Genomic DNA, 72,089 nt, shown 5'->3' with positions numbered 1-72,089 from the left:
TGATGTCAGGACACCCATCCGGACCATCATTTGTGGATGAGGTTAATAACGTGCAATGGCAGGAAGTATGTAGTGAGGATGATCCTGAAATTGCACTGTATTTGTGAAAGTAGTTTTGATAAGCATGCCCCACTAAGAAAATATACTGTGTGGTCATGTGTTCCCCATGGATCGATGATGAGCTAAAGAAATCTAGTGACCAAGATAAAGAAAGGATATTATCGTAACTTTTTTATTTTTTATTTTTTTAATTTGACCTTTAGTTAACCAGGCAAGTCAGTTAAGAACAAATTCTTATTTTCAATGACGGCCTAGGAACAGTGGGTTAACTGCCTGTTCAGGGGCAGAACGACAGATTTGTACCTTGTCATACTCGATGAAGTCAAGAGTGATGGGGGAAAAAACGATGAAGAACTTTGAATGTTATGTGTAGGATTTCAAACCTGTCTGCATCTTGTTTAATCAGAGGGTATATTCATTAATATACGGTGCCAGTCAAGAATTTGACACACCTACACCTACAAAAAAGTGCTAAACAAATCAAAATATGTTTTAGATTTTAGATTCTTCAAAGTAACCACCAATATTTTGCATAGCGGACTTGATAATATGTAAAAACATGACGTCAAAACAGATTAAAATGGTTCCACACAAAGAAATAGCATGAGCATGTCGAAAGTCCTTGTAGTGAGCTGTAGCCTGTGTGAAGCCCATGTCAACCAAATGAGTTGTCATGACCTCTCAGTCTGGACCTTGATGACAGCTTTGCACACTCTTGGCATTCTCTCAACCAGCTTCACCTGGAATGCTTTTCTAACTGTTTTGAAGGAGTTCCCACATATGCTGGGCATTTGTTGGCTGCTTTTCCTTCACTCTGCGGTCCAACTCATCCCAAACCATCTCAATTGAGTTGAGGTCGGGTGATTGTGGAGACCGGGTCATCTGATGCAGTACTCCATCACTCTCCTTCTCAGTCAAATACCCTTACACAGCCTGAAGGTGTGTTGGTCATTGTTCTGGTTAAAAAAAAACAGATTGAAAAAATGCTACTGTGTCTTTCTGATGATAAGTCACCAGGTACAGATAATCTTCACGGAAAATTGCTTAGAGTTAGAGACAAGCACATATATTAATAGGTGCTTGATGTGTGGGGTGTGCCCAGAAGGAAAGAGTCAAAGGTCATTCCACTAAGGAAAATAAATCTGCCTTCACTGGTCCTAATAGTCGTCCTATAAGCTTGCTGCCTATATTAAAGTGCAATTCTGCCACTTTTCAACCTCATATTAACAATGTCCAGAACCAAACCAGTGTTTACATGTGTGACAACAGCGCATTTCTATTATCTGTGGTTTAATAAGATAAGAAGGTCCTAAACGCTTCTCTGTGACATCACAGGGTAGGATTTAATAGTAAAAAACTCTTTTCTAGCCCAAGTGAGGGTTTTTTGCTCTCCACATCACCGCGAATCCCATAGTTGTCATGCAGGTGAAAGAGGACCCAAAAGCGACTTAACAGAAACAGAGTTTATTTAAGTCCAAACAGGGAATAACAAAAATCCTCTAGTCTGTAGAGGGGAATAACTGGAGAAGCGGCCACAGACTGCAGGTCGCTTCGGGTAGGCGCAGGCCGTAGTTGACAGAGACACCTGCTCACACGCAGCATCTGATGAAGGCAAAAAACACGACAGGACAGGGCGATACACAATCACAGCAAAAACACGACAGGACAGGGCGAAACGCAATCACAGCATGGTGAATACTAAACAAGGAACCGACGGGACAGGAACGGAACACAAAGGAATAAATAGGGACTCTAATCAGGGGAAAGGATCGGGAACAGGTGTGGGAAGACTAAATGATGATTAGGGGAATAGGAACAGCTGGGAGCAGGAACGGAACGACAGAGAGAAGAGAGAGCGAGAGAGTGAGAGGGGAGGGGGAGAGAGAGGGATAGAAAGGGGGAAAGAACCCAATAAGACCAGCAGAGGGAAACGAACAGAATGGGGAGCACAGGGACAAGACATGATAATAAATGACAAACATGACAGTACCCCCCACTCACCGAGCGCCTCCTGGCGCACTCGAGGAGGAATCCTGGCGGCAACGGAGGAAATCATCGATGAGTGAACGGTCCAGCACGTCTCGAGACGGAACCCAACTCCTCTCCTCAGGACCGTAACCCTCCCAATCCACTAAGTATTGGTGACCCCGTCCCGAGAACGCATGTCCATGATCTTATGTACCTTGTAAATAGGTGCGCTCTCGACAAGGACGGGAGGGGGAGGGAAGACGAACGGGGTGCGAAGAAAGGGCTTAACACAGGAGACATGGAAGACAGGATGGACGCGACGAAGATGTCGCGGAAGAAGCAGTCGCACAGCGACAGGATTGACGACCTGGGAGACACGGAACGGACCAATGAACCGCGGAGTCAACTTACGAGAAGCTGTCGTAAGAGGAAGGTTGCGAGTGGAAAGCCACACTCTCTGGCCGCAACAATACCTTGGACTCTTAATCCTGCGTTTATTGGCGGCTCTCACAGTCTTCCCCGCAGACAAAGGCAGACCGGTAATGAAGCCTAAGGCGATGTGAGACCATGGTCGAGAAGGAATGGGGAGCGGTCTGAGACGACCGGCAGGAGGAGAGTTACCCGACTTAGTCTGCGCGCAGTCCGAACAAGCAGCCACGAAACGGCGCGTGTCACGCTCCTGAGTCGGCCACCAAAAGCGCTGGCGAATAGACGCAAGAGTGCCTCGAACACCGGGATGACCAGCTAACTTGGCAGAGTGAGCCCACTGAAGAACAGCCAGACGAGTGGAAACAGGAACGAAAAGGAGGTTACTAGGACAAGCGCGCGGCGACGCAGTGTGCGTGAGTGCTTGCTTAACCTGTCTTTCAATTCCCCAGACTGTTAACCCGACAACACGCCCATAAGGAAGAATCCCCTCGGGATCAGTAGAAGCCACAGAAGAACTAAACAGACGGGATAAGGCATCAGGCTTGGTGTTCTTGCTACCCGGACGGTAAGAAATCACAAACTCGAAACGAGCGAAAAACAACGCCCAACGAGCTTGACGGGCATTAAGTCGTTTGGCAGAACGGATGTACTCAAGGTTCTTATGGTCTGTCCAAACGACAAAAGGAACGGTCGCCCCCTCCAACCACTGTCGCCATTCGCCTAGGGCTAAGCGGATGGCGAGCAGTTCACGGTTACCCACATCATAGTTGCGCTCAGATGGCGACAGGCGATGAGAAAAATAAGCGCAAGGATGAACCTTATCGTCAGACTGGAAGCGCTGGGATAGAATGGCTCCCACGCCTACCTCTGAAGCGTCAACCTCGACAATGAATTGTCTAGTGACGTCAGGAGTAACGAGGATAGGAGCGGACGTAAAACGTTCTTTTAGAAGATCAAAAGCTCCCTGGGCGGAACCGACCACTTAAAACACGTCTTGACAGAAGTAAGAGCTGTGAGAGGGGCAGCAACTTGACCGAAATTACGAATGAAACGCCGATAGAAATTAGCGAAACCTAAAAAGCGCTGCAACTCGACACGTGACCTTGGAACGGGCCAATCACTGACAGCTTGGACCTTAGCGGAATCCATCTGAATGCCTTCAGCGGAAATAACGGAACCGAGAAAAGTGACGGAGGAGACATGAAAAGAGCACTTCTCAGCCTTTACGTAGAGACAATTCTCTAAAAGGCGCTGTAGAACACGTCGAACGTGCTGAACATGAATCTCGAGTGACGGAGAAAAAATCAGGATATCGTCAAGATAGACAAAAACAAAAATGTTCAGCATGTCTCTCAGAACATCATTAACTAATGCCTGAAAAACAGCTGGCGCATTGGCGAGACCGAACGGCAGAACCCGGTACTCAAAATGCCCTAACGGAGTGTTAAACGCCGTTTTCCACTCGTCCCCCTCTCTGATGCGCACGAGATGGTAAGCGTTACGAAGGTCCAACTTAGTAAAGCACCTGGCTCCCTGCAGAATCTCGAAGGCTGATGACATAAGGGGAAGCGGATAACGATTCTTAACCGTTATGTCATTCAGCCCTCGATAATCCACGCAGGGGCGCAGAGTACCGTCCTTCTTCTTAACAAAAAGAACCCCGCCCGGCCGGAGAAGAAGAAGGCACTATGGTACCGGCGTCAAGAGACACAGACAAATAATCCTCGAGAGCCTTACGTTCGGGAGCCGACAGAGAGTATAGTCTACCTCGAGGAGGAGTGGTCCCCGGAAGGAGATCAATACTACAATCATACGACCGGTGAGGAGGAAGGGAGTTGGCTCGGGACCGACTGAAGACCGTGCGCAGATCATGATATTCCTCCGGCACTCCTGTCAAATCGCCAGGTTCCTCCTGAGAAGTAGGGACAGAAGAAACGGGAGGGATGGCAGACATTAAACACTTCACATGACAAGAAACGTTCCAGGATAGGATAGAATTACTAGACCAATTAATAGAAGGATTATGACATACTAGCCAGGGATGACCCAAAACAACAGGTGTAAACGGTGAACGGAAAATCAAAAAAGAAATAGTCTCACTGTGGTTACCAGATACTGTGAGAGTTAAAGGTAGTGTCTCAAATTTGATACTGGGAAGATGACTACCATCTAAGGCAAACATGGGCGTAGGCTTGTCTAACGGTCTGAAAGGAATGTTATGTTTCCGAACCCATGCTTCGTCCATGAAACAACCCTCAGCCCCAGAGTCAATCAAGGCACTGCATGTAGCACCCGAACCGGTCCAGCGTAGATGGACCGACATAGTAGTACAAGATCTAGATGAAGAGACCTGAGTAGTAGCGCTCACCAGTAGCCCTCCGCTTACTGATGGGCTCTGGCCTCTTACTGGACATGAATTAACAAAATGTCCAGCAACTCCGCAATAGAGGCACAGGCGGTTGGTGATCCTCCGTTCCCTCTCCTTAGTCGAGATGCGAATCCCTCCCAGCTGCATGGGCTCAGTCTCAAAGCCAGAGGAGGGAGATGGTTGCGATGCGGAGCAGGGAAACACCGTTGATGCGAGCTCTCTTCCACGAGCCCGGTGACGAAGATCTACCCGTCGTTCTATGCGGATGGCGAGAGCAATCAAAGAGTCCACATCTGAAGGAACCTCCCGGGAGAGAATCTCATCCTTAACCACTGCGTGGAGTCCCTCCAGAAAACGAGCGAGCAGCGCCGGCTCGTTCCACTCACTAGAGGCAGCAAGAGTGCGAAACTCAATAGAATAATCCGTTATGGACCGTTCACCTTGGCATAAGGAAGCCAGGGCCCTAGAAGCCTCCCTACCAAAAACTGAACGGTCAAAAACCCGAATCATCTCCTCTTTAAAGTTCTGGAACTTGTTAGAGCAATCAGCCCTTGCCTCCCAGATAGCTGTGCCCCATTCTCGAGCCCGGCCAGTAAGGAGTGAAATGACGTAAGCAACCCGAGCTCTCTCTCTAGAGTATGTGTTGGGTTGAGAGAGAACACAATCTCACACTGCGTGAGAAAGGAGCGGCACTCAGTGGGCTGCCCGGAGTAGCAAGGTGGGTTATTAACCCTAGGTTCTGGAGGCTCGGCAGGCCAGGAAGTAACAGGTGGCACGAGACGTAGACTCTGGAACTGTCCAGAGAGGTCGGAAACCTGAGCGGCCAGGTTCTCCACGGCATGGCGAGCAGCAGACAATTCCTGCTCGTGTCTGCCGAGCATGGCTCCTTGGATCTTGACGGCATTGTAACGAGCGTCTGAAGTCGCTGGGTCCATTCCTTGGTCGGTTCCTTCTGTCATGCAGGTGAAAAAGAACCCAATAAGACCAGCAGAGGGAAACGAACAGAATGGGGAGCACAGGGACAAGACATGATAATAAATGACAAACATGACAATAGTGCTTGAAAATATCTTTTTTTAAATATTTCCAATTTATATATTTTGTAGAAATGTGTCTTTTTCACATGTTGACACTGGTATTGTGCTGGAGATAATAATAAATAAGGTTGAAAAGTGTTGGAGTTACCATTTTTAGTGTTGGAGTTACCAAGTATGGCCTAAGCGCAAATGACAGACGATTGGCTAAAGAGTATGGATGACGGGAAGTTAGTGGGTGCTGTGTTTTTACACTTTAGTGCTGCTTTTAAAGTAATTGATCATGAACTGTTGTTAGCTAAACTTAAATATAATTGTTTTATGTCTGCTGCACTATCCTGGGTGGAAAGCTATTTTATAAAAGGATGCCAGGATGACTACACACACACACACACACACACACACACACACACACACACACACACACACACACACACACACACACACACACACACACACACACACACACACACACACACACACACACACACACACACACACACACACACACACACACACATTCAATCTGGTCTTCTGGTCCAGACTGAGAGGTCATGACAACTCATTTGGTTGACATGGGCTTCACACAGGCTACAGCTCACTACAAGGACTTTCAACATGCTCATGCTATTTCTTTGTGTGGAACCATTTTAATCTGGTTTGACATCATGTTTTTACATATTATCAAGTCCGCTATGCAAAATATTGGCTACTGAAAACGGCTTCACAAAGTTTGAGCTCCATGGGGGTGAATCGCCATGGAGCTCGTATGGTATCTATCTGAAACAGCGCTGTCCCGAAATTAGTCCCATAGTACACAATGTCCTTGGGAAATGGCTGCTGTGGCATGGTAGCATCGTCCACTCCTCTGTATTTACCCTGCTTGTTCAGGGGGCAACACAAAACACAAAGCGGAAGGGATGGGAGGGGGAGGAGTTGGCAAAAATACGTTGTTTCTGTGCAGTGTCCTGGGTCTTGAAATGCCAGCCTCTGTGCCCAGACCAGCATGGGAGTATGTGGACTGGAGGGAGAGGGTAGAGGAAAGAGGGGGGAAGGGAGAGAGAGGGGAGTGGAATGGGGGAGGGGGAATGCTATACTGAAGGGTCCATGGCCCATTAATCGTTTGTTTGAGTTTCCGCCCTGGTGAGCATGTCATGTCTCCATTAGAAAGGGTTTGTTTCTTCTTCCTGTCCGCCTCTTGGCAGCAGGGGGCTCTCACACATCTCACTTGGCTGTGTGCTGCTGTCTGGTGCCAGGCAGACTGTTCTCTGTGTGTGTGTGTGTGCGTGTGTGCGTGCACGGGTTTGTAGAGGAGTGGGAATAGGGCATGGATTAATTGCGTTGACTAAGGACTTGGAAGATGAGACGAGGGCTGGATAGCTGCTCGCTAATTCATTAATCCCAGGTTTTGAATTGTGCAGACATTGTGTCTCAAGTATTCATTTAACTTACTGTATATGTTGTTGATTTGAATTGTACTGTATACAGACTGAGTCAATAGGATATTAAATGATCAAACTGCTATTCCTCACATGAAGGCAAAATATCAATATGAACCAAATGGACAAGACTTCAAAATGGATAAGACTTTAACAATAGTATAATTGAAATAACTTGACTCTTCTAAAAAGTCAATTAAGGCTTGTTTTTACATTCGTCAACACAACATAGTGTAAACTAACTACCTGCTAATGCAACTACAACTATACCATAAAACTGTATCACATACCGTAATATAATATAATATAATGATGTGGTGTTATAACAGCCAGTCTGTGGGTCTAGCCAGTCACCCTGCTGGTCCGGGGAGGCTGACCTGTGCTGCCACCGCCTATCTTGATGTTAGTTTGACCTTTGACCCTGTGCTTTGCTGTAGACAGCGGCCTGTTGACCTGTTCAATGGGTTCTTTTATTCCGCTGACCTGTTGAGCCTTCCTCTTTAACGTAAAATATGGCCTCCAAGCCAGCAATAGCCAGCCAATTAGGGCCCAGACGGAGATCAGAGTGGCACAATGAGCCGAGACTAATGAAGAGTCTTTATCCGCCTGTCTGATTTAACCTAGCCTACTACTGCCACACAGCCATTCTGCAGATGGTCTGGTGGTATGCACACACACACACACACACACACACACACACACACACACACACACACACACACACACACACACACACACACACACACACACACACACACACACACACACACACACACACACACACACACACACACACACACACACACACACACACACACACTGTCAGGACTGATCATTATTAGTGGCATACTCATTTAATTTATCTGTAATCTACGAGAGGATTGTGATTACATATGGTCATTAAGCAGATGCTTTATCAGCAACTTAAAGGGATTACACAAGTTCAATGCATGGTCCAGTACTAAGGACTCATACACACTGATGTTCTCCTAACCAGCTGCTAAACTTCGTCAACCAAATCGAGATCACTTTCTTGACCTTATAGCGATATCTCAGAGTGTTTTGCATTTGAGCATGTCAACATAAAGACAGACAACGTGAGGATAACACGTCAGCCTGTGGTTCAGTTGGCGAGTGATGGGTGGAGAATCGCACCCTGCATTAAGTAAAACTGTCTGGCTATTGATTTCTGATATGTTGGTGGCTGCTGTGGTCTTACTGCTTGAGTGCCCCTTTCCCCCTCCACCTCTCATTCCATGTCGCTAACTCAGCCTGACCTAGTGTGTGTACGTGTATGAAGGACTATCTCCTTTCTCCGCTCATACTCATAATCCCTCCTTTTTCTCTTTCCCTCTCTTTTTCTTTGCACCCCTGACTGACCCTCAGTAGCGTTTGTCATCTAGGGACACGGCCACAGCCGGACTAGACGATTGTCTCAGTTTAATAACAGCGGCAGCATCTCTAGAGGTGTTCGTTGACTGGCTTGCCACACATTTGAGGTCCTTGTCAAAAGACAACAGCCTTTTCCCCTGCCTCCCGGAGGAGTCCGGAGAGTGCCACCAAGGCCGCAGAGTGTCCTGTGCCTTCCAGAAGCCGGGAACACAATCAATAGCTTACTAGAGTGGAACCATAGTGGGCTGTGAGCTTCCATTTGTCACCTTGTCACGGTGAAACCCAGCTAATGTTTCGCCATGTCTCTGCGTGCTGGATTGATATCTGTTGCGCTTCAAGGCTCGAGGCTGTTGTCACAGTTAACCTCTCAGGTTTGTCGATAGCAAGAATATACTGGCAGCCCTAGTCACCTTACAGTTTATACCTAACTATTGTGTCGATCAACTTGTAGCTATTGTTTAAAGCTTCTAGTTGCGTGAACAACAATCGTTCTAAGATGCTTGTGTACCATTTAATATCGTTTTTGATAAGCAGATCTTTGAAATAACAAAATATAAATGATATACAGTCACCTCCAAAATTATTGGCACCGTTGATAATAATGAGCAAAAAATGTATTATACAAATACCAAGCTATATTGTATGCTCAATTGTTTTGTGAAAATTTGAATATTTTGTACTAATACAATAGAAAAATAGATTGTTTATCAAGTTTTAAAAAATGAGATTATTATAAGATGTGTTAAGGTTTTCTTCCGGTGAAAGAGAGGAGGACCAAAATGCAGCGTGGTTATCTCGATACAACTTTAATAAAGGTAATAACCACCAATACAAACCACTAAACCGAACCAGCCCTATCTGGTGCAAACAAACACAGAGACAGGACCAATCACCCACGAAACACTCAAAGAATATGGCTGCCTAAATATGGTTCCCAATCAGAGACAACGATAAACACCTGCCTCTGATTGAGAACCACTCCAGGCAACCATAGACTTTCCTAGACTACTATACTATAAAACAATCCCATAACCTACAAAAACCCCAAGACAAAACACACCACATAAATAACCCATGTCACAGCCTGGCCTGACCAAAATAATAAAGTAAACACAAAATACTAAGACCAGGGCGTGACAAGATTATTATTATTATAACTAAAAACAAACAAAATAAAATCTGCATCAACATTATACTTTTTTATTAAGTTAGTCTCAGTTTAAGGAACTGTATTGTGGCCTTCCATGGCTTCCTGTCTCGCTGGGGTATAAAAATGAGGTAACACGCATGTAAAATCCCTTTGTCATCCATCACCATGGCGAAAGGCAAAGAACTCACAAATAGAATGGGTACAAAAATGGGTACAAAAACAATAGAAACATCTAATACAGTATACCACTTGCCACTATTAGGGAAACAATTAAGAAGTTTAAAACCACTGGAACAGTGGCAAACTTGCCTAGTAGAGGACTTTTGTGTATCTTGTCCCCACTCACAGTGAGGAAGATGGTTCAAGAGACAAAGAAAAGTCCAATGGTCACAGTTGGAGAATTACAGAACTTGGTCTCAAACTCCACCTTCATGCCAATAGGCTATTTGTATTGCCATTAAAAAGCCTTTATTGAGAGCAACCAACAAATGTAAAAGCCTGGAGTTTTCTAAACAGCATTGGCACTTGGATTGGAACTAGTGCTATGGTCAGATGACATGAAAATAAAGCTCTTTGGCTGCACACACAGCATTGGTGGGTTTGGCCTGGAAAGAAGCATGCATATGCAGAAAATAACCTCACAACTGCTGTAAAATATGGTGGTGGTTGATGTTATACGGTCCTGTGTGGCTCAGTAGGTAGAGCATGGTGCTTGCAATGGCAGGGTTGTGAGTTTGATTCCCACGGGGGACAAGTAAGAAAATGTAGGCACTCACCACTGTAAGTTGCTCTGGATAAGAGATCCTGGTAAAATGGGGCCACTGGTCCTGGGGCCCTTGTTAAGATCAACAGTGTCATGAACTTTACCAAGTACCAGGATATTTTTTTCCAAAAACCTTGTTGCCTCTGTCAGGAGGCTGAAACTTGGCCTCAAGTGGATCTTTCAGCAAGACAATGACCCCCGTCACACATCAAAATCTACAAAGAAATGGCTAATTGAACATTTTGCCATGGTCATCTCAGTCTCCGGACATGAACGACATTGAAACCCTGTAGTTGGAAGTGAAGAGGGCAGTTCATAAGAGCAGAGTAGACCAAATAATATCAAGGATCTGGAAAGATTCTGTGGAGGAATGGTCTAAGATCCCTCCCAATGTGTTCTCCCATTTCATAAAACATTATAGAAAAAGGTATCCTCACAAGACTATGGAGCACAACGTATTGAAAACAAGGGGGGGGCAATCATTTTGACACCTATCTTTTTTTACATTTGTTTGTATTACCTTTTTCTGTGAGCAATTGTATTAGTCTAAAAGTATTCCCCCATTTGTTGAGCCTACAATATACTGTAGCTCAATATTTTCACAATTTATTTATATATAGTCTCTTTTGCTCATCTTTATCCAGGGTGACAAGAATTTTGGAAGTGAGTTCACAATACTAACCACACTCTCAAACAGAGAGACGCTGAAACACGACGGCGACATGGGAGCCATCCATTATTGTCTCCGATGTCTCTCTCTCTCTCGAACTGATTTTCAAATGCTGAGATAAGCCCTTCACGCAGACGAGAAGCAGACCTGGGTATTTTTACCCGAGGATCCACTTCTGTCCGTGGGCTCAGATAATAAAGATGGTCCCAGAGCAAAGATTACCACCGATCCATGCCAGCCTCCCTCATTTTTCACAGCACTTTATTCGGGCAGAAGCTACTTGGTTAAGTACTTGTTAAGTGTGTTATGTACACACAAACATCGCCCTGGTGATGGTCCATTCTAAGTGTGCCTGTCATGTCTGGTGGAGGAGGAATGAAGGAGAACGTGTGGGAGGAGACCAGATCAGATCAGACAACATAATTCACCACTTGGTCACTTTGATCACCAGGGAACATTAACCTTCCCTCAAGAGGCCGTGTGTATTACAATGAGAGCCAGTGTTCTCATTATGAACATATCTCTATGATTGCTACTCATTTAACCCCTGACGTGCCAACACTTCACTTAGGACAAGTGCGAACAGCCAGAGACACTTCTCAGTGGGATGTGTCGTTAAAGATACGGTCTCGGTCATGTACTCTAGCTGGAACGGATGTGTGCATATGGATGCATGATGAATGAAACAAATTCCCCTGTCTTGGGATATGACTATAAACCCGTTTGAACATGTCTACAGCAATGTTTTCACTCAGGATTCATCTTTTGTAATATCTCCACACAACTGGATGGGAACTCTTTCGGTTCTAATAACATATTTAGCTTGTTTACTTCTTTCATTGTAAACATGTCACTGAAGTCTATCTTCAAAGGCTCCTTGAACCAGACTGATGGTGGAAGATCTTTGTACAAGCCGTGCTGAGAACCTTCTTCTGTACACAAGAATGGGGTCAGAGGGGAATGTAATCTCCTCAGATATCTACCTGTCCAGAAGACATCAAACATTTGCCACCAAAGATGATGATGTAGAGACAGTAAAGCTGCTGCTGATGATAATGGCTAAGACGAAGATCATCGCCCCCAAACTTTGATCTGATAACAAGTTCCTCAAGAAGTCCCCCACCCCCACCCCAATAACCACTCTTCCATAAACATAAAAGACAAACCATACTTTGAACATTCCACTTTTCTTTCCATGATCTCGGCACCCCTCACGTCATCACAATAACTCCCCAGCAGATGCATGCACCACGGAGAGAAGGGTTAAGAGGGAAAGGGGGCCCTGAAAGAAAGCACTGCTTAACCTTGACCCGTCTGGGGGGATGGGGGGGTTCTCCAACGTGTCTGTGTGTGACTACAGCTGCCCCCCTCACCACTTTACACAGTGTTTACATTCTGGGAGAAGTCTTTATCTCCCCTGGGCCTGGGGTCCCTCTGGGTGAGTTTACATAGCGAACACACTGCTGGCCGGGCCAGCCGCAGACGGAGCCTCCCTGGGAAAGAGAGTGGAGAGCACTGTCACACACTCATCCATCTGCATTCTGGGCCAGCAGCACCGGTCCGAGAAGAGCGGGGTGCGGACTGGCCTTCTCCAAGACTCAAACACTGCAGAAGTAAGTTACCTGGAGTCTAGGGGCTGGAAGAGCTGGAAGCTGAGCTAGAAAACCTGTATAAACTCCAGCAAGTGGATGTGTTGTCTATGTGCAAGTGGAGATGTTTGAAAAAACCCTTTTTTCTTTGTGATCATGTTGTAGCTGACATTTTGTTATATTATAACTAACAGCTGTATGTAAAATAAATAAAATGATAAGGTTTAGGAATTTACTCTGTTGACCCTTAAATGATAGTGAGATTGGAGGGAAGAAGATGAACACACAGTTTCCATTAAAAGGCCCTTTTGCCATAATGAGGAATAGGAGCTACTCTTGGTAGGATCTTGAAGACGTACACATTGAGACAACATGATTGGCATAACGGTGATGTGTGTATGGGTGGTATCCAGACTCCTGCCTATCATTGCTGATGTCTGTCTGTCTGTTTGTTTTCCTATCAATCACATTCTAGCTATCCACTATCCAGCCAAGCCTATCTAGGGCTCTCAGTTAAGATATGGGGCTGTGGGCTCTGTGGCACATTGTTACTGTCACCTGTCAAGAGTTAGTTTAATAACGCTAACTATCAGTCAATGCTGCTAACTAATAGGATTATACAAGTAGGATCAACCTAGACATACTACAGTGCAGTGAGAGAACAAGATGTGAGTTAGCTGTCACTGAGACAAATGGGGCCACTTAAACCGCTATCTTTTATAAGAAGGAAAACACAGTCAAAGTAATGCATAGGTTACAATAGCTATTGTTATGATGATGATCATTTGTTTCACACAGAACAGTCATTTATCTTGACTCAGGGCCCATTTGTTTTACACTGAACAGTCATTTATCTTGACTCAGGGCCCATTTGTTTTACACAGAACAGTCATTGATCTTGACTCAGGGCCCATTTGTTTTACACAGAACAGTCATTTATCTTGACTCAGGGCCCATTTGTTTTACACAGAACAGTCATTTATCTTGACTCAGGGTCCATTTGTTTTACACAGAACAGTCATTGATCTTGACTCAGGGCCCATTTGTTTTACACAGAACAGTCATTTATCTTGACTCAGGGCCCATTTGTTTTACACAGAACAGTCATTTATCTTGACTCAGGGCCCATTGGTTTTACACAGAACAGTAATTTATCTCGACTCAGGGCCCATTTGTTTTACACAGAACAGTCATTGATCTTGACTCAGGGCCCATTTGTTTTACACAGAACAGTCATTTATCTTGACTCAGGGCCCATTTGTTTTACACAGGACAGTCATTTATCTTGACTCAGGGCCCATTTGTTTTACACAGGACAGTCATTTATCTTGACTCAGGGCCCATTTGTTTTACACAAAACAGTCATTTATCTTGACTCAGGGCCCATTTGTTTTACACAGAACAGTCATTTATCTTGACTCAGGGCCCATTGGTTTTACACAGAACAGTAATTTATATTGAGTCAGGGCCCATTTGTTTTACACAGAACAGTCATTTATCTTGACTCAGAGGCCATTTATTTTACACAGAACAGTCATTTATCTTGACTCAGGGCCCATTTGTTTTACACAGAACAGTCATTTATCTCGACTCAGGGCCCATTTGTTTTACACAGAACAGTCATTTATCTCGACTCAGGGCCCATTTGTTTTACACAGAACAGTCATTTATCTTGACTCAGGGCCCATTTGTTTTACACAGAACAGTCATTTATCTCGACTCAGGGCCCATTTGTTTTACACAGAACAGTCATTTATCTCGACTCAGGGCCCATTTGTTTTACACAGAACAGTCATTTATCTTGACTCAGGGCCCATTTGTTTTACACAGAACAGTCATTACACAGAACAGTCATTTATCTCGACTCAGGGCCCATTTGTTTTACACAGAACAGTCATTTATCTCGACTCAGGGCCCATTTGTTTTACACAGAACAGTCATTTATCTTGACTCAGGGCCCATTTGTTTTACACAGAACAGTCATTTATCTCGACTCAGGGCCCATTTGTTTTACACAGAACAGTCATTGATCTCGACTCAGGGCCCATTTGTTTTACACAGAACAGTCATTTATCTTGACTCAGGGCCCATTTGTTTTACACAGAACAGTCATTTATCTCGACTCAGGGCCCATTTGTTTTACACAGAACAGTCATTTATCTTGACTCAGGGCCCATTTGTTTTACACAGAACAGTCATTTATCTCGACTCAGGGCCCATTTGTTTTACACAGAACAGTCATTGATCTCGACTCAGGGCCCATTTGTTTTACACAGAACAGTCATTTATCTTGACTCAGGGCCCATTTGTTTTACACAGAACAGTCATTTATCTCGACTCAGGGCCCATTTGTTTTACACAGAACAGTCATTGATCTCGACTCAGGGCCCATTTGTTTTACACAGAACAGTCATTTATCTTGACTCAGGGCCCATTTGTTTTACACAGAACAGTCATTTATCTCGACTCAGGGCCCATTTGTTTTCGAAGTGTATGGAAGAATCAGACCACTAACAAGATAAAATAGACCCTTCAACCCCCCTCTAGAGAATGTTACACACACACACACACACACACACACACACACACACACACACACACACACACACACACACACACACACACACACACACACACACACACACACACACACACACACACACACACACACACACACACACACACACACACACATGTCCAAATGCACACCTAGTCTATACACATTGAGGCTGAGAAGAAGAAAAATACTTTTCTGTTCGAGGCGATAGCGAAGCTGTTAGAAAAGTCAAACAACCTGTCACAAATGAGATAAAAGGAGCAGCTGATTCACTGCCCTGCTTTGGAGATTCCCACTAATGATCTTTGTGATACTATGAAGCACACTGTAGTAAACACCTTTATATGTGGAGTAGAGCTAATATTCTGAAATAAACACTCCCCTATGTATTTGCATTTGGCCAGTGAAACTAAAACGTTTCATTTGGATTTGAGATTGAATGTTTCACATAAGGCAACAGTACAGAATGTCACCTTTTATTTGAGGGTATTTTCATACTTCGTCCAAATAAATACATAGGGGAATGTATGTACACTGCATCCAACAAGTTTACAGAGTCTCAATACAGAATTTTGGAGTTGAGATCAAATGTTTTATGAGGGGACAGTACAGAAAGTCACTTTTTATTGGAGGATATTTTCATACTTATCTGTTTTACCGTTTAGAAATGAAAGTACTTTATGTATCTAATCCCTCCATTTGAAGGTGTCATAAGTATTTGAACAAATTCCCTTATAGTGTATTACAGTAACCAAAAGTTTAGTATTTGATCCCATATCCCTAGCAGTCAAAGATGACATCAAGCCTGTGCCCCTACAAACTTGTTGGATGCATTTGCAGTTTGTTGTGGTTGTGTTTCAGATTATTTTGTGCCCAATAGAAAGTAATGTTTAATAATGTATTGTGTCATTTTGGAGTCACTTTTATTGTAAATAATAATATAATGTTTCTGAACATTTCTACATTATTGTCGATTCTACCATGATTATGGATCCTCATGAATGAATCGTGAGTAATGATCCGTGAGGAAGTTACATATGCACAAAGATCATGCCCTCAAAAACATGCTAAACTCTCGCCATTACCAACAATAGGGGAGGTTAGCATTTTTGGGGAGGTATGATGTTGATGCCTCTGTAATTTTCTCACTCATTATTCACGATTTATTCATGACTTTCCATAATCATGGTGGCATCCACATTGATGTAGACGTGTTCAGAAACATATTATATTCTTATTTACAATAAAAGTGACTTTAAAATGACACAACACAACGTATTAATTAAAATAAATAAAAATATTTCACCTTTATTTAACCAGGTAGGCTCGTTGAGAACAAGTTCTCATTTGCAACTGCGACCTGGCCAAGATAAAGCATAAGAGTGTGAACAGACAACACAGAGTTACACATGGAGTAAACAATTAACAAGTCAATAACACAGTAGAAAAAAGGGGGAGTCTATATACAATGTGTGCAAAAGGCATGAGGAGGTAGGCGAATAATGACAATTTTGCAGATTAACACTGGAGTGATAAATGATCAGATGGTCATGTACAGGTAGAGATATTGGTGTGCAAAAGAGCAGAAAAGTAAATCAACAAAAACAGTATGGGGATGAGGTAGGTGAAAATGGGTGGGCTATTTACCAATAGACTATGTACAGCTGCAGCGATCGGTTAGCTGCTCAGATAGCTGATGTTTGAAGTTGGTGAGGGAGATAAAAGTCTCCAGCTTCAGCGATTTTTGCAGTTAGTTCCAGTCACAGGCAGCAGAGTACTGGAACGAAAGGCGGCCAAATGAGATGTTGGCTTTAGGGATGATCAGTGAGATACACCTGCTGGAGCGCGTGCTACGGATGGGTGTTGCCATCGTGACCAGTGAACTGAGATAAGGCGGAGCTTTACCTAGCATGGACTTGTAGATGACCTGGAGCCAGTGGGTCTGGAGACGAATATGTAGCGAGGGCCAGCCGACTAGAGCATACAAGTCGCAGTGGTGGGTGGTATAAGGTGCTTTAGTGACAAAACGGATGGCACTGTGATAGACTGCATCCAGTTTGCTGAGTAGATTGTTGGAAGCCATTTTGTAGATGACATCGCCGAAGTCGAGGATCGGTAGGATAGTCAGTTTTACTAGGGTAAGCTTGGCTGCGTGAGTGAAGGAGACTTTGTTGCGGAATAGAAAGCCGACTCTTGATTTGATTTTCGATTGGAGATGTTTGATATGAGTCTGGAAGGAGAGTTTGCAGTCTAGCCAGACACCTAGGTACTTATAGATGTCCACATATTCAAGGTCGGAACCATCCAGGGTGGTGATGCTAGTCGGGCATGCGGGTGCAGGCAGCGATCGGTTGAAAAGCATGCATTTGGTTTTACTAGCGAGAGCAGTTGGAGGCCATGGAAGGAGTGTTGTATGGCATTGAAGCTCGTTTGGAGGTTAGATAGCACAGTGTCCAATGACGGGCCGAAAGTATATAGAATGGTGTCGTCTGCGTAGAGGTGGATCAGGGAATCGCCCGCAGCAAGAGCAACATCATTGATATATACAGAGAAAAGAGTCGGCCCGAGAATTGAACCCTGTGGCACCCCCATAGAGACTGCCAGAGGACCGGACAGCATGCCCTCCGATTTGACACACTGAACTCTGTCTGCAAAGTAATTGGTGAACCAGGCAAGGCAGTCATCCGAAAAACCGAGTCTACTGAGTCTGCCGATAAGAATATGGTGATTGACAGAGTCGAAAGCCTTGGCAAGGTCGATGAAGACGGCTGCACAGTACTGTCTTTTATCGATGGCGGTTATGATATTGTTTAGTACCTTGAGTGTGGCTGAGGTGCACCCGTGACCGGCTCGGAAACCAGATTGCACAGCGGAGAAGGTACGGTGGGATTCGAGATGGTCAGTGACCTGTTTGTTGACTTGGCTTTCGAAGACCTTAGATAGGCAGGGCAGGATGGATATAGGTCTGTAACAGTTTGGGTCCAGGGTGTCTCCCCCTTTGAAGAGGGGGATAACTGCGGCAGCTTTCCAATCCTTGGGGATCTCAGACTATATGAAAGAGAGGTTGAATAGGCTGGTAATAGGGGTTGCGACAATGGCGGCGGATAGTTTCAGAAATAGAGGGTCCAGATTGTCAAGCCCAGCTGATTTGTACGGGTCCAGGTTTTGCAGCTCTTTCAGAACATCTCCAATCTGGAATTGGGTAAAGGAGAACCTGGAGAGGCTTGGGCGAGGAGCTGCGGGGGGGGGGTGGAGCTGTTGGCCGAGGTTGGAGTAGCCAGGCGGAAGGCATGGCCAGCCGTTGAGAAATGCTTATTGAAGTTTTCGATAATCATGGATTTATCGGTGGTGACCGTGTTACCTAGCCTCAGTGCAGTGGGCAGCTGGGAGGAGGTGTTCTTGTTCTCCATGGACTTCACAGTGTCCAAGAACTTTTTGGAGTTGGAGCTACAGGATGCAAACTTCTGCCTGAAGAAGCTGGCCTTAGCTTTCCTGACTGACTGCGTGTATTGGTTCCTGACTTCCCTGAACAGTTGCATATCACGGGGACTATTTGATGCTATTGCAGTCCGCCACAGGATGTTTTTGTGCTGGTCGAGGGCAGTCAGGTCTGGAGTGAACCAAGGGCTGTATCTGTTCTTAGTTCTGCATTTTTTGAACGGAGCATGCTTATCTAAAATGGTGAGGAAGTTACTTTTAAAGAATGACCAGTCATACTCAACTGACGGGATGAGGTCAATGTCCTTCCAGGATACCCGGGCCAGGTCGATTAGAAAGGCCTGCTCACAGATGTGTTTTATGGAGCATTTGACAGTGATGAGGGGTGGTCGTTTGACTGTGGGTCCATGGCGGATACAGGCAATGAGGCAGTGATCACTGAGATCCTGGTTGGAGACAGTGGAGGTGTATTTGGAGGGCCAGTTGGTCAGGATGACGTCTATGAGGGTGCCCTTGTTTACAGAATTAGGGTTGTACCTGGTGGGTTCCTTGATGATTTGTGTGAGATTGAGGGCATCTATCTTAGATTGTAGGACTACCGGGGTGTTAAGCATATCCCAGTTTAGGTCACCTAACAGAACAAACTCTGAAGCTAGATGGGGGGCGATCAATTCACAAATGGTGTCCAGGGCGCAGCTGGGAGCTGAGGGGGGTCGGTAGCAGGCGGCAACAGTGAGAGACTTATTTCTGGAGAGAGTAATTTTCAAAATTAGTAGTTCGAACTGTTTGGGTATGGACCTAGAAAGTATGACATTACTTTGCAGGCTATCTCTGCAGTAGACTGCAACTCCTCCTCCTTTGGCAGTTCTATCTTGACGGAAGATGTTATAGTTGGGTATGGAAATCTCTGAATTTTTGGTGGCCTTCCTGAGCCAGGATTCAGACACGGCAAGGACATCAGGGTTAGCAGAGTGTGCTAAAGCAGTGAGTAAAACAAACTTAGGGAGGAGGCTTCTGATGTTGACATGCATGAAACCAAGGCTTTTTCGATCACAGAAGTCAACAAATGAGGGTGCCTGGGGACATGCAGGGCCTGGGTTTACCTCCACATCACCCATGGAACAGAGAAGGAGCAGTATGAGGGTGCAGCTAAAGGCTATCAAAACTGGTTGCCTAGAGTATTGGGGACAGAGAATAAGAGGAGCAGGTTTCTGGGTATGGTAGAATATATTCAGGGCATAATGCGCAGACAGGGGTATGGCGGGGTGCGGGTACAGCGGAGGTAAGCCCAGGCACTGGGTGATGATGAGAGAGGTTGTATCTCTGGACATGCTGGTTGTAATGGGTGAGATCACCGCATGTGTGGGAGGTGGGACAAAGGAGGTAACAGGGGTATGAAGAGTGGAACTAGGGGCTCCATTGTGAACTAAAACAATGATAACATTGTTTACAGAGTCTCAATAATATATAATAATATGCAGCACCTTCAGAAAGTATTCATGCAGACGGAATTCAAAATGGAATAAATATTTTTTTCTCTCACCCACCTACACACCCCATAATGACAGTGACAAGATGTTTAAAAAAAGGTTTGCACATTTATTGAGAATGAAATAAAGAAATATCTCATTTACATACACTATCATTCAAAAGTTAGGGGTCACTTAGAAATGTCCTTGTTTTTAAAAGAAAATCACTTTTTTTGTCCATTAAAATAACATCAAATTGATCAGAAATACAGTGTAGACATTGTTAATGTTGTAAATGACTATTGTAGCTGGAAACAGCTGATTTTGAATGGAATATCTACATAGGCATACAGAGGCCCATTATCAGCAACCATCACTCCTGTGTTCCAATGGCACGTTGTGTTAGCTAATCCAAGTTTATCATTTTAAAAGGCTTTCCATAAAAAATCTGCCTTTTCCAGGTACAAAAATATGTGCTTTTATTTAAAAAACAAATACATTTCTAAGTGACCCCAAATTTTTGAACTCCCGTATGGACTCGGGATAGGCGAAGGTCGAGAGCCGTGTGTCCCCCTGACAAGAGTCGCTAGAGCTCGAAGGGACATGAACACCACTGCCAGCCAAACCCTCCCCTAACCCGGACAACGCAGGGCCAATTGTCCACCGCCCCATGGGTCTCGAACCAGGATCTCTAGTGGCACAGCTAGCACTGCGATGCAGTGCCTTAAAACGCAGCGCCACTTGGGAGGCCGGGCCTTGTTTTTTTTAACAATGTATTCATTTTCAGGCAAACGGGCAGCAGCTACGTTTGGCTACATACAGACCGTTAGTGGAATTCCCGCGAGAGGGTAACGGTTAATGTGATTGGATGTTAATTATTTGACTACGAGGCTACTTGTATTTTACATTGTATTGTCATTTCGCTGAACACTAGATGTTTTCATTTTATTTTTGGCAATGAAACAAGGCTACTCAGACGAGAAAACAACATCACCCAAATGTATAGCCCTTTTGGAAAATCTCAAATGTGTATCACATTTTTATTGGCGTACCCACGACGGTATTGCACACACCCCTGGGGGTCACATGATTCGTAAACAACAGTAGACTAACAGTAAAATGCTTACTTACGGGCCCTTAACAAGAGTGTAGAGAGAAAAATAGAAAAATAATAAGACAAGAAATAAATAGACAATAACTTGGTTTTATACACAGAGATATCAATACAAAGTCGATGTGCAGAGGAACAAGATACATTTTTTTAAACCTTTATTAACTAGGCAAGTCAGTTAAGAACAAATTCTTATTTTCAATGACAGCCTAGGAACAGTGGGTTAAGTGCCTTGTTCAGGGGAAGAACGACAGATTTTTACATTGTCGGTTCAGGGATTTGATCTTGCAACCTTTCAGTTGCTAGTCCAACACTTTCACCACTTGGCTACCTGCTCCCCCCACAACTGAAAAAGATACAGCTGAAGTTTGAAGTTTCATACACCTTATCAAAATACATTTAAACTCAGTTTTTCACAATTCCTGACATTTAAGCCTTGTAAAAAATCCTTGTCTTAGGTCAGTTAGGATCACCACTTTATTGTAAGAATGTGAAATGTCAGAATAATAGTAGAGAGAATTATTTATTTCAGCTTTTATTTCTTTCATCACATTCCCAGTGGGTCAGAAGTTTACATACACTCAATTAGTATTTTGTAGCATTGCCTTTAAATTGTTTACCTTGGGTCAAATGTTTCGGGTAGCCTTCCACAAGCTTCCCACAATAAATTGGGTAAATTTTGGCCCGTTCCTCCTGACAGAGCTGGTGTAACTGAGTCAGGTTTGTAGACCTCCTTGCTCGCACACGTTTTTTCAGTTCTGCCCACAGATTTTCTATAGGATTGAGGTCAGGGCTTTGTGATGGCCACTCCAATACCTTGACTTTATTGTCCTTAAGCCATTTTGCCACAACTTTGGAAGTATGATTGGGGTCATTGTCCATTTAGAAGACCCATTTGCAACCAAGCTTTAACTTCCTGACTGATGTCTTGAGATGTTGCTTCAATATATCCACATAATTGTCTGTCCTCATGAAGCCATCTATTTTGTGAAGTACATCAGTCCCTCCTGCAGCAAAGCACCCCCACAACATGATGCTGCCACCCCTGTGCTTCACGGTTGGGATGGTGTTCTTCGGCTTGCAAGGATCCCCCTTTTTCCTCCAAACATAACGATAGTCATTATGGCCAAACAGTTCTATTTTTGTTTCGTCACACCAGAGGACATTTCTCCAAAAAGTATGATCCTTGTCCCGTAGTCTGTTTTGTTTATGGTGGTTTTGGAGCAGTAGCTTCTTCCTTGCTGAGCGGCCTTTCAGGTTATGTCGATATAGGACTCGCTTTACCGTGGATATAGACACTTTTGTACCTGTTTCCTCCAGCATTTTCACAAGGTCCTTTGCTGTTGTTCTGCGATTGATTTGCACTTTCCGCACCAAAGTACGTTCATCTCTAGGAGACAGAACGCATCTCCTACCTGAAGCGGTATGATGGCTGCGTGGTCCCATGGTGTTTATACTTGCATACTATTGTTTGAACAGATGAACATGGTACCTTCAGGCATTTGGAAATTGCTCCCAAGGATGAACCAGATTTGTGGAGGTCTACAATCTTTTTTCTGAGGTCTTGGCTTATTTTTATTTATTTTCCCATGATGTCAAAGCAAAGAGGCACTGAGTTTGAAGGTAGTCTTTGAAATACATCCACAGGTAAAACTCCAATTGACTGATCATGTCAGTTAGCCTATCAGAAGCTTCTAAAGCCATGACATCATTTTCTGCAATTTTCCAAGCTGTTTAAAGGAACAGTCAACTTAGTGTATGTAAACTTCTGTACCCACTGGAATTGTGATACAGTGAATTATACGTGAAATAATCTGTCTGTAAACAATTGTTAGAAAGATTACTTGTGTCATGCACAAAGTAGATGTCCTTACTGACTTGCCAAAACTATAGTTTGTTAACAAGAAATTTGTGGAGTGGTTGAGTTTTAATGACTCCAACCTAAGTGTATGTAAACTTCTGACTTCAACTGTACAGTATGTACATATAGGTAGGGGTAAAGTGACCAGGCAATAGGATAGATAATAAGCTGCAGCAGCAGCGGTGTACGTGACGGGTCAAAATAGTTAGTACAAAAGGGGGTTAATGCAGATTGTCCGGGTAGGTATTTGGTAAACTTATGGTTTGGGGGTAGAAGCTGTTCGGGGTCCAGTTGGTTCCAGACTTGGTGCATCGGTACTGCTTGTCATGCTGCAGCAGAGGAAACAGTATGACTTGGGTGTCTTAGACAATTTTTAGGGCCTTCCTCTAACACCGTCTGGTTTAAACCTGGATGGCAGGGAGCTCGGCTCCAGTGCCGTATGCATTGCCCTTTGTAGCACCTTGCGTCAGATGTTAAGCAGTTACCGTACTAAGTGGTGATGCGGCCAGTCAAGATGCTCTCAATGCTGCAGCTGTAGAACGTTTTGAGGATCTCAGGGCCCATGCCAAATCTTTTCAGCCTCCTGAGGGGGAAAGGCCATTGTCGTGCCTTCTTCATGACATTGTTAGTGTGTGTAGACCATTTTAATTCCTTAATGATGTGGACACTGAGGAACTTGAAGCTCTCAACCAGTCGATGTGGATTGGGGTGTGCTCGGCCCTACGTGTCCTGTAGTCCACAATCCACTCCTTTGACTTGTTGACTTTGAGGGAGACGTTGTTGTCCTAGCACCACTCTGCCAGGCCTCTAACCTCCTCCCTTTAGGCTGCCTCATTGTCATCGTGGGCAGCCACGCAGTCGTGCATGAAGAAGGAATACAGGAGGGGACTAAGCAGGCACCCCTGACGGGCCCGCGTGTTGAGGGTTAGCGTGGCGGATGTGTTGTTGCCTACCGTCACCACCTGGGGTTAGCCTATCAGGAAGACCGAGTTGCATAGGAAGGTGTTCAGTCCCAGGGACCTGATCTTAGTGATGAACTTGGAGGCCACTACGGTGTTGAACGCTGAGCTGTAGTCAATTAACAGAATTCTCACATACAGTACCAGTCAAAAGTTTGGACACACCTACTAATTTCAGGGTTTTTCTTTATTACAGTGCCTTGCGAAAGTATTCGGCCCCCTTGAACTTTGCGACCTTTTGCCACATTTCAGGCTTCAAACATAAAGATATAAAACTGTATTTTTTTGTGAAGAATCAACAACAATTGGGACACAATCATGAAGTGGAACGACATTTATTGGATATTTCAAACTTTTTTAACAAATCAAAAACTGAAGAATTGGGCGTGCAAAATTATTATGAAATAACACAGATGGAATCACGTAGTAACCAAAAAGGTATTAAACAAGCAAAACAGATTGTATATTTGAGATTAGCCACCCTTTGTCTTGATGACAGCTTTGCACACTCTTGGCATTCTCTCAATCAGTTTCACGAGGTAGTCACCTGGAATGCATTTCAATTAACAGGTGTGCCTTGTTAAAAGTTAATTTGTGGAATTTCTTTCCTTCTTAATGCGTTTGAGCCAATCAGTTGTGTTGTGACAAGGTAGGCCTGGTATACAGAATATAGCCCTATTTGGTTAAAAACCAAGCCCATATTATGACAATGACAGCTCAAATTAGCTAAGAGAAAGGACAGTCCATCATTACTTTAAGACCTGAAGGTAGGTCAGGAAAGGAAGACCCGGAGTTACCTCTGCTGCTGAGGATAAGTTCATTAGAGTTACCAGCCTCAGAAATTGCAGCTCAATTAAATGCAATGCAGTAACAGGCACATCTTAACATCAATAGTTCAGAGGAAACTATGTTAATCAGGCCTTCATGGTTGAATTGCTGAAAAGAAACCACTACTTTAGGACACCAATAAAAAGAATAGACTCGTTTGGGCCTAGAAACACGAGCAATAGACATTAGTCTGATGAGTCCAAATTTTAGATTTTTGGTTCCAACTGTGTTTTTGTGAGACGCAGAGTAGGTGAATGGATGATCATGGAGGAGGTGGAGGAGGTTTGAGGAGGAGGAGGTGTGGGGGTGCTTTGAGGAGGAGGTGTGGGGGTGCTTTGCTGATGACACTGTCAGTGATTTATTTACAATTCATGGCACACTTAACTAGCATGGCTACCACAGCATTCTGCAGCAATACGTCATCTCATCTGGTTTGTGCTTAGTCCCACGATCATTTGTTTTTCAACTGGACAATGACCAAAAACACCTCCAGGCTGTTTAAGGGCTATTTGACCAAGAAGGAGAGTGATGGAGTGCTGCATCAGATGACCTGGCCTCCACAATCACCCGACCTCAACTCAATTGAGATGGTTTGGGATGAGTTGGATCGCAGAGTGAAGGAAAAGCAGCCAACAAGTGCTCAGCATATGTGGGAACTCCTTCAAGACTGTTGGAAAAGCATTCCAAGTGAAGCTGGTTGAGAGAATACCAAGAGTGTGCAAAGCTCTCATAAAGGCAAAGGGTGGTTACTTTGAATAATCTAAAATATATTTTGGATTTTCTTAACACTTTTTTGGTTACTACATGATTCCATATGTGTTATTTCATAGTTTTGATGTCTTCACTATTATTCAAAAATAAAGAAAAACTGAGTAGGTATATCCAAACGTTTGACTAGTGCTGTACATGTTCCTCTTGTCCAGGTGGGAGAAGGCATTGTGGAGTCCACTAGAGATTGTGTCATCTGTGGATCTGTTGGGGTGGTATGCAAATTGGAATGGGTCCAGTGTGTCTGAGATGATGATGTTGACGTGAGCCATGACCAGCCTTCAAACTTTTTATGACTATAGATAATAATATAATAATATAATAATATAAGATAATAATTTAGATCCGTTACCTTGGTGTTCTTGGGCACAGGGACAATGGTGGTCTGCTTGAAATATGTAGGTATTACATACTGGGTCAGGGAGAGGTGGAAAATGTTTGAGTCCTGGTAATCCGTCTGGCCCAGCATCCTTATGAATGTTAATCTGTTTAAAGGTCTTACTCACATTGGCTACGAAAAGCGAGATCACACAGTCATCCGGAATAACTAATGCTCTCATGCCGGTTCAGTGTTGCTTGCCTCAAAGCGAGCATAGAAGGAATTTAACTGGTTAGGTAGGCTCGCATCACTGGACAGCTCGCAACTGGGTTTCCTTTTGTAATTCATGATAGTTTGGAAGCCCTGCCACGTCGGAGGTCATTGAGGAGGATTTCTTATTTGCGTCCAGATTAGTGTCCCGCTCCTTGAAACGGCAGCGCTAGCCTTTAGTTCAGTGCGGTTGTTGCCTGTAATCCATGGCTTCTGGTTGGGGCATGTACGGTCACTGTGGAAATGTCATCGTTGATGCTCTTATTAATGATGCCGGTGACTGATGTGGTAAACTCCTCAATGTTATCGTATGAATCCCGAAACATATTCCAGTCTGTGCTAGTCGAAACAGTCCTGCAGCTTAGCATCCGCTTCATCTGACTCTTGTTTGAGTTTTTGCTTGTATACAGGCATCAGGTGGATAGAATTATGGTCAGATTTGCCAAAGGGAGGGTGAGGGAGAGCCTTGTATGAATATCTGTGTATGGAGGAAAGGTGATCAAGAGTTTTGTTTCCTCTAGTTGCAAAGGTGACATGCTGGTAAAAATGAAGAAAAGCGGATATATGGCCCTATACAGCTTGTTGAGTGTGGCCTCAGTGCCAGCATCAGTTTGTGGTGGTAAATAGACAGCTACAATTTAAAAAAAATCAAAACTCTCTTGGTAACTAGTATGGTCTGCAGCTTATCACGAGGTATTCTAACTCAGGCAAGCAAAAACATGAGACTTCCTTTAACATTAGAGACACAACCCTCCCCCTCGCCTTACCCGAGGGTGCCGTCCGGTCTAGACAATGTATGGCAAAACCAGCAAGATATATTGTATATTATCCTTGTTCAGCCACATCTCAAAGAAACATAGAATATTACAGTTCTCGTTTGCCTCTCTTGCTCCGTTTTTTCTTTTTTCGAGTCCTGGGGATTAGGGCCTAGTCCAGAGGAAGCAGAATGCCCAGAGCAGACTCATTAAAGTAGAATTTCTCATTCAAATCGAGGTTAGTGATCGCTGTTCTGATGTCTAGAAGCTGTTTTCGGGCAAAGGAAATGATGGCGGAGACATTACATACAAAAAAAGTTTAAATCAGTATAAAAACAACACAAAATAGCAGAATTGGTCAGGGGCCCATAAAACGGCTGCTATCCACTGCAGTGCCACCCAAATAAATATGTAGGGGAGTGTATAGTGAGATATTTCTAAGTCTGTTGTCCCTCTCTTTAGACTTTTTTCTGGCTATTTCTCTCCATCCCGTACCTCTCTTGCCCTGTCTCTCCTACCTCCCATAGCTCAACTTGGACCCACATAGTTCCAGTTCCAGTGTTCATCCTATCTAAGTGCCGCCAAGCACTATCCCAAACCCTGAAGACCCAGCACACAAGGAGGGAAAAACAGAGACATGAACTTGTATGGATCTGGGAGGACAGACCTACCGGGGAGATATTGAGTGTTTGTATCCTAGAGGGCGGGCCTCCATTGAGGTGAGCCGCAACAGAGAGCCTTTCTTACTGTGCAGGGACGCGACCGAGGTCCAGCTCAGGCTGTAAGTTTTATCGATGGCATCAAGTCACACGTTGGCCTCTGTGGAGGTGGAGAGGGCTCTGGCTGGCCCTGGTTGTGTGCTGGGGCAGAGGGAAAGAGGGAGAAGGGAAAGAGAAGGAGAGAGGCAGAGGTAGCCAGAGCAAAGCGTTGTTCCCCCTCAGAGGTCTGCACGGAGGCCCCTGCCTTTACGGAGATCAATACCCCTCAACTAACAGCTCAGGGCCTCCCAGGAGACCAGCACGGATCGACTGAGCACGGGTGTTAATAGAATGAGCATGACCTGATATAGTCCACTCTGTAGGTTCTTTGCGCTAATACCTCCAACCCAATACATGTTTTAAATTCTAAATAAAACAGCAGCTAGTAAGATGGGTTAAGAGTAGAGCTTTTTGTACCGCATTTTATTCAGTGTTCAATATTAAATGTTCATCATTTTCACACTTAAACAGATTTTTTGAAAATGCTCGTCTTGAAAATAATAACTTTTATGGATCACATTTGATTCCAAAATAATCGTGGGGTCTTTTTTATGAGTCCTAAAATGTTGTGATTTTTTAAAACAAAAAGTCAAAAAAGTATTGAAAGGAAAACATTTATATTGGAAGCACAAACTTCAACATTGTAAACAAAACTTAACCAAAAGGTATTGCAAGGCCAAATTAAACTTATTTTTTGCAATTCTGAAATGTAAATGACCAAACTATAAACCTAGCTAGCCAGCTATGGGTAACTGTAGCTAGCAACTTGACAGGAGTACTAGCTAGATATGTTAGATTACAAGGTACATGAATAGCTTTAGGCTGGTTGTTTTTAAGCTCAACTTCAAGATTTCCACCAAGGACGTTGCGCCTCCGATCATCACTCTCCCTCGCTTGGGCAAGTGACATTTGGTACACTCAGTTGACTTTGAGCCAATGTTGATGTGGGGTTCAGAAGGGGGGGGGCGATATTGCTTACTATTGGTCAATACCTTTGGAGTGAGACGTCAACGACTGTGTTTAGAAATCTTTACGATTTCCGTTTTTTAGCAATGACATAATTTATTTTTGGATTGCTATACTTTGATTCGTTTTTGTTTACAGTATTTACAGTATTTGTTTCTTCTCAGTATTTTTTGGACTAGAATATATTCATTTTTTCATTTAAAAATGAAAAGTTTGACTCATGAAAAATAAAAATAAAATATTTTTTAAATCAAAAGTGATGCCCATACATTTACTAATTGAACTGGGGCATTGTCTGTGTAGGATTAGAGGGTCAGGTGAGATTGTGCCCTCCCCTGGGCAACTCCACTCTATTGATCCCTAGGCGGGGGTTATGGGGCTCCATGTAGAGCTCCCCTATCCTCAGCTGGGCTTTTCCAATAGCCTGGTGGCCCCTTTTTGACCTTTGCAAGAGGGCACCGTCTACACCTGTCACAATTGTGCCCCATCAACATACAGCTTTACGTGACCAGATTACTTCCATCCAGTGTGTCCTGCTGGCATCGGATTAGATGTGATCAGTGGCCTGATAGTTATACCTATGTACATGTGTATTGACAGCTTTTTCGATACAGGCCCCTTGAATTAATTCTGTCAATTCAAATGACATGAAATCAGTGCTCCTTAATCAAAATACAATGGAAGTTCATATGTTGTACCTTTGTCAATAGTGGTTATTGAACTGCTGTTGTCATAAATGCACACCGAATCCGCCGAGAGAAAAAAGGATTTGAATGGAAATGATAGGCATCCCTGTCAAGTGATAAGGCTGATTCCCACAGCAGACAATTATTTGACCCCAGTTGACCCCTGTTTGTTTACTTGTTCTGAGACTGAACAGTCACTTCCAGACAAAACAGACCCAGTATCAAAAGGCTTGAAGGAAATAGATGATAATGTAAAAAGTAGTGAACATAGATTTTACCTCAGTCTTTACCAGGAAAATGTAAAAACCTGGGGAAAAAGTAGGAAAAGTGACACTGACAGAAAGTAATGAGTAAGTAATTATCCAAAAAAACAAGCAGCACCCTCACAAACTCAATGAGCAGTGGAATGTGTGGTGGAGAGATATAATCTATTGTACTGTATGTGGCCCTTACCTCAGGACTTCACCTCAAATCCCATAGATTTACGAAACGTACTGTTATGTGCGCAATGTTGGCCCTTATGTAAAGACTCTTATTTGAATCTTAGCCCTTAATCCCCCCACACCCTGCCCCACAGGACGCCTCTTGCCAGGCTGTCATTGTAAATAAGAATTAGTTCTTAATTGACCTGCCTGGTAAAATAAAGGTAAAATAAAATAATCAAAAACGTCAGTACTCTAGGCCTTTTAATTTCCAACAGACTTACATGGGACTGTACTCTGCTGTGTGTTGTCCCTTACCACAGGAGTCTCTACCTTTACTTCCCAACAGACTGACAGTGGGCTGTGCTGTGCTGTGCTGTGCTGTGCTGTGCTGTGCTGTGCTGTGCTGTGCTGTGCTGTGCTGTGCTGTGCTGTGCTGTGCTGTGCTGTGCTGTGCTGTGCTGTGCTGTGCTGTGCTGTGCTGTGCTGTGCTGTGCTGTGCTGTGCTGTGCTGTGCTGTGCTGTGCTGTGCTGTGTGGGGCCCCTTACCTCAGGATTCTACCTTTAATTCCTACCTCTGACAGAGAGAGAGTGGAGGGAGCAAGGGTGCCTTATCAGCTCTAATGATGAGACAGCTGGAAGCCATTTTACAGCCTGCCCAGATTAAGCTTTGAAACCCCCATGGCCTAGCCTACCTACTCTCCCCATGACAAGGATGGATGAGACCTCTCTGACATTAGCCATACATTAAAATCTGATATGATTTCCTTTATGCACAAATGCCATTATTTCACTCATTCTTGGTTATCTCTTTGTTGTAGACAGAGCTTTCACTGTCGGAGCCAAGCGCTGCCCATTTAAATAAAAAAATGGTCTGTCATGGCAAGTCTTTGAAAATCCTTTTTGTATGATAAAAGCATCATGGTCAAATTAAATAAACATCTATTGTGATATTAGTGGGAAAATAAATCATTAGTATGATGCCACTGAGTAAATGATAAATCGATATGTCCCTTTTTCTTTTTTCAACCAAACGTTTTACAGTTCAAATGAGATTCTATATAATATTACAGTTGGGCATTCCACTGATGTAGCTGATTACGATAAGAAATAGCTAAGTTGTGTGAATAGCAATGTCAAGAAAAAAGCTCTCAAGGGACCACAAGCCTCACAGACTTGTTTCAAGTAGCTGACGCTGTCCCAACTCTGAACAGGTCTTCTCACAAAAACATCTGTCAAGTCTTAACGGTTTGAGCTACAAATGAATATGACCCCACCATCGAAAGCTGAGACTCTCACAAACACGAATGGGTTCTCCGTTTGCTCTATGATTCCCACAAGACTTGTCTCAAAGGTCTTAAAATTTCAAATCAAATAGCTAAATGATCCATGGTACAGTATGACCATCTTAAAACAATTCCCAAGGCTTAGATGCTTAGGTAGGCTTTTATACTAGTGCCTGAATAGGGGTTGAAAATGACAGATTTGGGCACTGATAAATGCCTAAATTGGAACGCAGTGACTGTAAAGTAACATGCTATACATGACGTCAAGAGCTCTGTCTCCGCGCTTCACAGTTCACAGTGCATTGTGAAAGCCTAACAGTGTAGTATCATATTTTAGAACGTAGCTAGTCATGTTGGCAATATAACAGACTTTCAAATGATGCCCACCTGACCCAGATTGTGACTTAAAATGGACAGTGTTTGGATTGCACAGTTTGTCCTCCCACTCAAACCCTTGTAATTCCTTTGTCTTATGTTGCACCTAACACACATTTTCCAATGTTGTTATCATGTGACAGAATGTATCCAGAGTATTTTCAGATTTCATTATGAACAAATGCGGCGAAAAGTACAGTAAATGTAAAATACACATAACATCAACCGTGTAATGTTTGGATTCAGTCTTGTGTCAGGTGAAATGTTGTCCTTACCTTTGGACTAATATTTTTCACATAATCTCCAAACTGTTCCTTTTCGATTTCTAGCATTGTTATGCATATGCTTTTCATATTTCTTCTGTAAGAAACATTTCAATTTAAACCCATTCATATAGGCCAATTCCCATGAGTGTAAAGGGTTAAACACATTCATGTTCAGATTCCCATAATATGGTCTTTCTATTAATAGGAATTTTAGTGATAACAACACATTTTCCAACATAGATATAAAAGTAGAATAGAATTCACTTCACCTTCTTCTTTTTCAACCACTCCCGCTACTGTATTCCCCTACATTCTATATTCTGTCAGTACTGTATTGCAATGTGTTAGTGTTCAGATTCTGCCATGTACTGGAGGAAAACACCCTGACAGGAGTTTAATTGAAAGCTCTACGCTACTGTACGGGCAGGCTTAGCAGCTTTATCCCACTTTCTTAACACTGTGACACTCTCTGGTTCTCACCCTATCAACACCCCACCTCCCTCCCCGGTCTCCCCCAGAGAAGGCCTCTGGCCAGGGCTGGTGCTGAAAGACTGAATGGTGGGAGCTGGAGGGCCTCCGCTCCCATCTCAGCACTGGCTGGCCACAGAGCCAGAGCCCAAGGCCCTGTGCAGATGATGAAGCCCCATCAGGGTGATGCATGTCTCTGTTGATACGCCCGACATCTTTACATGAACCAGAAAATATGTTATCTGATATAGGGCTCTCTCCAGATCCCACTCCCACCCAACATATGCCCTGGGATCCTGCCAAGGAGAGCTCGCAACTCGCCTCTCTCTTACCTGCCTGCGCAGAGTGGAGTAGAATAGAATATAACAGAACGAGGCCTCGCCTTCGTGAAGCCCAGATTCAGGTACAAATAGAGGCACAGAACCTAGGTGTGAGAGTGCTTCTCTCTCTTCACTGGCAGTGAGAGCCCTTTTGATACTGTGGTCAGACAAGGAATAGCTCCCCGTTTCTAAAAATCATCATCTCCCTCATTTTTTCCCCAGTAGGAATGCTCTTGTGCTCCTCTGCTTTGTCATGTGGAGCACCCCAACTATGATTTTGGTTTCACATTACGGTGCAGACACTCTTATCCAAAGAACTTACAGGACTAATTAGGCTTAGGTGCCTCGCTCAAGGGCACATCAACAGATTTTTTTGCCTAGTTGGCTCTGGGGTTTGAACCAGTGACTCTTCATTTACTGGCCCAATGCTAAAGCCTGTTAGGGATGTCGAGAATCTAAGCAGCTTTTCGCAGCTTTTTATTAAAAACCGCGCAACATTTCAGCGCCCTGCTATTCATGCCAGGAATATAGTGTATGCATATTATGATTAGTATGTGTGGATAGAAAACACTCAGACATTTCTAAAACTGGTTAAATCACGGCTGTGACTATAACAGAACGTGCGTTTCATCGAAAAGTGCAGGAAAATCTGATCACTGAAAATGGAAAACAATATCCATGCGCGACTTCCAGGAATTGTTATAGGTGAACCGGATTAAATAGGGCAGAGGTTGCAGTACCTACAACCACACGTTGTCTAGAGTCTTGTCATTTGCCTGGGCTTTGTTTCTTGGTCAAACCGAATCAAGGGAACCGATTCCCTCCGGTCTCCGACCGGATGTTTTGGTTGAGATTTCTCAGGACAGTATTTCAATAAGGACACCTATAGAATTGACATCGCCTCGTGATCAATTGTATCACTTATTAATGTGTACTAATACCTAAAGTTGCATTACAAAAGTATTTCGAAGTGTTTTGTGAAAGTTTATCGTCGACTTTTTTAATTTAAAAAAATGACGTTACGTTATAAAACGCTATTTTTTTCCGTTGTTCACACAGTGTTCATAGATCGATATCTAGGCTATATATGCACCGATTTAATTAAAAAAAGACCCCAAATGATGTTTATGGGACATCTAGGAGTGCCAAGAAAGAAGCTCGTCAAAGGTAATGAATGTTTTAGATTTTATTTCTGCGTTCTGAGTAGCCCCCGGCTATCGCAAAATCTGTCGTTAGGTGACGGTGCAGTATTTGGGGGATACATGCTATCAGATAATAGCTTCTCATGCTTTCGCCGAAAAGCATTTTACAAATCTGAGTCGGTAACTAGATTCACAACGAGTGTAGCTTTAATTCAGTATATTGTATGTGCATTTTAATGAAAGTTTGAGTTTTATCAAAAACTATACGTGGCGTACTTGAAATTTCCGCTGATATATGTTCCCACCACGGGACCACTGCCCTAACAAGTGTTCTTAACCACGATGCTACCTGCTGCCTTGGCTGAGGCAGTGACTCATCATGACTCTATGTGAACTCTGCTTTTTTAACCTGTCTGCTGGTTCGCCAGTGTTCTGGGTTTCTCTACTGTTACTGCATTTCTGTAATTCTACGACCAATACCAGTATAACTACCTGAGCGTATTGAAGAGACGCTAAGCCTGAACAACCAGTGGAGATTCGTGAGCATTGATTTCTCTTTCCTTTTCTTTATACTTTCGCTCCCTTATCTCCAAACCTATATGTTTATCATCTAAGTAAACCAGCTGCGTTCCTGTGTTAGGATACATGAATCATTCAGTCTTTCAGTTCATTAGACATTCATTCCTTCTCCCGCCAACGTATCTCTCTCCTTTCAACCACTGACCTATGATAACTGAACCTGTGGCCAAAGGTTCTGGCTCCCTCTTTGAAGCTGACCTCCTTTAAATGTTTAAAAAACCTCTTGCATCATCCTCTCTGGCTTGGGCTCGCCCACTCGTGCATGTTTGGGTGAATGAGAGGATGATGCGTGGGCCGTGGGGTGGCGGGTGGGCATCCCGATACATCATGTGGATGCAACAGAGTGGAGGCCAGGGGCTGCGGGGTTAATGACTCTGTGTTGCAGTGGGACGCGCTGCGGCTCTCAGGGAGGATAAGGCTGGCTGTGTAGGGGCAGGTAGTGAGCAGGGGTCACATCACTCACATCAAAGGAGGCCAGGGTCAGGGTGGTTGGCCATTGGACTGCCCTCGGGGAGACAGGGAGGAAGGAGAAAGAAAGAGGGGAGAGGTATATGAAGGATGGGGGGGGGGGCAGAGAAAGAGAGAGTGAGGGTAGAGAGAGACTGAGACAGGGTCAGGGAGAGGGGAGGGATAGAGTGCAGTGTCTATACTTTCCACTTCGTTTGAACATCTGAATTAATCTCCCACAGTGGCGGAAAATATCTGCTCTGAGCTCCTGTGGACTGTCAAGGGAAAACACTGTGTGTCTGTCTATCAGTGTCCTGTATGTACACATTCACATGAGTTGCACCAATCAATGGAATAACAGGTAGCAGAAAAAATCATTCCAGGCTAAGATAATGGGTCTAGACTGTTTTCGTCACTGAAATTTCAATTCTCACACTGTCTGCCTGCATGTGTGTGAGTTAAAGAGATCACACATCATCTTGTGATATCCTGTGGTACTGAATGACACATATGTGTGCTGGAATGTGAAATGAACTGTTATATTTCCACTAACCCTCCAAGAAAACCATTTCACATTGATTGATGGAGCTTTACCACTCCCTGCGCTGCATCTCATTCTTTATGCGTTGCAACATCAAACTTGTCCATATGCCCATCCACATTATTAGAGAAACCGTTAGTTCGTAGCAGAGTGAATTGATATACAGCGGGGTCCGGAATTATTGGATCCCTTGATAAAGATGAACAAAAAAGACTGTATAAAATAAATAATACAAATAATGAGTTATATTTTATTTGACATTTTTTACTTTTTTAAATGACATGATTAGTTATTGTCCTGCTGGAAGATTCACTTGCTGCCTTCTGTTACAGCCTTCTGGCAGAGGCAACCAGGGTTTTGGCAAAAACGTCCTGGTACTTGGTAAAGTTCATGATGCCATTTACCTTAACAACAGCCCCAGGAGAAGTGAAAGCTAAATAGCCCCATAACATCAAAGATCCACCACCATATTTTACAGTAGTGATGAGGTACGTTCTGCATATGCATTGTTCTTTCGAATGGCCAAAGCCACCGTTGTTGTGCGTGGCCAAAGAGCTCTATTTTCATGTCATCTGACCATAGCACCGCCTGCAGTTTGTAAACAGCATTGGCACTTGGATTCGAATCGATGTTAAGGTAATATGACACGGAAATAGAGGACTTTGGCTGCCGCACCAGCGGTGGATTTGGCCTTTGAAAGACCAGTGCTAACGCCCAATCCCTACTGTAAAATATGGTGGTGGATATCAAGGATATGGAAAGATTCTGTATGGAGGAATGGTCTAAAATGTATGCTCCAATCTCTTTTTGGGGAGGGTGCTGGAGTATTGAAAACAGATACTTCTTTAAAAGAAGCTCTTTCTCTTAGCAATTCTATTAGTATTTCATTATATATTTACTGATAAAAAATATAAACGCAACATCTAAAGTATTGGTCACATGTTTCATGAGCTGAAATAAAAAATGCCAGAAATGTTCCATACACACAACAATCTTATTTCTATACAATTCTGTGCACAAATGTGTTTACATCCCTATTAGTGAGCATTTCTCCTTTGCCATGATAATCCATCGACCTGACAGGTGTGGCATATCAAGAAGCCGAATAAACCGAATGATCCTCACACAGGTGCACCTTGTGCTGGGGACAATAAAAGGCCATTCTAAAATTAGCAATTTTGTCACACAACATAATGCCACAGATGTCTCAAGTTTGAGGGAGTGTGCAAGCTGTTGCCATAGAATTGAATGTTAATTTCCCTAACATAGACCGCCTCCAACATTGTTTTGGAGAATTTGGCAGTACGTCCAACTGGCCTCACAACCACGGACCACGTGTACCCACGCCAGCCCAGGACCTCCACATCGGAATTCTTCACATGGGGGATTGTCTGAGACCAGCGACCCGGACAGCTGATGAAACTGTGGGTTTGCACAACCAAAGAATTTCTGCAAAAACTGTCAGAAACCATCTCAGGGAAGCTCATCTGCATGCTCGTCTTTCTCACCAGGGTCTTGACCGGACTGCAGTTCGGTGTCGTAACTGACAAATGCTCACCTTCGATGGCCGCTGGCACGCTGGAAAAGTGTGCTTTTCACAGATGAATCCCAGTTTCAGTTGTACCGGGCAAACAGTGTATGGTCTTTTGTGGGTAAGCGGTTTGCTGACGTCATTGTTGTGAACAGAGTGCCCCATGGTGGCAGTGGGGTTATGGTATGGGCAGGGACAACGAACACAATTGCTTTTTATTGATGGCAATTTGAATGCACAGAGGTACCTTATATGAACTGTAACTCAGTAAAATCTTTGAAATTGTTGCATGTTGCATTTATATTTTGTTCAATGTGTGTGTGTATATATATAAAGCTCAGAATTGGAATTATTTATTTTATACAGTCTTTTTTCTCTACTTTATCAAGGCATCCAATAATTCTGGACCCAACTGTAGCTTCCCATTAGATCATTTAAAAAAAATGTTGTGTTATGTTCGGGAGAACACTTCATCATAAATGGTCCCGATCATGAAGTGATTCATATGAGATTCTGAGGACCTTCTAAGCTTCATTAAGCTGATCGACAACACACTCTTCTATAAAAGAACACAATGTGAGCATCAGGCTGTGGTTGGAAACAGTGATCAAGGAGTGGTCAACTCTGGTCAATATGTCTTCTAAGGTAACCAATCAACTGCACCAAGAGGCAAAACCAGCACAACACATGTAGACAGACAGACAGAAGATTTATGAGGGGCTTCAGAGGGGTTGGCCAGACAGCAGACCTTTAATCCTCAGGATTATTTATTGAATAAAGAGAAACTGGGGACAAGTTTGTATAATTAGTTACTGCTGCCCACATTGGGATGACAAGATTTAACATTTGTTGCAATGAACAAAAATTGTGTGTATAGAAACAAAGGAGCAAAAAGTCTATGGTCAGAGTTTGTCCATTACCCCACACTGGTGTATCACATTAGTGTCTCTTATGGTTTTGCATAGCTGTCTGTATCTATGTAGAGTTGTAGTCAAACATCTTATCTCTGTACAGAGTCCTATAGATCCCAAATGATGAATTCAATGTTTCATGTTTAAGTCGTTTTGTTAGGTGTCACAACAGTAAGCGTCATCAAAATAAAAGGCAGGCCAAATCATAAAATACAGAATCCTCTTTTAAATTTATTGCAAGTATTCCGTATTCTATATACACCTGTGTTTATTTACACCACAGTAGTCAATCTCAGTCTTTCTTAGACTTTTGACGACTGTAAATGAAAGTCCTGATTTCTAAAGCAGGAGGATTAAAAAAGAAAATACATTTAGCCTAAATAACAAAGTAACTAAAAGGATGGGACCGACTAACACATTTCGTTGTCGATACAACAGGAACAAGTTGATTTACAAAACAGGAAAAAAATAAATACTATCGACCAGTAACGTTCTATCAACTACAAGCATTTTAAAAATAAGTCTTTGTCCAGACATACAACTGACCTTTAACATATAACATGACTTCCATATGTTGGCAGAAATTACGTGTATTTTGACTGATGTCTTGTATAATCTCTGAAGTGACCATGATTTCATATTATCATTATTTGTCTATATCAATCTTTGCCTCTGGTTCTTTTCATTCTACATCATTAAAGGAGTCACACACCAGGCATATCTTTGTTTGCTCTAGTTGAGTTCATGACTGTAGTCATGGGAGAAGTGCCAATTGTAGGAGCATACATGAAAAGATTGAGAAACAACACACATTTACTGGGTACAACAGACTAATAAAAATAGTGTTTTCAATTACCCAAATAAAAATATGCAATCACCTTTTCACCAGTTCTAGCTTATATCTCTTATAAGGGAAGCGTCTGAATGAGAACCACTATGTCAGAAGGTTTCTTGTTTCTTAGCTTTCGTTGCAGGTACATTTTTCCACACACCTTTCCCAGACAAACGGCAAACCACATCCAAATATTTCCAGGTCAAAGTGTGTGTTGTACATGCCAGAGTTAGAGAGGATATCAATACACACTTCCTCTACAGAACACACTGTCAGCTTATTGACCTGTCAACTGCCTATGACCTCACCGTTATGTCGACCCGTATCCATGGATATGGTGGTGATGTATTCAAGTTTAATGCCGAGCAACACAATGTCTTTCATGTAAGTATTGAATGTTTTCTGCCCTTTGTCATGTTGATTGACGAATCTGGCCAGCAACTCACCGAGTATGTTTTCAAAATAGCCACAGAAAAAGAATCACATCTTCTGAATTTCTGTAGAATTTTTTTTTTGCACAAAAACTAAAGCATGTAAAGGTCGACAGGATAAAGGTCAACAAGATTTCTACTTGAAGCAGAAAAAAGAAGAAAACATCCTTCAAGCACCAAGATGTATAATACACTATCAAAACAGGACATTTTAAAAATGGGAGTCTCTTGATAAAATCACTTCTGTCCCTCCTGCAAAAGCATTGGCTTTTAAACTTGTATTTAGTTGTCCTAATAAGACTCCTAAAAACTCAATGGTTAATGCTTGTCTCCACCTTGTTTTGCTCATCCTCATGATGTTTGCCCATAGGCACAGTAACTGCAAAGACATCCCCACTCCCTCTGAGTCCAATGTCCAATGTCCAATGTCCAATGTCCAATGTCCAATGCTTGAGGCATTCATGGATCACCCACTAATCTCACGAGACTGCACTGCCATACTGTATATATAGCTTAAAAAATATAAATATAGATGTATCTAAAGTCCCACCTTATCACTGTCCTTTTTTCTATAACTTCTTCATCGTTCCTATGAAGAAATCCCTTTTAGCTGCTCTCATTCCACTCTGGCATGATGCTGACGCTGTGCACCGCGTGGTACTGATGAGGCGACAGCGTACGCGGGATCCCGTGTGAGTACAGGTACTCGCTGCCTTGGAGACCTGCAGTGGGTGACTGGATGCCTGCCCCGGGGCTGCACTGGCGGCCCAGAGTCTGATGGGCCATGGCGCCCTGGTACATGGCGTGGTGGGCGTCACCCAGCTGCGGAGAGGCGTGGCCTGCCACCCCACTCAGTCTGGACACCAGGGGCCCCGAGGTGAAGTGGGCGGAGAAGTGCTGGTAGGGCAGCCGCTCTATTGGCTGCATGGTGGTGACGGAGCAGCTGCCGTAGGGTGAGACACCAGCCCAGGTGTTGCAGCTGATGTCCTCCAGGCTGGGGACGGGCTCGGTCCCCTGGGAGGCGCTAGCGTACATACAGGCCTGCCTCTGGCTGGACTCGGTCCTGTAGGGCCCCCCGGGCAGGCCCAGGCTCTGTGGGTAGCTGACGGGACGGTAGTAATGGTCATCCTCGCTGGAGGAACTCTCCAGGTAAGCCTTCTTGTAGGTGTGCTCTCCTGAGTGACAGTCATCCTCCACTATGGACCGAAAGGAAAGAGTTACAGTTACAGTATGTATACATACTGTAGACTCCTATCAGCTGAACAAAACATTGTACATATTTTTACTTTAGTAATCAACTATGCTTCCCTTTTTTCATGCTTCCTAACAATCAACCCCATCTCATATATCATGATAGCCTGGCCCACCTTTTCTCTTGATGCAGTGGTAGTCCTGGCTGTGCTCGTGTGGGAGAGGGTAGGAGCCAGACTGGGGCAGGAGATCCTGTGAGGTGCTGGTGGCCCCATTCTCACACTGGGTGTACTGGGAGGCCAGGCCACTGGGGTTGGCAATACCCTGCACCTCCCCACTGAACGGGCTCTGGCTGGTGCCCACCCTCTGGCGCACCGTACTGCGAGGGACCACCGGGTACTCCTTAGTGCTGCCGACATACATACAGAGACAGGGTTAGGAAATGATGATAACATTTACTGTACTGTATGCTTCTTCAACTAATATTACCACCACTAATAGTACTACTACTACTACTACTATCATTGCCATTAGTATTTAATCATCACCTAAGTATCCTAGATCAATAATTATCCTCGTCATAGTATTTGTTCATTTATTTGCATTCATAATGCATTTTCACATGCAAAAGAAGAAGATAAATGTATTACTTGACAGCCTGGTATCAATTTGAGGACTGCGTCTGACCTCAGTCATTAACCATGGCTGACTTATATACACACTCTTTCGTCCAATGATCGGACACTATAACCCTTCTCAATGCTAACAAACCACACTGACCATCAATGAGACAAACCCACTTAGGATTCACAGAGGGACAACAATGTTCCAGAGGATCAGTTTCTAGTGGAAAGACAGGGATTTATTCCAGTCACATTAATCTAGAGGATCCATGAATGGACCATTCTTGCCTCTTCTGTTGCTTTGATTTCTTTGACTGTTACCTTTGAACCAGTGACCTGGTTTTGCAATAAGCTCTCCCTTGGAAATACTAACCAAGACCAGATGTGCTGGGCTTACTGTACTTGGCAAGACAGGACAGTGGCATTTAGGAGTGATAGTCTGGTTTGGCCTTTGGCCAATTAAAATCAATTTACAAATGTCTATAAAAAAATATCTATTGCACTTACGTATTATCTTGTGACATGAACCAACTTAATCAATGTCTGACTTAGATCATCCAAAATTAAATTTGCAATATCAATTTGTTAAAACAGTCCTGCTGGCTTACTAGAGAGAATGTTCTGTTCTCCCATTCAACAATTAATGGGAGGCAAAGTTTGACTGCAGCATTGGAAAACAAGGCTCCTTCCCATGTTTCACTGATTTCGGAATGCTCTGTTTGAAAGGCCATTGCAACACCTTAAATTGGCGATCTGGGCAAGTCTCAAACCAGATTTACTCCTTTGAAAATGTGTGGACGCATGCGTAAAGCACTCATCTGGAATGAATAAAGGGGAGGGACATGTGGTTGATGCCACTGCTGAACCAGCCATATCACCAATGCACAGATGACTGGTCGGAATATTGGGTAAAGATGGATTTCACTGGTTCAAGAAGGCCCTGCCAGATAAGCCATAAAAGCCCTGGGACATAGAGACTGGCCTCTGCTCAAGAACTACACTTAAATCACAGCTGGGGAGAGAGGAGCAGGGGGCGGTGGGGCTCACTGAAAATAACACTCATATCTGGTTTGCATTTCACTGACTGAAGGATTACAACGGTGCTTGTGAAGTGACACTGATTACAATGTTAGTAATCCTTATCTACTGTAATATTGGTTACATTGTCTAATGTCTGTTTCCAGTTTATCATCTTACAGTATAGTGTGCTAAACAACTGCTAATGATGGTAATTCTGGATTATTTCTAGTAGGCTGAGATAGAAAAGATAGGCAACTGAACCAAAGCTTGGCCATTGGCTGTGTGTCTGTTTGAGACTGTGATAGGTTTCTACAGATGTAGGTTCCTAATTTGACCAGTATTGTCATAGAAAGAAAATCGTGCAGCAAGAGGATTTGAACGTTTAGTCCATAAAGTTGCTTGATCGGTGGTTGGGCTATTAGCTGGACAAAATAGGCTATATGACAAGTGCAATGTTGTTAATATAACTGTGTTAGTGCAGGTTTTCAGTGAATTTAAGTAAATCACAAAGCTCATATGCATTCCCTGTGGCGCAGGAAACTTCTCAACAACAAAAGTGTGATCTAATTAAGATCCTAGTTCTGTACCTTTGCATTCTGGACATCCGATGGAGCTCCATGTCATCACTCCCACGGAAGCCTTTTGCAAATGGGTTGTTCTCTATCTTCAACTGGGTTATCTGTAAAACAGCATGCAGATGTGTAGGTTGTTACACCATTCAACCGTCAGTTACAACAATATGTAAAAAGATAACTTAATATCACAATGCTATACTTGGGTTTCCTTTCCTCTATATTCTGTGTGGACTTGTTGTGTCCTTTGAGGCCTATAGCAGGATATGTTCACTTAAAACTAGCGTGTTTACCCTCCCATGTGGAACATCAGCCTCGTGATGCTTTTGGGAGGAGACACTTTCCATAGGTCCACGTGCGCTGTGGTCAGTCTCGTGACAAACTGAACCTGTCAAATAAGCACCTGGGGAGAAACCTCACAAAACCTGTGGTTTGAAGTCTGCTATTTAACAGTGTTGGGGAAGCTACTCTGGAAATCTAGTTTACCAAGCTGCCAATTACTTCACATTGGAAGAAGTTAAACTACACTAAAGCTACCCTCTAGAAAATACAGTTAACTTAACTAAAGTTACTTTGAAAAAGTAGTTCACTACATCCAAACTACATGGTGAAAAAAAAATCAGAAATGCCATATACGACAAATTGCAAGAACCAGTCACATTGGGGTCATATGTTCACAAAATGTGTCATTTACCCTATTAAAACACAAAACAATGTTTCAAGTGATAATTAGACAGGTCTGATGGCAAATAAAGAATGCAAAGTATTGCCTACTTCACCCATATTTTATTTTTGAAAAACAAACTAGCCTGTAGTTCCGGTAGTTAGCTACATGGCAAAGAAGTAATTAACTACTGAAAACGCTACCTAGATTTGAATTTAGTTAAACCACCACCAATTAACACAAAATGTAGTCAAATGACTAGTTGAACTACATGTAGTTTACTCAACACTGCTATTTAAAGTACTTGGATGATAGGCCTACAGTACTACTTGGTTGATGTGCTCCTGTTTTAGTATTACCATTTAGATGAATTGACCATGTGCTCAGTGTAAGCACACAATTTTATCCCGAAAAACAACATTCATTCATTCATTCTGAATATGAACACTTTCTATCATAAAAGTATAGCTGGACCACACAACTCTATAAATATTAGAGTGGATCAGGCTACAACTCTAAAGTTGACGCCAAAAATGTCATTTTCCATGGACTGTCCCCATAGGAAAGCCCTTTAAGGGTTCCAAGTAGAACACTTCCGTGTTCCATGTATAACCCCCTGTGGAAAAGGTTATACCTGGAACCCTGGTATATACCTGGGTTCTACGAACGGTTATCATAAGGGGACAAGCCGAAGAACCATTTTAGGTTCTAGATAGCACCTTTTTTTCTAAGTGTAGTAACGACTCCGAGGTTAAACAGAATGCAGGGATCACCCTCTCGCAATGGCGCGCTGTTTCTGGCAGGTAGGCCCTAATTAGTTGGCGGGTCGAGTGCTTACCGCCTCACAACAAGAATGGATTTTTGTCCACGCACTGGCTCTCACTTTCTACGAAACCTTGTACTTCTCTTGTTGAGAAAAAAACACGTTTTTAGCTTCTCGTTAATGTATGGTGCGTTTTGGCACCGTGTAGATTTTCATTGAGAAGCAAATGTAGAGAATAAAGTGTGGACAATAAAGAAGTTAAGGGAATTCAATCTTTCAAAAAAAAAAAGAATAATCGTTTTCCAACAACATAATGATTCTCAATGTTAGTTATCTATTTAAAAAGCACTAATTTTATAAATAACTGTTGGTGGTACAAAATGTTTGCAAAAATAACTTGTAACACACCCTCAACAAAAATAGCATATCCAAACGCCGAAGTAATCGCTTAGGCCTACCATGCCTATTTAATTGCAAGCCTAATATGCAGGATAATTCAGGTGAAATATTACATTAGGCGGGCAATGATATCATAGAAAAATGCAAATGTTAATGAAACGAAACCTAATTCACTAATGAAACTTTGATGAAAAGTTTCTATTACTGAGCGTCAATCAGGTTGCATCACTTATCACTTGGACGAATTCCTACCAGACTATACAAATGTAAGACTATTTCCAAACGTATATTATAAATATTGAATAGTGTGCTGTTGGTTGTATCAAAGAAAGCGCCCTGAATTAACACTGATAGTATGAAAGAATTAGACAAGCCTGGTGTAACAGAGTTTTCAAACAATTCTGGAAACATTTATAGGCCTATACACCCCGTTAAATACAAAGCAAGTTGTTACCAACTCGTTAGATATACTTGTCTTTACCACAGATAGCAACCATAGCAACCATGACAAACATTCATTCATAATACAGTAGGACACTGCATTTGTTTATATCATGCATTGCATGTGATATTTGGCTTTGGTATTTACTATAATGCAATTATAATTCGTTAGAGGTAGTCAATTAGCTGGTACAATTATACGTTCAGATTCAACATGCCTAGGACAAAAGCTTTTCTGTAGCCTATTTGCCTACTGATTTGAGAACAGAAGATGTGAAAACGCGAGTTGTTTTCAAAATAGCTTACGAAGAAGGACATTGCTATATTTGTTCAATTCAAGCCTATAGTATGGTCAAGTTTGACCGTTTTGACGGCAGATGGCTGCGTCTGCTCATGCGCGTTAGCGCCCTTTCCCCAAAATGCATGGCATGATTACGTTCTCTCGTTTAATTGGCAGATGTAACCTTCTTGGATTATGTATTCGATGAAAAAGTTACGGTAATCAGACATCTATCTGGAAGTCTGGCAGGCTCTGGTAATAATAATTAGCCCATGTTGCATTCTCAGGTCCCCTCAATAAACTCCCTGAATATAATGAATGGTTTCTCCAGAGTTTCAGTCATTTGAATTTCCTGTTTCTCAGAGTCTTTGGGAATTCGGATTGGCTCAGGACACATTAAGGGTCCTCGCCCCCTTGCATATTCCCTCTGTTCCACACTAAAATCTGACTCCGACATAGTTAAAAACGGATGTTAAACAGACGCAGAAACGATAGGACAGCACTCCTAAGATTATGAGTCGTCAGAATTTGAGAAAAACGAATTCATTAATATTATTTCGATGTCTTCTCTAAACGCTTCAAATCGCAATCAAAATAAAGTGCATTCAACAAGTGGATGTAAATGTTTTCAAGTTCACATAGAAAAATATCACAATGAATATATGTATGCCTTGGTATGGTAGTGTACACGAAAGAAAATATACTCATGTTTTAATCTAGAATTGACTTTAAAGTATAAGTATAACTAAAATTATAATACTTGCAAGCTCGAGTCCATGCGTAATAGTCTATGTGCCTGTGAATGATCACATTTCAATAAGAAACAAAAATAAATGCATACATTAATTAATTGTTTATGATTAAAATAATCACAATATGGACTATTTCGACATTTACTGCAGCTTCAGAATCGTATGGGGCACATTGGTGACAATAAAACAAGCGGTTGCTTTATTTCTTACAGGATATAGGCTACTACATTTTCTCTAGTAATATACAATAGCTTATCAATAAAGCTCAAACATAATAAAGAACATACACTCACAGGCCTGTAATACGGGGTGGCAGGGTATCCTAGTGGTTAGAGCGTTGGACGAGTAACCGAAAGGTTGCAAGTTCGAATCCCCGACCTGACAAGGTACAAATCTGTCGTTCTGCCCCTGAACAAGACAGTTAACCCACTGTTCCTAGGCCGTCATTGAAAATAAGAATTTTTTTCTTAACTGACTTGCCTAGTAAAATAAAATACAACTTTCAAAATGTATGTATGAGGAGTATCTGTAATTCGTATCATTGAGTTTAAAGTTTAATGAAACAGGACCAGTTACTGAAATTACCATAAGTCTCTCGTGCCTTATCCAATATTTTGGACATTCGGTTTCCCCGGCCCACAGGACAGCTTACTCTGCCAATGACTGAATATGATATCGGTGATTATCAGACGTGGGTCTTATGTTCTGCCACTGCTCATGGGGACATATAATTACATCAGACTCCATTTCTTGCGAAAGGATACACCCTATTCGTTTTATTATTCAAGCTTTGATAATGAGCTCATTCGTCGGCTATACGTTTTACCGGCAGGTCTTTAGCAGCAATAAAGGCTACAGCATGAGCAACTTTCTGATGCAATGAACTGTTTTCGATTATTCCATGAATTCTTTTCCTAAGTGTTGTGACGTTGTGTCACTTTCAATTGACAAGGCGATGCAAAACGCGTTTTTTCTCTATGCTTATAAGTCAAAAAGTTTGTATTAGTTATAAACTCTGTGTAATTAATTACTAATCTATGATACACTGACAAATTCACAACAATTTACGCTATTCACACACGTACAATACAATTACTTAAATATGTCCAAAACCGAAGACTTACCTTATGGTTCTGGTAGGACGTAACCGCAATGAAGGCAGTCTCTGGGAAGACGTGGGTACAAAACGCCGTGTTCTTGGAGCCAAAGCCGTTATTTTCATCCGCTTTTACGATGTGAATCCTGGGTTGGTATTTATGCATGGAGTTCAGGATAATCTGAAGAGAGAAATGTATGCCTATTTGTATTTTGACCATTTCTGTTTTCTCCTGACAAATAGGACACCCTGACGCATAAACTCACCAAAACACAAAGTCGGATATTATCAAAATCACATTCAGATAAATCTAAACCAGTGTTTTTTTTCTTGAGTTTGCCCTAGTACTACACAACTGATTCTACAAATCAACTCATCAACAAACCTTTGATTAGTGGAATCAATCCGGTGTGTAGTGCCGGGGGTCCCCAGCACCAAGAATAAGAAACATAGTTCTAAACCCATTCAAAAAATTCAGATAAACTCAAAATACTATTGCTAGTGCTTTGAATAAAACATACAAATATACTAAACAAAAAATATAAACTCAATGACTGAGTTACAGTTCATATAAGGAAATCAGCCAATTGAAATACATTCATTCGGCAGTAATCTATGGATTTCACATGACTGGGAATACAGATATGCATCTGTTGGTCACAGATACCTTAAAAAACAAGGTAGGTGTGTGGATCAGAAAACTAGACAGTACTGTATCTGCCTTACGCAGCGTGACACATCTTCTCATAGAGTTGATCAGGCTATTGATTGTGGCCTGTGGAATTTTGTCCCACTCCTCTTCAACAGCTGTGCGAAGTTGATGGATATTTGGTGTGAACTGGAGCACGCTGATGTACACGTCAATCCAGAGCATCCCAAACATGCTCGATGGGTGACATGTCTGGTGAGGATGCAGACCTTGGAAGAATTGGGACATTTTCAGCTTCCAGGAATTGTATACAGATCCTTGCCATATGAGGATGTGCATTATCATACTGAAACATGAGGTGATGGTGGCAGATGAATGGCACAACAATGGGCCTCAGGATCTGATCACGTTATCTCTGTGCATTCAAATTGACATCGATAAAATACAATTGTGTTCATTGTCCATAGCTTATGCCTGCCCACACCATAACCCCACCACCACCACCATGGGGTACCCGGTTCACAACGTTGATATCAGCAAACTGCTCGCTCACACGATGCCATACGGTTTTTAATGGCTGTTTGGATGTACTGCCAAATTCTCTAAAATGACATTGGTGGCGGCTTATGGTAGAGAAATTAACAATTCTCTGGCAAAAGCTCTGGTGGACATTTCTGCAGTCAGCATGCCAATTGCACACACATTTTAGAGTGGACTTTTATTGTCCCTAGCACAAGGTGCACCTGTTTAATGATCATGCTGTTTAAGCAGCTTCTTGATATGCCACAACTATCAGGTGGATGGATTATTTTGGCAAAAGAGAAATGCTCATTAATAGGGATATTAACACATTTGTACACAGAATGAGAGAAATCCGCATTTTGTGAGTATGGAACATTTTTATGATCTTTTATTCCAGCTCATGAAACATGGGACCAACACTTTACATGTTGCATTTATATTTTTGTTCAGTGTATATAAAACACACAAAATATTTATTAAAACCAAGAATACTCATATAGCAATTCACTTTACCTTTATTTAACTAGGCAAGTCAGTTAAGAACACATTCTTATTTACAATGGCGGCCTACCCTGGCAATTGTGTGCCACCCTATGGGACTCCCAATCACATCCGGATGTGATGCAGTCTGGATATGAACCAGCGACTGCAGCAACACCTCTTGCACTAAGATGCTGCGCCTCCTAGACCGCTGCGCCTCCTAGACCGCTGCGCCTCCTAGACCGCTGCGCCTCCTAGACCGCTGCGCCTCCTAGACCGCTGCGCCTCCTAGACCGCTGCGCCTCCTAGACCGCTGCGCCTCCTAGACCGCTGCGCCTCCTAGACCGCTGCGCCTCCTAGACCGCTGCGCCTCCTAGACCGCTGCGCCTCCTAGACCGCTGCGCCTCCTAGACCGCTGCGCCAATCGGGAGCCCAAGATACAGTATATGGACATCTGACCATATAATTTAAAGTACAGTCAAAATCGAAATGTGAGCATAGCTTATATGTAACTCTACAAACACCTCACTGAAGGGCATGACAGTAATATATTCAGTAATACATTACAATGCTCTTTACATCCCATGAAAATGCACACGTCAGAAAAGATGAGTTCCCATTGTAACACGTAAACATCTCCTCTTTCCCTGCATTTGCCCCGAATCCTCCGGTCTAGTAACACTAAGTGATGTCTACTACCATTGGCGACGTTAAGACGCGGTCCACCCAGCTGAACTTGAGCCCTGAACTCTTCTCATGAGGCCATCTCATCCGCAGGCTTTAGTCTAATTGGTCTGACATACTGTGGAGTCATGGGCATCAACCATGAACAATCTAATGATTTTTAATTTCATTAAATCCACTTACATTTGCAGATAACAAAACAGTTTTTTTCCCTCCATTGCCCCCTCAGGAACCCCCTGCACCCCTGCCTCTGGGCATTCCACCTATTTCTTATCTGTAGGGTTGTTTAAGTACTTTCCTTTCAATTGCCATGCTGCAGAGAAAAGGGAGAGGATGCCCTGACCTCCTAGACTGCTGGGGAATTACAAAGACATGAACTCGGTGGATTCTCACAGCTGATTGAACAGTTCACCCTCAGAATAGAGAGTAAATAGTGATCCACTGAATTTTCCAAAAGCACTTTGATAGTAGGTTAGTGTACAATGCATTTGATTGTCTTCGAAACCAAAAAGGGGTGAATGTACTAACAGCCAACACTGGAAATACATTATGACTCACATTGACGTTACCCATTAAAAATACAATGGGTCAAAGCTGAAGTAATTTTGAAGTATTTTAAAACACTGAATTAGATAAAAGCTGTGGGAGAAAACAGAATGTATGCTCACATTCACCAATCCCACCACAAAGCCTTCAGAGGAAGTTGGTTAGGGACTTGTAAATAATTTATGAACAACAGCCTATATCACCGCAAATGTAAAAGTTATCTGTCTTACAGATTCACTATGATACAAACCATGGGGATGCTTTGATTTAACACATGTAGATGGCTGCAACCTTGTTTTCTAACTCCTGAAGACATCGATGTGCCATGTGACCTACACCAAGAGTCTTGTGTTCATTTTCTACAGACAACAACATGAACCAGACAGGGTTGGTGTTCCCTTCGTGTCTGTCAGTCTGTGAACAGGTGACCACAGAGCATAGCAGACCACCCACTAGGCCTCCAACACACGCCTGGTCTCCCTGCCCAGTTGCCCTTGCTCTCCGCATCTCCATCCCCCCCCCCCCCGACTCTGTATGATAGTATTTAATGATAGTGAGGGATCAGCCTGGGTCCCCAGCGGCTGCCCTCTGCTTTCAAGTTCCTCCACATCAGAGGGCTTTCTGAAGCCTTTGGATTAACAGGCTTTGTACACCATCATCTATTGCTCATCTCACACTGCCATTGGAACATAAACAGTGGGATATCCAGACTCCACCCTCCTGGCTAAAACATGTGTGGGGAGGACTGGACGAGTGCACCAGCAAATTGGGGGAGAAGATGAATAACATTGAGAAATGTTTCGCAAGTTGAGATGGAGATCAAAGCCCTAGCTGAGGCTTGTGATAAAACGTAGGCCATAAACTGAAAATGGGTAATCATATGTTAATATGCATACTATTGGTATCAACGCCTCAATTAGCAACCTAACCCAAATAACTGAGATTATACCATCTATATGATTGAGAGTAAACAAACATCATATATATATATATATATATTTAAATATAGTCAATAAGATGTACTGTAAACTTTAACAATAACAAAATTAACTATAAAAATCAAACTAAATATCAGAAATCCCTTCAATAAACTCGCATTCACACTCAATTACAAACATACACAGTCATAAAAACATTAATTTCAACCTTCTGAAACCTACAGGAGCCACTGGTTTATCCCAGCATGCTCTCTGGCTGGGGAGGGGAGGTCCTGCTCTGTTCTGCCTAATTATCAAACAATTGTAAAGAATTGTACTGTTTCCTCCTAACTGTCTACAACCTACCTCACTGACATGTTTCAACTCCATGTATGATGCTAGTAATTATAAATTGCCTCAAAGTTATTTCAACCAGCTGGACAAACAAGCTGATAGAATCGTTTTTTTGGCCTAGCACCAGTATTTAATTTATGAATCCTATGGAACTTTCTGAGCACGAAAGAGGGCATGCCAGGAACCACTGCAACCAATTAAAAATGCATTCTGGCCCGAAATTTACAACACTGCTCACAATCCAACTGAACTGAGCTCCAATTTCATTCTACCAGCTGGGATTTGGCAAGGCAACAATCACTATAAATTCTCACACACTGCCAAAGGAGTCATGTGATCGGGCAGAAGATAGATAGTGCCGTGTGTGCTGTAGGTGCTTTGGTCAATGGTTAAAGAGAGTACAATCTGTCCTATTGCTGACTTCAAAATCACACGCATTGTGCTGTAGATTTGCAGTGAGCCAATACTTTTATACATGCAAACAATGCAAAATGGTTTCCAATCAACATACTCCCTACTACGGCTATCATCAATCAAATCAAATTTATTTATATAGCCCTTTGTACATCAGCTGATATCTCAAAGTGGTGTACAGAAACCCAGCCTAAAACCCCAAACAGCAAGCAATGCAGGTGTAGAAGCACAATGATGACAAATTGCTGTTAAATCTGTGACCATATGATTATGTGCTGACCTTTATAGTGTTATGGTTTGCATCCAGTTTGATATTTGCTTATAGCAGAAAGAATAGGCTCAACCAATTGCAATTCTAATCAGCTTCATACATGTAGAAGCAACAAGCAGGTGACCAATATTGACACTTTCCTTCATGCCATAATTCAAGAGATGGATAGAGTAAGTTTATCACTTAACTTTCTAGAATTGTTGTAGTCCTCTCACTTTTCTTATTGCCTATTTTGTGCATAATCCACTTCCTTGTTTCAATTTCTTTAACAACCAATATTGTTCTTGTGATTGTCAATTAACAAAATATTAATAATTGCATAGGGCAGTTTGTATGTCCTATAAAGGATATAACTATTGTATCGTAATCAGTCATATCCTGTATTCTCTGTTTAGATGTCTAATTTGGACACAATGTCACCCAAACCTGGACCCGCATAAACCACATCTCTAGCCCCGAGCACAATTTTTAACATCGAAGAAAATCGATTATGTAAGTGATATTTGTGTTTGCTATATTGTTTCAGACATGGATCACAAAATCTAGGGTCTTGGGAGTTCATAATGAGAGCGTCGTTAAAAGGAAAGAAACGGATGCCATCTGACTTCTAATCTTTACTAATGCATGCAGATGTTGTGTTGATAATTATAAGCCACAGTATTCCTTTACGGAAATCATTATGCGCTTTACATACAGACCAACCCATAAAATATGAAGAGCCGTAAACATACATGTCCAAAAGGATCCAGGTGGTTGTTCGTCAGTTTCAGCTTCTGGAAAGAGACTAGCTGCCTCATCCAATGCGCCCCAGTCGCAGGAGAGTCCGGGTGAACGTAGAGCCTCCCGGGCATGGCAGGTTCGGCCTTCCCGGTCACAGACCTGAATCACACCACCAAAGTCAGCATTTAAAAAAATACTTTCCCTACTTCCCCACTGTTTCCCACTGCTAAAATATGAAGAGCCGTAAACATACATGTCCAAAAGGATCCAGGTGGTTGTTCGTCATTTTCAGCTGTTTACACTTTTAATCAGAAATACAGATTTAGCCTAATTTGTCGCTAAAGCTTCTTCGAAATAAATAAATTTAAGCTATTTGGTAGTAGGCCTAGGGTTTGTTCCAAAACTGGAGATTTTACCAAGGTTATCCCATTATAGGCCAATAGTTCGTGAAATTGAAGGTTCGACAAATGCCTTTAGTTTGTAGTTTTTAATTTTTAATACTGTCCACGTATCGCCTATTTGTGTTTAGCCTACTCTCACCCCAAAGTAATACGAATGGCACATTTTTGTGAAAAAGGCTATTGTGTGACAATAAATGCAAACTGAACACATGTTTTTATATAATATCCCACATTAAGCCTATAGTCTTGTGTCGTATGGCGTGCTATACGTTGTCCAACAACAAATAACCTGCAATTTGGCACAGGCGAACATTATTTTCTTAGTTGACAAAGAGTGGATTAGTTCCACAACATGCGCTGAACAGGTCATTATCAGCGTTATTTGCATGTGATTATACTCTTTAAAAACTCTCAATAGAAAACCACTGACCCCAAAAAGGCATTGTTGACCAGATGGACATGACAAATTGTGTTTAAGCTACGTTTCACGGACGGCAAAGAGAATGCCTCAGAGGTGTCAGAAGAGAGCTACACCCTCACCGTACGAAACATCAACGCTATATTAAATTCGCATAAAACACAAAATAGCCTAAGCCTCCATTCGGTAGTCAGCACAACTCCGCAGCACTTTCCAAGGATCCCCCAACTCAATTGCCTTACTCCACCCGAAAGCCATTTCTTCTTCTTCGGATTTGGTAAAATTGTATTTGAAACTACACTAGGCTGCACAGCATACAGCAAGCAACATGTTTATACATTTGAGACATAAGGAATAGTTTGCTAAAGATTGCCTACTAGGCCTACGAAATGCATGGGAAAAGAATTTGAGGCATAAACCTTACAAATTCAATAAAACATGTTTTTAGTCCCAAGACTAATTATGAATCTCATTCCATAGCGTGAAGTATTAGGCAATTTATTGACATAAACTGGATATATTCTTATAGGCCTACTGGGATAATTTATTGCACATTGACTAGTTTCCATATATCGATGTATGCAATAGTAGTAGCCTGGGGGAATAGGTCCATATGCTACTGAACTGCACGGTGCTGCTATTAAAACTAGCAAACAGAAAACGCCTCATTATAGGGTTGTGAAACATCCTGGAGCAGAAAATACGTATCAGAATGTGTTCACGTGATCATGTTGCATACAGGTAGTTGCGATACGGCTTTGGAAATAGCCTGGAACGATCCAAGAGGCACTTGTTTTGAAAAAGTCCTACATACCATTTATTATCGGCGAACTTGTAGCGATGGTCGTCCGCAGGCACGACATCCATCAGGAGTATGTATTTTGTTTTCGGGTTCAATCCAGTGACCTTCACTTTGAAGCTGGGAAACATTCTTCTGCAAATGAAGCACGATGAAATAGTTACGCAATGCAAGTGCAAATGTCTCCCATGAATAAAGTATGACTGCTATCATTGATTGAAGTAGCCATTTGCTTAAGGGAATGTAGGATTATTGACACATTTATGGAATAGTCGATATTGTTCAACTCTACATGATGTCCTGCCTGTCATATAAATTGATTACGGTTCCGAAATCATACTGTTAAAATCAATGAACTTCTACAACCTTGACACAGGCCTTGCATAGAAGCCCACAACTTGTTCCACATTTTGCAAGCTTAAACAAATATACGAATGACCTACACTCCACGTCTTTATGGGTGGGTGTAAACCACTGGTTCAAAATGAATATCAACGTCATACACACACACACAACCAAATGAAGCTTAGAACATCAATCAATAAAACAAAAGAAAACAAATGGAAACTAAAGTAGCCAAATATATATTTTGTTCGTTTCGAAGCGACTGCATACTTTTACGCATGCAACAAAAGAAAACAGGCTATTCTGCGAAGGAATGGGACTATTGTTTCTGGGTTTATGGAAGCGTATTTTGCATCAAATGCCCAACTAAAACCATGTGTGACGTGTGCACATATATATATAAAACGTCAGCAAATGGTATAGAAATTGCTAAAGAAAATAAGTCGGACGCTGAAGTGGCGATTTGTTTTACAAATCCTTTATTTAACTAGGCAAGTCAGTGAAGAACAAATTCTTATTTACAATTACGTCCTAGGAACAGTGGGGTTGCCTTGTTCAGTGGCAGAAGGACAGATTTTTTTTACCTTGAAAGGGATTCGAGGTATCAACATTTCCGTTACTGGCCAAAAGTTCTAACCACTAGGTTACCTGCCGCCCCGGATGATGGGAAGGAGTAAGGGCTGAGGAGGGATGGTTAATAAAGTCTTAAGACAAAAAGGGGGAATGAATGGACATAATATAAAGACGGATTTATGCAGACACGAGAAAAAAACATTAACCCAATACACCTAAGAAGGCTATTGAGACATCACTGAAATTAATAATAAATACCTAAAAGCCACAAGACGATTTGTTAACATGAGCAGAGACCACCGACCATTCATGCATATTGAAGTTCACGGGTACAAGAATATCTCAACCATATTCCTTGAGAGTTTCTAAACAGGCAAGTTTAGACGGAATTGCTAAACGGATTTTACACTCCGCCCCCCTGCTTTTTGTCTTGAAAAATCATTCGACAATGTTTTCAATATGGCAAACGTGACGAAAAACTAGGGTAGAATGAAAAAAATATCACGTATTCAACTTGGAAAAATACACCTCAAAAATAAAATGGATGGAGAATGTGAGAGGATTACAAGAATGGAGGTGATATAACGCGTAATATATGTCACGTGTTGTTTATTTGACTTGTATCTAGCCAAGGGTCTGTCTTAAAATGACTCTGCCTATATAGATGTATTTATGGCGCTCTTGGCCTATTGAGAAAAGTAGGCCTCCTTCCAGAAACGAATACAGCATTAATTTCACTATCACATTATTGAAAAGTAAAACCTCTCATCTCTGTGCTCATACATCAAACATAACATGGACTGATTCACTTTTTCAGACATAGAGCTGTCTAAATTAGTACCACTAAATGTTGACCATTTTTGTCAACAAATAATTATTCAAACATAACCTCACATGTATGCCTAAGCGTATGGCATACATGGATAATTAATATAATTAAAGCATACACACATGACATAACTAATTTCAGTAATATATTGGTGTATGTATATATTGACCATGGCAACAATATTTAAATCCTAAAATGTATCTGCATAGCCCATAATGCCCGTTTATGCAGGCGTTGCCCTCTTACCTTCCTGCTTTGGTGATAATCATCTCCGTCCCCACCTCGTGAAACTTCTCCCAGAGTTCCCTCTCGTGCAGGTACACTTTTATCCCCTCCATTCCCTTCACAATTAGACAAGTCAAACGAATATCAATATCACTTTTCCTTGCAGTTGACATCATTCTGCAAGCTTAATTAGCCCAATCATTTTACAACTATAATATATACTTCTCTATGTCATGTAATTCATACCGGGACAATGTTGTACTGTAGTATACATTCCATTATAGTTGAACTAAAACCTATAGATATTAATATCATATTAACCTACTATTCACATGTGGCAACTCTGAAGTAATACTATAGATAGGCATATAGGTCCAGAGCAACCTCTAGGCAGTGACTTGAGGCTGTCGACCTGAAGTGCATAGGTTCAAAATAGTAACGCTGACCTGTTGAATATATGTCGTCTGGGAGGATGGAGATTTGCCCGACGTTCCATTTGGTTTATCTGCTTTACTCTCGGAGTGTAATTCCTTTGACTCTGAACCGCTTGTTGAATTTTGGAGCCCAACGGTTTCATCCTGGTCCGCCATGTCTGGAGCTCCGGAGACCAAAGGCCTCAACTGTCAGATCTAAACAAAAACACATTTTAACGTCACATTCTCAGTCCTGAATACACCGATGCGCATTACTTTTTTTTCCCAATACATTTTTTGATGTGACATTAGTCAATTGAAATTCCAGTTCGACTGAAACGACTTGTAGGTCAAAATAAAATACCAATGACATACTCAACACACGCAGTCTTCATACTTTTAATACATTTCAGTTTGCGACTCTTTCATTGAAGAAAGATTGAGCGTGTCGTAACGATTCGCAACTGCTATACGTCTATGGATGTCATTATAATTGATATAATAACGAAGAAAATAAAGACAGCAATAATTGTAGCAGAAATGATTACAATAAGAAATAAGCATGTTGGCTACTAGAAATAACACACATAGCAATGGTGATACATGCTTAGCAAGGATACCACTCATAACGTGTCTAAACTCGATCATGTTGGCTTTGCTAGTAGACTATTTTTTAATACTAGGGAAGTCCGTTAAGAACAAACTTTTATTTACAATGACGGCCTACTGGGGAACAGTGGGTTAACTGCCTTGCTCAGGGGGCAGAAAGACCTTGTCAGTTCGGGGATTCGATCCAGCAACCTTTCGGTTACTGGCCCAACACTAAGCACTAGGCTACCTGCCGGCGTGATGTTTATTGTAGGGAATCTAGACAAATTATTACAAAAACCTTAAATTCGGGACAAAACCTATAGGCTATGTATTTCTTGGATGCTAGATGATGGTAACAACTACCACCACTACAAATAGTAAGATATATGTATTTGTATAAACAGAGAGCACGACGTATAGCCAAAATGGTCTAATGTACGGCTTCTGTATCTAAACGCGTCCCCAGCTCCTTGCAAAAACAGACGTGATGTTTTCCCCAATACCAGGGCCTAAACTGACATGACCTGCGATAACAATTACCATAATGAACCAATAACCACGATGACACCGGGTAGCCTACACCGTACAGTAAAAACTGATTTACCTTGTAACCAGAAACGTCACTTTCAATCTTGTGAAGCTATGGCACAGCCGAGGTAGTTACTTCAAAAAATGTTTGCTAAGAGTTTCCACCCAATTCAATGTATAATCCCAATGTGTAGCCAGAAAAGGCTATCCAGTATCTCCATGGATTGTCTCTATCTTCAGATTGACTGCGCCCTAGCGACCAAGACCATTCAAGAGTCTTGCAATGATGGCTAAAATAACGCGCGCGGTGTTACTTTATTGTACATCTTATAGTCGAGATGTTCGAGAAGCCTTCCGTGGTGATAGCACATAGCAGTATAGCAGTGTTCCAGAGGAGCAAGTCCGTCACCAAGCTTCTTTCCTCCCTCCTCTCTCTCTCTCCCTCCCTTCACACACCAACGATCCACAGTAGTACGCGTTACGAAGCGGAAGCGCTGAGTCTGTGACGAGCTAGTTTGGCTTGTCCTCTCTGCCTATCCAGTGCCTGAACAGGAATGGTCAGCCTCAAGTATAGTCTTCTTCAGGTCCACCCTCCCACGTCCCTCAACCCCCTCTAAAACCTCTCATTTACTGCTAAATCTGCTGGAGATATTTTCCCATTGCGCAAACTCAGTAACGTTTGCAATTGTGATTTTGTTTACAGAAATAACTCGTCACGATTAATTAAGAGACAAACACCGATAAAGGCATGTGTTACAATACATTCATCCTATTTAAAAAATATATATGTATACTTACAAATTTAGCCTAGGCTATATGGGTCATGCATCAGAGAAGTGAACATATAAACATTTTAATATAATTATATGGGCAGATCTGAGAACAATGGTCAACAAAAGCATATAAGAAAATAGGACTGCATGTGCAGTGTAGGCAACAATAAGTAAAAATATCCATGCAATGTGTGAATGAGCTGCGTCTGACCCTTCATCTCGCCTCGTCAACATTATTTGGAGCATTTAAGTGTGGGCCACGGCCGCATAACTTTACAATGAGTGAATAACCATTACAAGATAACACAACACAATTGTATAGGCCATCATTTCCATGACGATAGGCCTGCAATGTCAATTGAAGGCCAGATATCGTACATATCTGTATTTACGCGTGAATTCAAAATCACACCACATGGAAGATTCTCCATTGCGCGCAGGGAGGTTGACATACTGAGCTTGGTCGTTGAAGTCTCTGGCAGTCTACTGTATATAGGGAACACAAAATGACTGAATAATCCTCAATTCTAGTATTAAACAGACGTTATTATTATGTCGACAACGCAGACATTTCTGTTTTACGGCTTCATGATGGTGGGAATCCTCCACCGTGCACATGACATAAGGTTTGTTTCACCCGGGGCTATTATTCCAGTACGCAGGCGCCTTACCTCTGATAAAACCACATTTTGGCTTTCAGGCCATTTCCTATATGATTAAATTCAGTGAGGTGTGACACGTCGAACGGGAAGAACCGTGTGACAGAAACTATACAGAGCTGGTACTAAAGACACCTCACACGGCGTAGTATGACCCCATAGGCTGTTGGTCTATGTCCATTCAGTGGCACGATGTCAATAATTAGACTTCTAAGATGGCAGTTGTTCTTATGCCAATGACCATAACCCCTACCATAACCCCTGTAGCCCACCCTGCCCCACACGCACACCACATATGTGACGACTGACCGCTATGACTCATCATCACAAACAGCATTTCTATTCACGTGTCAAAATATTACACATCACCAAAGAAGAAAGTAGACCTACATCCAAAAGGACAATGTTTATAAATAAATAAACGACATTTAGACTAAATGAACTCATTAGCTTTAGGCCTAGGGGGAGACAAGTCCGTGCCAAATTTGATATCAAAATATCGGTTTATCTTGTCTGACGTTTGTGCCTGGTGCGTCTATGAATTTTTGCTCCTCAATGTGTGAAATGTTAGCCTATAGATATATATACCACATACACCAGCATGACAAACTGGACTGCGCTATATAGCAAACAATAACCCGTAGGCTCACACTGAAGATCATGGGAACCGCTTCTTTGCAATGATAAAATGCTAATCCAGCAAACTCATGATAAAGTATTGCCAAATTCTTGGCCACCGGGGGCCACACAAGAGCTCCTCAATATATGCACTGAACTCTTACGCACCAAAGCATTCCTCTTTCGATAATTTTGAGGAGGAAAATAAAGTAGCATATCTGAGTGAGTGAGATAGGCTGACCTAGCAAAACAGCTAAGGATTGTATGCGTCGAAAGAGAAAGACATTTTCAAAGGCTACATTTGGGTAAATCGTTGTATAGGTCTAATTGCTACTACTAATCAACTATTTTAGTCTTCCACAAACAAATAATACTCTAAATATGGAAGACCTTCGGGGAAGTGAGACTCAAGCGTTGAATGAAACATACATACTAAATAAATTAGCATACCTGAGGATATATAACATTAGGCTAGTCTGCTCAATGAATTATTCTGTAAAATAAATATGGACATAACGCAGGTAACAGCGGGAGTAATGCATTTAGGAAAAATAACATTTAGGGTTAAAGAGAGACTTTCCTAATACTAGAAGCGCAAATAGCCTATCACACAAAGCGGTGGACTTTTTTGTTGTTGTCAAAGACAATATTCCCATTTAAGTTCTTAGTTCTTAAGTGCATGTGCGTGAGACAAAACAAATAATCATTATTACCAACTCCTTAAATGAGACGTAGCTTTTGAGTTGTGTATATGGCTACATGACTATTTAAGGGTGATGCAGCTCACTGGATTGTGTCAACATTACACCGGACTGGTCACCGAAATGGATAGGCCTACTATGTAAACTCTCATAATGCATGGTTTAGCATGGTGGTGATATGGGGCTAATCCTAAAACAAATTGGGTCATTCCAGTTTGGTGCCGAATACACAAGCATGTTCACGATGTTGTTTTTTCACTCCAAAATATTAAACAAAACGTTCACTTCTTCGTAGGACATCTGACGCAACTGGTGGAACCATAATCTACTAGAATAACCATAGTCTTCCTCATCATAATCATCGGTATCATCATCGTCATCGTCATCATCGTCAACAACAGGTAAACATTTGCGTAACGGGAATCAACCCTTCATTTTTCCAAATAGGTATGAGGCTCCATTATCAATATGAAGACTGAAATCGTTTTACAGACCAAAAGTTATCGTTGAATGTTAATGGCAAATTATTGTAAATTGGGAAAATATAAAATTATCAGAGATTATAGCCTAATACTTAAACCAATTTACTTTCAACATAGACTTGCCTACATTTTGATTCCTGCTATGTAATGAAGTAAAAACGAAAAACAACAACAAAATACCAATCAATTTAGCTGTGTAGAGGGACTGCTTCTGTAAATCGTTTCAAAATGACTTTTGGACGTAAACTTTAGAAAGTCAAACTGTTATTAATTAACTTCATATTTTATTGCAATTAATGATAGACATTTAAACAACATGTACCTTTCTCTTGATTGTTCCATATCCATAGCCTAACGCATGAACAACACTAACGTTAGCGTGAAAATGTCTCACCATTACACCGCCAAGTCCAGAAACGCAAAAAGGTCGAGTAGATCAAAACCAAGGATAAAGTGTCAAACCTTTATTAGGTTGCCTTTATAGTTAGGCTCCTCTAAAGCCTGACTACGTTTGTAACAATAATGTTGTTATGTAACTCAGTCTTGTGTAGATAGCCTACAATCGATAATTATGAATTGTAATACAGGTACACTGTAAAAACGTATTATAGTTCGTCCAAACTAAGTAATTACATGTACCAGCATCGAGGTATTATAACAAGGAATTGAGCCGCATGGCACTGGAGCTTATCTTTCAAATTGATGTTAAAGCTGGAATCCTTAATTGAAACAATAACACTGCCTGTGTTTCGTGAAAAAAACATCTGAGGGATGGGCCTGGAGAAATGGAACAATTCTCAAATTCAAAGCGTGAGGACTGACCATCCATGATATAAACATTCGAGTTTTATCCATGTTTTGAGGCTAGAAAGTATTTGTTTACATTTACAAATGTTGAAATATAACAAGCGTATGGCTCTGATGGGGTACGACAGTTCAACTACGTTAATGAAGCCTTTATTTTTAAGCTACATTCTTCAACAGTCAATATCATTCATTTACAAGACCACACATTGATGCAGCAACTAAGGATTCTTTAATAGACAAATATGTAAGGGATTAGGAGAGAGCACTCTTTATTTTGACCTTAATTTTAAATAGGAAAATCCGTCAAGATCACATACTTATTTACGGTGACGGCATATCCCGGCCAGACCCGGACCAATTTTACGTAACCCTATGGGACTCCCAATGGATTCGAACCGGGACTGTCGTGACGCCTCTTGCACTGAGCTGCAGTGCTTTAGACCGCTGCGCCATGAGCAGCGGTCTAAATCCTCATTTCGAAAGTTTAATACAGTCGCCTACACTAGGATAATTTTATCATGATTAATTTGTATATGGCTATATTTTAGAATTAGTTTAAATACACTGTAATTCCGGTGTATTCATCGAAGTCTGTGTTTTTACAAATTTACATTTAAAATCTCTTTGCAATCCAAGGGTGCACGTGAACAAAACTGACAAATGAATGAATGGAAATGGAAAAGTACGACACGTGAATTATTATAACAATACTACTAAATTGTATTTGTCAGACGCCTTTCAAGACACTCAAGGACATTTTACATTAAAAGTAGGCTAACATCAAATGTAGTGAATCAATCAATAGTGAAGTATAAAATCAAGCGAAACAGGACCAGGCGAAACAGGACAGATCACATAGGGATACTGGGAATTAAGGCACAGAAGTGTGGGTAGGACAAAGTCAATCAGAGGCTTGTGCATAACACAATCTCAAAGATTTAGGGCTGGATTAAATTCTTATCGCGAAAGATTGCGTTAAAATGCAAAGGTAATTTCCGATTGAGCTGACACATGCAGCATACATGGAAATATTGCCTTTCAATTTCAATCGCGCTTTTACAATACTTCTGCGACGAGAAAACATATTTGTATTCATTAGTGAATAAAGAAACTGCCCCTAATTTGCACTTTCTTTTGCCCAATAATTGTGGTTATATGTTCATAGATATTGCCATAGTTCTACAACTTTTATATAACATGTAATTACTCATAAAACTGATCGGAAAACATTTTAACGTTAACATTAGCCTATACATCACATTTTTATCAAGGACGTTCATTATAGAGCTCGCCAGTTTGTAGTCTTACAAACCGGAAATTGGTTACCTCTGGTTAGTTCGGATAGAATCGGGTTTTGGATTAACGCCAACAACAAGGTCTGAGGTTAACAGGTTTAGGAGATCTTATACCTTTTGTTCTATGAGATAATATCAGTCAGTTAACCTGACCTTTATGAATCATGAAGCCTTTATGTGCTTTTTATTTATTGCATAGATGCTTCAAAATTCACAAAAAGCTAAATTAGTTTATGAAGATTATTTCATAGAACAAAACGTAAGATATACGATCTCCTAAACCTGTTTACCACAGACGTTATTATCAGCGTTTATCCAAAAACTCTATTAATTTCCCTATAGGCTTTGGCCAACAAGCTGTGCACTTTAAAACCGGAAAAATTCTCAAACATTTTGAGGAAAACGATTATCTAAAAAAAAAGTTAAGAAACTTAAATAGTTGAAGTGAGCAGTATTACATTCATATGAGTAATACAACTGCAGTTTTTTTGTGTAAGGTATACTTACGTTTAACTCCCCCAATAAGCCACACCTCCAATAATTTCCCAGTGTGCCTTGCCTTTTCAATTGAATTGCACAGTTACCACCCATGACTGCATTTGTTAGTGACAGAGATTTGGTTGTTCAATTCGTTCATCTTCAGTACTGAGACCTTCACCAAGTGAATTGCTAGGCAAATATTATCAACACAATTGAAACAAACTACACACTACATGACCAAAAGTATGTGGGCACCTGCTCGTTGAACATCTCATTCCAAAATCATGAGTATTTATATGGAGTTGGTCCCCCTTTGCTACTATAATAGCCTACAATCTTCTGGGAAGGCTTTCCATTAGATGCTGTAACATTACTGCAGGGTCTTGCTTCCATTCAGCCACAAGAGCATTAGTGAGGTCGGGCACTGATGTTGGGTGATTAGGCCTGGCTCGCATTAGGAGTTCCAATTTATCCCAAAGGTGTTCAATGGGGTTGAGGTTAGGGCTCTGTGCAGGCCAGTCAAGTTCTTCCACACCAATCTCGACAAACCATTTCTGTATTTACCTCACTTTGTGCAGGGGGGAGGGGGGCATTGTCATGCTGAAACAGGAAAGGTCCTTCCCCAAACTGTTGCCACAAAGTTGGAAGCACAGAATCGTCTAGAATGTAATTGTATGATGTAGCGTAGCGTTCCCTTCACTAGAACTAAGTGGCCTAGCCTGAACCATGAAAAATAGCCCCAGACCATTATTCCCCCACCAAACTATACAGTTGGCACTATGCATTTGGGCAGGTAGCGTTCTCAGGGCATCCACCAAACCCATATTCGTCTGTCGGACTGCCAGATGGTGAAGCGAGAGTCATCACTCCAATGAACGCGTTGCCACTGCTTTAGAGTCCAATGGTGGTGAGCTTTACACCAGCAGATGCTTGGCATTGTGCATAGTGAACTTAGGCTTGTGTGTGGCTGCTCGGCCTTGGAAACCCATTTCATTAAGTTCCCGAGGAACAGTTCTTGTTCTGACGTTGCTTCCAGAAGCAGTTTGGAACTCGTTAGGGAGTGTTGCAAACGAGGACAGACTATGTGCTTCAGCGATCAGCGGGCCCATTCTGTGAGCTTGTGTGGCCTACCACTTCACTGCTGAGCCGTTGTTGCTCCTAGACGTTTCCACTACACAATAACAGCACTTACACTGCCCTGCATCTCAAGCAGTGCAGAAATTTGACAAGCATACTTGTTGGAAAGGTGGCATCCTATGCCGGTGACACGTTGAAAGTCATTGAGCTCTTCAGTAAGGCCATTCTACTGCTAATGTCTATGGAGATTGCATGTCTGTGTGCTTGATTTTACACACCTATCAGCAACGGACCTAACTGAAATAGCCGAATCCACTAATTTGAAGGGATGTCAACATACTTTTGTAGATATAGTGTATATCATAAGGCCTTCAACAGTGGCTTGAAACTCATAGTTTACAGGCCACATCAGGCCTGCAAGTAGGGTTGAAAAACTTCCACAAACTTTCCAAATTCTTCCAAACAGGATTCCTGCAAATCCTGGGAAATTTACAGGAGTTTTGCAACCCAAACTGTAAATCACATTATGCTGGATTGCAAAAATGATGCCTAGCCAGTGTTTGTCACGCCTGCTCCCGCTCCCTTTCTCTGGCGCTCGAGGGCACCAGGCAGCAACATATTTACGCACACCCGTCACCATCGTTACGCGCATCAGCGCTTCATCAGACCCACCTTTTACCTTATTGATTGCCTCCACTATGTCTGTCACTTCCTCAGTTTAATCCCTTTGTCTGTATTAATGTAGTTTTGTTCCACTTGGTCCAGACACTGTCCTTGTTTTGTTTCTTGTTCATTATTTATTAAATATTCACTCCCTGTACTTGCTTCTCGTCTCCCAGCGTCTGTCCTCAGAATGCAGACACCATTATTGGAAGCATCAAGGATTTTTGTTGTTGTTATTGTTGGGATTGATGGGGGTGCCCTAGCTGGCTCGTCGGGCTTCCATGCCGTAGCTGGCCCAAGAGAGTTTCTTGCCTTGGTTGCCTCGGCAGGCTCCCAACCCATGTCACGCCTCAGCCGTCTCGTTGGGCTCCCATGCCTCAGCTGGCTTATTAAGCTCCCATCCCACATCATGCCTCAGCCGGCTCGTCGGGCTTCCACGCCGGCTCGCATGCCTCAGCCGGGTAGTCCGGGTGGCGACCAAGCTTTAACTTCCTGACTGATGTCTTGAGATGTTGCTTCAATATATCCACATAATTGTCCTTCCTCATTGTAGTATTCTTAGGTTGATGACTCATGACACGTAAGTACGGTTTATTATTTGATTGTAACTTAGAATAACATTCTCTAATGCACCTGGCTTAAGCTACCTGAAGCTTTCTTAAATCACATTTATATAGGCAGATATAGGAAATGGATACGGATTGCGAAAAGCAAACCCCCATCTTGAGTCAATACTGCCATCTATTGGTAAACATAAATATTCCAGGTTACTACATGCCCCCCCTTAAAGCTAATAACCCAACTTATTTCCTTTCCTTTCTGAGCTATGCTATTTTCATATTTACATTATTTCAAACGTGCTCTCCTTTAGGATCTGAAAAAGCCTGGCGGACGTCTCTCTCTAAGAGAGCGTCTCAGAGGTGGTGTAGCTGGTGCCACCAGCTCTTCACCCCTTGATGGTGAAACAAAGTCCTTTTGTGGAGACTTCACAGGAGGAGGTCGTCCCGGACGGGTGGTTTCAAAAAGTTGAGCATTGTTGGTCTCAGGTGGTTTGTCCAACTGCAACTCTGGGGAACGTTCCAATGTCCTGTCCTGCTTGTTTAAGCATTGATCCAGATGGAACCGGAATTCTAACTCGGATCTGATCCACGTGTCTCCTTAGTCTTGGTCCACTTCTAATGATCACTGGTCCTGAGCAATCCTCAATGGTAGCTGGAATCCATTTAGGACCAAACCCATAGTTTCTTGTATAGACATCATCTCCAGGTGAGAAACTTCTAAGTTTGGCTCAGGTTGTCATGGTTACGTGTTTGATTCCCTTTGCTTTTGTTGTATTTTCATTTTCAGTTCTGGTCTGATGAGATCCAAGGTTGACCTGAACCTCCTTGACATCAACATTTCTGCAGTTGACAACCCAGTTGTAGCTTGAGGAGTAATCCTGTAGCTAAACAAGAATCTTGACACCTTTGTTTCAATGCTGGGCCCTTGCATCTTCCTCAGTGGTGAGTCTGTAAAAGTTTGTCTTATGGTGCCAAGCCAAATTTCTTCAGCCTCCTGAGGTTAAGGAGGCGCTGTTTGCGCCTTCTTCACCACAGTGTCTGTGTGGGTGGACCATTTCAGTTTGTCCGTGTTGTGTACGCCGAGGAACTGAAAAATGTCAATTTTCTCCACTACTGTCCCATCGATGTGGATAGGGGGGTGCTCCCTCTGCTGTTTCCTGATGTCCAAGACAATCTCATTTGTTTTGTTGAGGTTGAGTGTGAGGTTATTTTTCTGACACCACACTCCGAGGGCCCTCACCTCCTCCCTGTAGGCCATCTCGTCGTTGTTGGTAATCAAGCCTACCACTGTAGTGTTGTCTGCAACTTGATGATTGAGTTGGAGGCATGCATGGCCACGCAGTCATGGGTGAACAGGGAGTATAAGAGAAGACCGAGAACGCACCCTTATGGGGCCCCAGTGTTGAGGATCAGTGGGGTGGAGATGTTGTTTCCTACCCTCACCATCTGGGAGCGGCCCGTCGGAAATTCCAGGACCCAATTGCACAGGGCGGGGTCGAGACCCAGGGTCTCGAGCTTAATGACGAGTTTGGAGGGTACTATGATATGATCCTTGACTAGTCTCTCAAAGCACTTCATGATGACAGAAGTGAGTGCTACGGGGAGATAGTTGTTTAGCCCAGTTACCTTAGCTTTCTTGGGAACAGGAACAATGGTGGCCCTCTTGAAGCATGTGTTCACAGCAGACTGGGATAGGGATTGATTGAATATGTCCGTAAACACACCAGCCAGCTGGTCTGCACATGCTCTGAAAATGCAGCTAGGGATGCCGTCTGGGCTGGCAGCCTTGTGAGGGTTTACACGTTGAAATGTTTTACTCACGTGGGTCGAGGGGAAGGAGAGCCCACAGGTTTTGATAGCGGGCCATCTGCACATGCTGCACATGCTCAAAGCGGGCAAAGAAGTTGTTTAATTTGTCTGGGAGCAAGAGGTCGGTGTCAGTGCCCGGGGCTGGTTTTATTGGCGAGTAGTATACTCGGGAGCGGTGAGCAATGTGCCCGTCAACAGAGCCTGACCAGAAGACCGCTCCGTTTGCCCCTTCTGCTGCGCCGTTGTTTTTGGTCGCCTACTGGGATCAGATCCATTGTCCTGGGTGGTGATCCGAACAGGGGATCCACTTTGGGAAAGTCGTAATCCTCGTCGTAATGTTGTTAAGTTGACGTTGCTGTCACGCCTTGGTCTTAGTATTTTGTGTTTTTGTTAATTATTTGGTCAGGCCAGGGTGTGACATGGGTTTATGTTGTTGTATTTCGTATTGGGGTTTTGTAATTATTGGGATTGCGGGTGAGTAGGGGTGTTGTATGGGCTTGGCTGCCTGAGGCGGTTCTCAATCAGAGTCAGGTGATTCTCATTGTCTCTGATTGGGAACCGTATTTAGGTAGCCTGGGTTTCGCTTTGTATTTTGTGGGTGATTGTTCCTGTCTCTGTGTAGGTTCACCAGATAGGCTGTAATTAGGTTTTACGTTCCGTTTGTTGTTTTGCTTTTGTATTAAGTTATTTCATGTATCGCTCTTCATTTATAAAAGACATGAGTAACCACCACGCTGCATTTCGGTCCGACTCTTTCTACAAACGAAGAACGCCGTTACAGAATCACCCACCACACACAGGCAGCGACAGCATGAGCAGCGAAAGGAGGATGAATTATTCGGAGAATGGACATGGGAAGACGTTATGGACAGCAGAGGTATGGAGTATACTACATGGGAAGAAATAGACAGGTGGGCGGTCGACCCAGAAAGAGTGCCGGAGCCCGCCTGGGATTCGCTGGAGCAGTGCGAAGAGGGCTATAGGAGAATGGAGTCGAAGAGAAAGACACGACGGCGCAGAAAGAAACCCAAAAGTCACCCCCAAAAATGTATTGGGGGAGGGCTCAGCGAGAGAGTGGCAGAGTCAGGATTCAGACCTGAGCCAACTCTCCCTGTTAATCGCGAGGAGCAGCGTTATAAGGACTTCTGGACTTGGGAGGAGATATTAGATGGAAAAGGACCCTGGGCGCAGCCTGGAGAATATCGCCGTCCCAAGGAAGAACTGGAGGCGGGTAAAGCGGAGAGGCGCTGGTATGAGGAGGCAGCACGGTTAGCAAGGAAGCCCGAAAAGCAGTCCAAAAAAATTATTGAGGGGGGGCTTACAGGGAGTATGGCTATGCCAGGTAGGAGACCTGCGCAAACTCCCTGTGCTTACCGGTGGGCTAGAGAGACCGGGCAAGCACCGTGTTATGCTATGGAGCGTACAGTGTTTCCAGTGCGGGTGCATAGCCCGGTGCGGTTCATACCAGCCCTTCGTATTGGCCGGGCTAGAGTGGGCATCGAGCCAGGTAAGGTTGGGCAGGCTCGGTGCTCAAGAGCTCCAGTGCGCCTGCACGGTCCGGTCTATCCAGAGCCACCTCCACACACCAGTCCTCCGGTAGCAGCTCCCCGCACCAGGCTTCCTGTGCGTGTCCTCGATCCTGTAGCACCAGTTCCAGCTCCACGCACCAGACTGTCAGTACGCCTCACCTGTTCAGCACAGCCTGAGCCTTCCTTCCCTCGTGCGCTACCGGAGTCTCCCACCTGTTCAGCGCTATCAGAGCCTTCCTCCTCTACAGCGCTGCCGGAGCCTCCTGCCTGTTCGAAGCAGCCAGAGCTATCAGTCTGCATGAAGCAGCCAGAGCTGTCAGTCTGCAAAGAGCTGCCAGTCTGCAAGGAGCTGTCAGTCTGCAAGGATCTGCCAGTCTGCAGGGTGCTGTCAGCCTGCATGGAGCAGTCAGAGCTGTCAGTCTGTATGAAGCAGCCAGAGCTGTCAGTCTGCATAAAGCAGCCAAAGCTGTCAGTCTGTATGAAGCAGTCAGAGCTGTCAGCCTGCATGGAGCAGTCAGAGCGGTCAGTCTGCATGAAGCAGCCAGAGCTGTCAGTCTGCAAGAAGCAGCCAGAGCTGCCAGTCTGCAAGGTGCTGCCAGCCTGCATGGAGCAGTCAGAGCTGTCAGCCTGCATGGAGCAGTCAGAGCTGTCAGTCTGTATGAAGCAGCCAGAGCTGTCAGTCTGCATAGAGCAGCTAGATCCGCCAGTCAGCCATGATCTTCTAGATCTGCCAGTCAACCAGTCTCTTCCAGATCTGCCAGTCAACCAGTCTCTTCCAGATCTGCCAGTCAACCAGAATCTTCCAGATCTGCTAGTCAACCAGAATCATCCAGATCCGCCAGCCAGCCAGGATCTACCGGAGCCGGCTACCTACCTGAACTTCATCTCAGTACTGGGCTTCCTCTCAGTACTGGGCTTTCTCTCACTACTGGGCTTTCTCTCAGTACTGGGCTGCCCCTCAGTCCCGAGCTACCCCTCTGTCCCGAGCTGCCCCTCTGTCCCGAGCTGCCCCTCTGTCCCGAGCTGCCCCTCAGTCCCGAGCTGTCCCTCAGTCCCGAGCTGCTCCTCAGTTCAGTGGGGTTCTGGGTGAAGACTATTAGGCCATGGTCGGCGGCGAGGGTGGATTATCCCAGGACGCAAAGCGGAGGAACTAGGACATTAATGGAGTGGGGTCCACGTCCCGAGCCGGAACCGCCACCATGGACAGACGCCCACCCGGACCCTCCCTATGGTTTTGAGGTGCGTCCGGGAGTCCGCACCTTAGGGGGGGGGGGGGTTCTGTCACGCCTTGGTCTTAGTATTTTGTGTTTTCGTTAATTATTTGGTCAGGCCAGGGTGTGACATGGGTTTATGTTGTTGTATTTCGTATTGGGGTTTTGTAATTATTGGGATTGCGGCTGAGTAGGGGTGTTGTATGGGCTTGGCTGCCTGAGGCGGTTCTCAATCAGAGTCAGGTGATTCTCGTTGTCTCTGATTGGGAACCGTATTTAGGTAGCCTGGGTTTCGCTTTGTATTTTGTGGGTGATTGTTCCTGTCTCTGTGTAGGTTCACCAGATAGGCTGTAATTAGGTTTTACGTTCCGTTTGTTGTTTTGCTTTTGTATTTAGTTATTTCATGTATCGCTCTTCATTTATAAAAGACATGAGTAACCACCACGCTGCATTTTGGTCCGACTCTCTTTCTACAAACGAAGAACGCCGTTACAGTTGCTCTTATATCCAATAGTTCTTCCCAGCTGTATGTAATAAGACTTCAGATTTTCTGGGGTAACAATGTAAGAAATAATACATAAAAAAATAAGAGCTGTCGTGAGAGAGCTGTCATGAGAGAGCTGTCATGAGAGAGCTGTCATGGTATCGGCTTAAGGGGGAATATACACAGCTGTGACAATGACTGAAGAGAATCCTCTCAGGAGGTAATGCAGTCGGCTTTTGATTGTGAGGTATTCTAGGTCAGGTGAACAAAAGGACTTGAGTTCTTCTACTGAGAATCCAGCTGGCTGTATGGACAGGGACAGTATATCCGGAGAAAGCAAAATGTCAAAAGAGTCAAGTGGGGTGAATACTTTCTGAAGGCCCTGTCTGAAACTTGCCATCCTAGAAGTATTTTGAGTGACTTCAAAATTAGGGATGTTGTGTTACTGATGATTTGTTGCCACAGATGGTTTGTTTACATAGCAGGTTAGGATAATTAACTTGGCAGGTTGGGATAATTAACGTGGCAGGTTGGGATAATTAACAGAACAGGTTAGGAGAATGAAGTTAAAGTTAGGAAAATGATTGAGGCTTAGCTACAATGCTACAGTTGTCAACAACTGTTGTCCCCGACACAACCAATTTATGGAGCTGAAGGCTTACTCCATCTAGTCACAATAGTAGAAATGCAAATAAACTAACTGTGGCGGACAAATCATCAGTATCATAACATCGGAGCCAGTGGTGTATTGCAGGCATTGTGTATTCTCACTTCTTAATCCTCGAAATGTGTATCAAAGTAGTGTAGTGGAGGTATATGTTGTATCAATTAATAAGGCTGATGGAACAGATCCAAATATTTAGTTTAAAATGTTGATGAACTATTTTTCTTTACTTTCTAGGCGCAGCAATGTGTACATGGTAAACCTACACACAGATGTTCAAAAATGCAATTAGCAGGAAAACACCTTTCTAAATGCACACCGTGCACATGCAAGCAGTTTCATGGACAGAGATGGACAGAAACCCAACCTGAAACCCCAGACAGCAGACAGCAAGCAATGCAGGTGTAGAAGCACGGTGGCTAGGAAAAACTCCCTAGAAAGGCCAATCCTAGGAAGAAACCTAGAGTGGAACCAGGCTATGAGGGGTGGCCAGTCCTCTTCTGGTTGTGCCGGGTGGAGATTATAACAGAGCATGGCCAAGATGTTCAAATGTTCATAAATGACCAGCATGGTCAAATAACAATAATCACAGTAGTTGTCGAGGGTGCATCAAGTCAGCACCTCAGGAGTAAATGTCAG

At 42.8% G+C, this 72,089-nt stretch overlaps 1 protein-coding gene across 3 annotated transcripts; it reads right to left on the bottom strand.

The window, feature by feature from the left end:
* Positions 1–37,505: 37,505 nt before the first annotated feature.
* Positions 37,506–63,659, bottom strand: LOC124006588 (T-box transcription factor TBX5-A-like). 3 transcript variants are annotated; one of them, XM_046316621.1, is made up of 9 exons: positions 63,481–63,659; positions 56,553–56,735; positions 56,128–56,222; positions 54,150–54,269; positions 52,528–52,675; positions 46,988–47,140; positions 42,580–42,671; positions 40,526–40,758; positions 37,506–40,354 (listed from the first exon to the last, which is right to left on the bottom strand). In XM_046316621.1, the coding sequence occupies exons 2-9, from the start codon at positions 56,694–56,696 to the stop codon at positions 39,765–39,767; spliced, it is 1,575 nt and encodes a 524-aa protein (XP_046172577.1). In that variant the 5' UTR covers positions 56,697–56,735; positions 63,481–63,659; the 3' UTR covers positions 37,506–39,764. The 3 variants fall into 3 exon arrangements, with proteins under 3 accessions (XP_046172577.1, XP_046172576.1, XP_046172575.1); XM_046316620.1 differs by lacking the exon at positions 63,481–63,659 and adding an exon at positions 63,005–63,043; XM_046316619.1 differs by lacking the exon at positions 63,481–63,659 and adding an exon at positions 57,715–58,217 and having other exon boundaries at positions 37,507–40,354.
* Positions 63,660–72,089: the final 8,430 nt, after the last annotated feature.

This window comes from Oncorhynchus gorbuscha, linkage group LG20 (assembly GCF_021184085.1).
Source record: "Oncorhynchus gorbuscha isolate QuinsamMale2020 ecotype Even-year linkage group LG20, OgorEven_v1.0, whole genome shotgun sequence".
Taxonomy (NCBI): domain Eukaryota; kingdom Metazoa; phylum Chordata; class Actinopteri; order Salmoniformes; family Salmonidae; genus Oncorhynchus; species Oncorhynchus gorbuscha.
This window is presented reverse-complemented; position numbering and strand designations above follow the sequence as displayed.

Excerpts from the sequence above, each read along its gene's own strand:
- LOC124006588 (XM_046316621.1), bottom strand. The coding sequence starts at position 56,696 with ATGGCGGACCAGGATGAAACCGTTGGGCTCCAAAATTCAACAAGCGGT. Across the intron at positions 52,676-54,149 it reads AAGTTCGCCGATAATAAATG|GTCTGTGACCGGGAAGGCCG; the intron begins GTATGTAGGACT and ends GGTGTGATTCAG. Across the intron at positions 47,141-52,527 it reads ACCTGGATCCTTTTGGACAT|ATTATCCTGAACTCCATGCA; the intron begins GTATGTTTACGG and ends TTCTCTCTTCAG.